A 72,089-nucleotide genomic window follows, 5' to 3' on the forward strand; every position below is an offset into this window, starting at 1 on the left:
TACTAAAACACATCCATAACATTCGGGTATAGTCCTTAAAAACGGGCCTCTTGCATCCCAGAGACAAGGCTCAGTGTCAGCACCTGGTTTCTGCGCCTTGGCTAGCCTCAGGGCTTTAGTGGTGCGTTCCTAGGCGCAATTGTAGGGTTTTTTTTAAGCTAGAACGACAAAAAAAATGTAACACACTTAACAACTTCTACTCTTAGACTTGCTAGACTATTAGTTATTAACTTAAATGTTGGTATTTGCATTCAAAGTATTTTGATAGTTCTGTTATTTTAGAAATGTTTAAATGTTGTTCTTTATAATTTTATGTGTTATTTTGTTTTGAGCGTGCTTTTCACAACTATTATGTATGGCGATTACAACTAATTTGCATAGTAACAAAAAAACGGCATTGGGGTTTAGATAATTGCATTTGAATTTGTGGAATTAAAGTAGAATGTTATGAATTTGTAGAAAAATACAAGGCAAATGGAGAGAATGAGAATGAATGGTATTTCTTTACTCCAAGGGATCGAAAATATCCGAATGGGGATAGACCTAATCGAGCTGCTGGAGATGGATTTTGGAAGGCATCAGGAGCTGGTCAAGAAATTATGTTTAATGGAAATACAGTTGGATGGAGGAAAACATTGGTATTTTTTGAAGGCAAACCTTCAGAGGGTGAGAAAACTGATTGGATTATGCATGAATATAAACTCCATGATCCTCCTAAAAGGACAAAAATTAGTCAAAATGACATGAAGGTAGTACATAAATGCAATGCTTATAATTCTTAAATTTTTTGAAAAGTTAGTCCCAATGACATCAAGTTAACATCATGAGCATATATTTATTGGAATTGTATACCATTCCATACTTTCTGTTTTCAAGTTAACAATTTTTAAGTTTGTTGTGTTAACTTTTGAGAGCGATTCATTTCTGGAATTTGGCTTAAATAAGTATAATATAATTAACTGCATTATTTTGTTTCACTGATTGTTTCAGCTTGATGACTGGATCTTGTGCAAAATACGCAAGAAAGACCAAAAAGACAAAAGTGTCAAAGCTGCATCTGGATCGCAAGGACCCTCGAGTGAACCTTCTTTGCCTTCAGAAAATGTGTCTGCTTCATCGTCTGTCCCTATCAGTACTGGAGCAACCGATGATTCTGATTTGGTTCATTATAATTACAGTGAGATTTCAGAATCTTCACATGTTCCATTTCATCAAGACCAAGCTTCTGCATATGCTCAACAAATTATTAACACTGCTGGCTACAATAATTTTGTACCATTGATCGATAATACTGCCTCGCCAAGCATTCCGTATCAGCATACTACTTGGCAGATACCTTACGACCACTGTTGGATGGAAAGTACTGGTACTGGTTTTATTACTAATGAGTTGGATGAACTCGTTTATAACTTCCCCGACGAACCAGATACTGAGAACAGCTAAGGTCACTTGCAGCGTGCATAACAAAGGCCCATCCGCCATGTGTTTTAATTCCATAAATTAATGAGGTTGTCAGGACGCGAACCCTCGACCGTTTAGAGGCTCTGATACCATGTCATGGAACCGATTGAACTAAAAGCTTGAACTGATAGTTAAGGCTCAATCATATATCTTATATTAATCTCTGATAGTTTTTAATTTCTTTTGATGAACTTATGATTTTCTCAAGTTTATTGGCTTGATTTTGAATTCCTGAGATGTTTGATTATTGTTATTATGTCTGAAGTTTATTGGCTTGATTATTATAGCAGCTCATAGTTGGATTCTTTTAGGTTTGAGTTGGTTGAAGTCCCTAAATATAGTTGTGTAACTGTAGAATTGGATGCTCTTAAACATAGCTATAATTGTTTGAATTTGATGTTGAAATCTCTCTATATATAATAATTTATTTGAGAAAAAAATACAATCTAAGGACTTACATATTAAATGCTAACACAGATTATGGATAACAAAATGAGTCACTGTCCATTTTCAAGGTAGAAACTCACCGTCATACTAATATTTTTCGGTATGGTTCAGTTCGAGTTTCTTTTTTCAAGATGCTTGTAGGAAGGAACATTGTAGAATGCTTTAATTGGACGTTAGTATACATTTTCTTTTTACTTCAATATATTTTTCGGTTCTTTGGTTTGTTCGAGCTTCTTTTTTGGTGTCATTCTAGTTAAGATTAGAGGATGATTGTGATGGACTTGACAACCATTTTCATTTAAAAGAGAAATACGTGGACCGGATATTTTAATTTATTATTAGTCTGTTTGGCTGGCAAAAAGTTTACTTGCTCTTATCATCCCAAATTTTTGAAATATTTATAAATCACCCAAATCTTATAAAATGTTATGCTCATAATAATAATAAGAACAACAATGCATTCTTGGGCGGCGCTAATTTTTTCAATCTAGCTAATACATAACAAGATTTAGAAATTAAATAAACCAAACAAACAACAAACCAAGAAAAACATAACAAGATTTAGGACACAACAAGTAAACAAATCCAACAAAAAGCATAAATCTGCAGCTTCACCACAAACAGATCACCACGAAGCTACTCAACCCCATATGTACTTCAAAAGATAGGCTTGAGAATAAGAACAACCGAATTGATCACATCATTTTTTGGATGAAAGATGGAAAGAAGCTGAAATCCAGCTAAGTCATTCTCATCAATAACTGAGTAAAGAAAAGCTCTAGCTCCATCTGCACTTCTCACAAGCAAAACTCCACCCTCTTTCATGTATTTCTTTATATGTTCAATAATCTTCAGTTTCTCTTCTATGCTCATCCCAACCAAGGCTGCCAAGAATATGCAGTCATATTCTCTGAGCTTCTCTTTCACTTCCATTATATCACATGTCACAAACTTCATTCTCTTCTCTAGATCATCATCTGAACTCACAATTTGTCTAGCCACATCATTGGCTACCTCATCAATATCATAGTTATCAAAATGAGATGATTTAAGATGATGTGTAGCCATTACAAAAGAAGTTAAAGGCATTGGACCTGAACCCACAAAGGCTACTTTATTAGGCTTCAAAACCCCATTTTCAGCTAGGATTCTGTATTCCATGTGTGCTAACTTCACGTAGTTCCCATAGTATGGGAACAGATTAAGATTGTTCATGGGTTGAGGCGTCTTGATCAATAAGGATGCAAATTCAAGCTCCAATAGGGCCTCAGCATAGCCAGAGCGATCGATGAGCGTTTTTCTCATTTCTTTTTCCTCTGGGGATAAGGAGTTGATGTTTAAGGATGAAGGTAGAATGCATAGTTTTACAAGGTGTGAAAAGAGGCTATTAACCTGCTTTGAAGGCCTTAAAGAATCAAGTTTCGATATGCCATCGTATACTTGCTTGATGTGAGCTATGAGGTGCTCAGCTGGAATTTGGGTTTCAATGTTGGTGTTTTGCAAAGAAGCCATTGATGATTGATGTTGATAAAAAAATACTATGCAATATTGTAATAGGATTAGTATTTGTTGATGCTTGTGTTGGAAATGTTCGGATTGCTATAGACGTATTTATAGCAGCATGCAGCTTCAATTTGCACCAAGTTAACTGTGAGGATTTAGAAAAAAAAAGTATATAATAACTAAAATTCTCTATCAGGCAATAATTAGGTGAACTAGGGTGTTTCATGCCATCGGATCCATTTAAATATGTAGAATATAAAATTATTACACGCATGAACAAGCTTAAATTTAACATGTTTAGTTTCAAATGTGTGTTGATTAAGATTATAAAAAAAATGTGTTAATTATAAGGACTGTGGTGGGAACATGACCATTCAAAAAGGATCTTCTTTCGATTGAACAATATAGATATAATAAGAATATTATTTATAGAGTGAAAGGAACCAATTCCTTATCATTGATTCTTTTCATAGTTGTAATTTATATTTATATAAGAAAGTCAACAAGATAATTCTATAAATTCAGAATTAATTACATTTAAGTATTAATAATATTATTTTAATCTAATTCTCCTAGGTGAGGGTACATAGCCGCTGATTAGATACCGAATTTCACAATAATTCTTTCCTTAAATCATCACGAGTGTGGTGAACCATTGCAAGCTTTCAAAAATCTCGTATTTACTAATCAGCTACAGTTTTTTTTTCCTGAAAAATTCCCTCTTAGTCTCTTTCTTTTTCTTTCTAGTTTTTTTTTTTTTTTCTTTTTTCTGTTCTGAAGCGTACCCTTTCGTTACCAAAAAAAACATATTAATTTAATTATTACTATCAGATTAGCCCGTTAATCTCCAAAAACAATGACTCTGTTATAGTGCTCAAGGTTATAGTATCACTTTGTCTATTCGAAATGAATTATTGCTGGACCTTCTAATTGCTCTGAGTCTCTGACCATGTTTCTACGAGAATTGATGTATTGTGGCGAACATAATCTATTGTAGAGGAAAAGTGATGTGAGAAAAAATTTATAAGTATTCGGTAAATATACAATAAAAATTGTATAAGTCAAGAAATAGAAAAAATATATATGTATATATATTAAGTTGTAATGAAAATTATACTGTTTTTGTATAAAAAAATTAATATCAGTTTTCTTTATAAGTATTGATAGTTACTTTTCTCGAAAGTTACAAAATATACTTTTTCCTCAAAGCAACTTTTCCAGCATTCATAATTTTTAAGGAAGCAATTTTGCAATTAAACATGTTGCAAAAGCTGTTTTTTAGGGTTTAGGAAAGCAATGTCAAATGCACCCATAGTTTGAGATAATTGAATTACTATTGATGAGTTGGTTTGGCTGTAATTAGCCTTACAAGGATATGATTACGGTAATTTCAATTCAAACTATAACCACAATAATTCAAAGTAATTAGCCATAGTCTTTTTCTTAAAACATTATTTGGCCCTCGATCTATCCAAAATTTTGTTATTTGGTCCATGACCTGTTATTTGGTCCATGACCTGTTATTTGGTCACATTTGGTTTCTGATCTATCCCAATTGGTGCAATTTCACTCAATTTGAATGAAGACTCAACATAATTGTTATTTATTCTATTGACACTAACAATATTGTAATACTTAAATTTGATAAATTTTAGTTTAGGGATTTGTTTTCAATTTTTAATCTAATTAATTATTTATACATAATAGAGTTTATGAGTCAAATAAACATTCAAGACATGTGAGGTGTCAAGTTCATATATCAAAAGATCACTGCATACAAAGGGGATAACAGTTTTGTCAAGTACCTATCTAAATTTGATGAAATTTCATCAATTGTAATAGTTCAGGGGCCAAATATGACCAAATAATAGATCAGAGCCAAATGATTTTTTATAATAGATCAAAGACTCAATAACACTTTAAGCCCATAATATATAATACATGTGCAAACATTATATCATTAGTTTATCATCAACTTTGTCCGAAAGAATTGAAAAGGATGTCTTGGACAAAAGTTTAGTAAGAACATCAACACAGTTTGATCATGAGTAGAGAAATAGCAAGCATGAAGCTTGTATTTTGCGAATTTGTCAAAGTTGAAAATGAAAGTCAAGTTCTAAGGATCTGTTTGGTATGCCGTAATGCAATGTAATGTAATCAAACTTGTAATGTAATGGAATGGTGATTCCATTACCATGTTTGATTGTTAAATAAAAAGAAAATGAAGAAATGTAATTACCATTACAATATTTATGTTTGCCTAAATAAATATAATCATAAAATTTTATTTGCACAATTAAAATTAACGAAAAACATGATAACGTGAAAAATGAGATGAAGCGAAAAACGAAAAACACGAAAAATGCAAAAAATGCAAAAAAAAAAAAAGAATTAAAATCAAATACAAAATTAGGTTAGATGAAATCAATTTAATTAGTGCATATATATATAAAAAAAATTACTTTTTTCTCGGTTTTCAATTTTCATGTTTTTCTACTTTTTGCGTTTTTGAGAATGATAATTACATTGAGGTGTGAGATTTGATAAATGAGTGGTTAGAGAAGCTTTGAGAGTAACAATTAGGATTACATGCTTTGGATGTAATGAGAATTCAACTCCTTTTTCTATGTAATGGGGATTACAAGCTTTATTGAACAAAATGTAACATATGGTTTTCTCATTACATTCCAATAAAATTAAAAATTGCATCCAAACATAGTAATGGGCTTTTGATGTAATGGAAATTCCATTACGAAGTCCATTACGTCTTACCAAACGTATCCTAAGTGTTTAGAACATTCGTGGAAGATAGGATTGACAGTGAAATACGTGGCTCCAAGATTATTACACCAAAAGGTAGGAGATTGTCTAGAATGTAGACCGGGTTTCGACATTAGTGGATGACCGAGAAATAGTTAGTTGTTTATGGTAACAACGAGAAATTAGATTCAGGCCCACAAAAATAACATATCTAGATGTTGACTTCTAATAATCAACCCACCCTGCCCGAATCATCATTAACGAGCCTACTATTATCAAAAGTAGAACTCTACATGAAGGAGTCGAGTGGAGATGCCATAGTAAGATTACCATTAGATTCTTGTTACATTCATATAAGATATTCATTTAATATGTGTTATTATAATTACTTTGCTAGAGTCTGTTTATGCTTTGTTGATCGAATGATGGATTCAACCCCACTATTAGACCTAAATGAATCTACACAATTGCACATATAGAAACTTTGACCAAGTCAATGTTAAGGCTGGCACAAAATACATTAATGATTATATATATTTTGAGTGCTTTTTCAGTGCAGTAACTTTTGAATTATAGTCAGACTGGATGGACAAGCTACTTGGAATTTCAGCAAATATAATCTAACTTACAAAATAAATGTAAAATATAATTACTTTTATGAGAAATTCTACTATGGTTCTGGTCCATTGGATCCTGCCAATAGAAACGTAACAATTGTGAATTTTTTTCCTTATACTAATCATCATAGCATGATTTTCTTTTTTCATTAGTTGGGTCCATTGCACTTGATCCACCGTAGAAGTTCTCTTACTTTTATATATATATATATACTTTCGAATCCATTTACATTAATAAACATTTATTGTTGGCCCAATTTAGGATCAAAAAAGGTATTCCACTTTACAACATGTTTTTTACTTGTATATTTTAATTAATTTTATTATTATTATTACATGAAGATTAATAGTAAAAACTTGATAGGTGAATGTATAAAAGGACCACAAAAAGTTGGTTAATAAAAAAATAGATAAAAATGTTAAGGGAGCTGTCAAGCCTCTGTATATGTTATATACAATGAAACAGTTTGAGTTTTAGTAGAATTACTATTACTATAAATGAACTGGCTGTAACGTGTAGTTTTGGCGAGGATAAAAGATTATAAAAATTTGAATTCAAATTATAACAAGAATAAATCAAAAGATAACAAATTCTAACAACATATTATATACATATATTATATCCTCGTCACCTGTTATAGAATGTACATCTACAATTTATTTCTTGCTAGATAAGTTTTTCTTAAAGTAACACTTATCTCCTTTTTCTTTTTCTTTTTCTTTTTTTTCCTAACAGCTGTCTATCATTAATTAATTAATAGATACTCCCTCCATCCTATTTTAATAGGCAATATTTCGGTTGCACGGTAATTAATAAATTTAGTTAAAATACCCTCTATAAAGAATGTAATTAACGATATAAAAAATAAAGTTTAAATATCTTGGTATTTGAGACTCATTAAATACATCCAACCTAAATTACACATTCACAAACTCAAATTAAATGTTTGCTGCTATATGGAAAATTCTTTCAAATTCCAAATTAAGCCTTACCGTCAATTAAGGAAATTAAATAAAAAAAATGGAGCCAATTAAAGTGATAGACTTGATAATTAATAAGGGCATTTTAAACTATTTAACATTTAACTACCACTTAAAAATAGAAAAATGCCTATATTTTGGGACGACTAAAATAGAAATATTGCCTATCAAAATGGAACGGAGGGAGTAATATTTTTTTAACAGTTGGTTTATTTATCTCAGATTGTAACTGAATTTCTTGTTAAACTCAAACCACCTAGTGAGTTGGATTTCCTTACTTAAATAACAATTTTTTTTAAATGGGCTCGTTCAAACTATGATTCAAATTCATTAACAAGTGCTTTAGCTTTTTAACCAATCAAATTAATTTTAATTGGTAAAATTTATGTAAATAAAAAAGATTAAAGTTCTATTTAGTTCACTTGATATCTAAAATTTTGTTATTTGTCCCTAGGGTATTATATAGTAATATTTGCCTTCTAATAGGTGAAATTTGATCAAATTTCAATGAAAACTTATCCGATTTGTTAAATTTTTCATAACGATACAATTTTTTAACAAATGATTTGTACATGTACCAATTATTTTAAAAAAAATACATATAAACTTAATATATTGATAAAATAAGGATTTTTTTTCTTTTTTTATCCACATATGAAGTTTATATGAAAAATAATAATTAAAAAAATGAACTCGTATATATATATATATATATATATGAGAATATCAAAGGGACTATACCATATGGCCAGATAAGTTTTTGTGCCTATAAAAAAATTAAACGTTTCTTTATATTTACTTTCCACTTTTATATATGTTTTATATAAAAAAATCGTACTACTAATTGGATCCCATGGCATGAAACACCCCCCTTCTAGTAGGATTTGATACGTAAAGCATGTTGCTTGATTCTTTATTTGTTGATCATGCATGCAATCTTCATATTTCTTTTTAAAAAGGGAAGCTGCATGTTGCTATAAATACATCTAGAGGAATCCAAACATGGTCAACTCATGCATCAACATATATTAATCTCATTACTACATTACACTTCATTCATAGCATTATCATCATCAATGGCTTCTTCCCAAAACTCCAACATTGGAACCCAAACATCAGCTGATCAGCTTCTCGTAGCTCACATAAAGCAAGACTATGTTAACATTTTGAAGCTTGATTCTTTAAGGCCTTCAAAACAGGTTAATAGTCTCTTTTCACACCTTGTATCCCTATGTATTCCACCTTCATCCATAAACATCAACTCCTTATCCCCAGAAGAGCAAGGAATGCGAAAACACCTCATCGATCTCTCCGACCTCACTGAAGCTCTGTTAGAGCTTGAATTTGCATCTTTGTTGATCAAAATGCATCAACCCTTGAACAACCTTAATCTCTTCCCATACTATGGGAACTACGTGAAGTTAGCTAACATGGAGAACACAATCCTAGCTGAAAATGGGGTTTTGAAGCCTAAGAAGGTAGCTTTTGTGGGTTCAGGTCCAATGCCTTTAACTTCTCTTGTAATGGCTACACATTATCTTAAATCATCTCATTTTGATAATTATGACATTGATGAGGTAGCCAATGATGTTGCAAGGAAAATTGTGAGGTCAGATGATGATCTAGAGAAGAGAATGAAGTTTGTGACATGTGATGTAATGGAAGTGAAAGAGAAGCTGAGTGAATATGATTGTATATTCTTGGCAGCTTTGGTTAAAGTCTTGTATGTATATTCTTGGCAGCTTTGGTTAAAGTCTTGTAAGAAAAGAAGTCAGCCTTAACGGATAAAAATTTTAAATAGTTCCTAACCCCCCCCTTGGAACTAATCTTGTCACGTTACACGGGACCAACAACCTTTTATGATTTTTTCCTCTAAACATTGTTTTCTTTTCATTCAATAATAAGTTTTAGTATTCGGTATATATGCAAGGATCAAAGAAAAATTGTCATTGGGAGGGGGAACATGGAGATAATTGAGGAAATACTTAGAGAACTACCATTTTATGGTCATTCATGGCTTGTTGGTAAAATAGGCCACAATAAGGAAAAGAAATAGACCGACAAATCTTCAGTTGCTACAAATAAGAAAAACAAATAAAAGTGGTAGTCAGAGAGGAAATGAGAAATTAAGTTAGAGAAGAAATCAGAAAGACCATACAAGCTCATTTTGCAACTATTTTACAAAGCTAGGAAAATGAACCCAATACCGAATCTAAATTTGGATAGGGTTGCTTCTCTTGACACCATCGACTCTTTTACTTCAAATTTATGTTGATGAACAAAGAATTATTTATTTATGCTTGTGATGATTAGATACTTATTATACTATTGAGTTATAGTTTTAGGTGCTTTTGTTGAATTATAATATTATGTACTTTTGACAGACAGTTTCTTTTGTTCTTGGTACTATTTCCTTTTTATATAAACATATGCTATGTTGCTTTTATTTAAAACTTTGCCTTATTGATTATTAAGTGTTACTTTATAGATTTAAAATTGTTGCTTTGGAATCGAACAGCGTTGCTTTTCGTTACAAAATGTTGCATTAGTTACAAAAAAAGTGATGCTAAGATTCAAAATGTTGCCTTACTGCAAAATATCGTTGTTGTTTTAGTAGAAAAGTGTTGCTTTAGACAAACAATTGTTGCCTTTGCTTAAAAATATCATTGCATACTCAAATAAAAAACGTTGCTAAAAGTTATAAAATGTTGCCTTTATTGCAAACAAATGTTGCATAGATTAAAAATCATGTTGCTTATGCTTAAAAAGAGTGTTGCATATGTTACCATACAATGTTGCATTAAAATACAAAATGTTGCCATTACATAACAAAGGCAACATATTATTAATATTTAAAGTGTTGCTTTAACGATTATAAAATGTTGCTTTTTTATTATTTTGTGATTTAATGTTGCCTATGCCATAAAATATGGCAATATGTTTCTTAATATTGCGTTTGAGAACATAGTGTTGCCATTGACAGTAAAGGCAACAGTGAATATACCAACGCTTGATAATGTGTTGCCTTATCCCATTTTTTGGCCTCTTGTTACATTTTTATGGTCTATTGCAACTCATTTACGACATTGCAATAGGCCATCTATGGTGTAGTATGGAACAAAACTGCTAGCTTGATTAAAATTATTTCACTCATCATTTTTTTAACACTAGAAACCATTAAAAAATTTCCATGTGAATCCATTGTTTTACTTTATAATTTATTTAACCTTCATCTATGTAAACTTGTAACAATAATTCCTCCCTTTTTATATCCCTTACATTCTTTATTTTTCTCACCTTTTTCATCATATGCTTCTTTAACCATGATGACTGGCAAATAGATATATGATGTTATTGCAACAAATGTTCCTCTATATGTTGCTATTGTGTTAGCCTATTGTCCACTCTGATGGTGGAAAATCAATACCTCTGGTTAATGCTCCGACATTAAAAATTCATCGCAGTTTTCGATGTTCCTTTACAATCTTTCAACTTAATCTCTCCCAATGATCCTTATGCCATAAATTACCATTTCATTGCTACAAATTCTCTCATAAAACTACTTATTCTTTTTGCTATTGTTTGTGGCAAACTTTCAGCAAACGTGGAGTCTTGAGTGGATAATTGTAATAACCCTGTCTTGAGCCAAACATATATTTTAAAATTTTTGTTACCTTAATTAAAAATACAAAATTATATATTTTACAGTTTAGGAATTTTTTTATAAATTATATATTTTATAACTTAGTGATTTATAAAAAAAGCCAAAACCCTTGCTAAAAGAAAGTAAACTTACTTCTATACTGAAAAGAAAAGAAAAACTGTCTTCTCCTTTTTCTTACCGCCGATGTCTTCCTTCGAGGCTGCGTTGTTCAAAATCTTATTTCCCTAATTCAAGTTCATCAAGGTTTTCTTCTTCTTAAGGCCACTCAATCTTTGTAAGGTAAGTTTTATTGTTTTAAAAAAATAAAAATAAAACCTATATAGGATCTGATTCTATGAATTGATTATTTTAAATTGTGAGTGGAGGCTTTTATCTATTTTTTTATGGGTCTTTAAAAAGTAATACCATGAGTAATTTATATCTTGGAAAATGATGTGTAAGGTTGAAACTTTTGATTTAACATGTCTCTACAACCTAGGATTGTCCAGGAAACAAATTCATCATTCCTACCTACCTATCATACCCATTTACAATATATATATGTGTGTATGTAATACAACTTTTTCCAAACCCTTTCTACCTATTTAAACTATATTTAAACATATAAATCATAATGATGGAGTTGGTTTTTTTATTATTAATTATTGACTTGTTTTTGACAAATATTTGTGTTATGGGTTTTAGCAGTATCTGTATAGTTTGGAAAAATGCTTAATTACGAAAGGTTTATTACCTGCTCCCATGGGTTTTTAATTGTACCAATAGAAAATTCCGATAATTCATTTTTCTCATTTTCATTGTACCAATAGGAAATTCCGATAATCCGCAAGTTGATTAAGTCGAACCCTCGTAGCTCTTGTGTCTGCTTGAACTTTCAGGTGAGTGGTAATTATAATACATGACACTATTTGATTGAAATATCAGATTAAAAAACAGTTTATCAAAAATTAGCATTGATTGTATATTTCTTTCATAAAAACGTATATTTTGAATCTTATGTTTACTAAATGTCCTTAGTATTAGAGCGTATATTCTAGGAATATGCCTTTATACTTGATTTGTTTTATTATCAATTATAATGACATTATTAAGTTCTTGATTTGATATGATTTGTACCCCCTGATACGCAATTTATCACAGACATTACTTTTATTTTAGAAATCTGATAATTCGTTCAATTTGTTATGATTTTCTGACTTATGTATCTATACTATATATTTTCAAACTAGTACAAGTGCTCAATATATATGTATCTGTTATCTGGCCTCTCACCGATCGATCTTCATAACATTAGGACTTTGCATCTGTCTTCGAGTCATAATGTCAGTTGTCAGTTTTGTCGTCAGTTGTGTCAACATTAGAATCATGCATAAGATCGGTGAAGGCAATTATCTATTATATGTATCTGTTATTGGTAGCGCGCTGACCATTTATCTAGCCCTGGTGGTGTGCAGTATCACCACTCTATTACACTGTACCATGTGTTTTAAAGCTTTTGCCTTATTTTCTGATTATTCTAATATTTGATATTTTGAAAGGCTTTAGTATTTTGTTTGACAATTGATTACCAGTATTTTGAATTGATTATCTTATATCGACCCTTTAGTTTAACAGATTTTGAAATACTATATTTTGAACTATAATTGTCATAATTTAAGAGTACCAGCCTGCCTGCCTGTTCCTTTTCCGCCATGTGCTATAGCTATCGCTCACTGAGGTTCTCGCTCGTATAGACGAAAACCTCATACCACGTTGAATCTTTCTTTTTCAAATTAAGGTCCTTGTTCGTGAGGTAACCCTTAGATTGATGTTGAAGGAGAATGCTTAATAGTTTAGTTTTGTTTTATCTATTGGAGACTTTTGTTTATTGAGGTTTAGACTTGCACAGTTAATTCCTTTAAGGATTATTTGATGTAATTGAGACGAGTTAGATACTTTATTAGTTAATTTTGAAGTACTATAGTTTAGAACTAAGGCTGATATAGATTAAAGTTAACTTAATTTATGCGTTGGTCATGGCCTAGGTTGGGTCGTGACAATAATCATTCTTTGCTCCATATCCAATGCTCCAAATATTGTTATGAGAATTCCTCTTGTGAAATCAAGTACAGTGAATTTTTGGGTGCATATATGGTTCATATTGTTGTGATGCAGAGTTTAGTTAGGTATACACGTATGCTCCTGGTGTTCGAATATAAAGGTGCAAAATTGTTAATAGCTGATCAATTTCCTAAAACCACAGGTTTGATTAGGTCGTTTCGTGTCGATTCCGATGTGGTTTCATTAAACTAGCGAGAGTTACTATAAGCTGATGGTGAAATCGGAGATGCCGATAAACTTATTGTTGTTGTGCAACATTAAGGACATCGTCCATGGTTTCTACCGTGCAATCTTAGAGAGAGGCTATGCCGGAAGGTTAGCAAAGCCTATTAATATTAAGATATAAGATTTTATAAAAAAAAAAGACTATAGATTTGAGTAAGAGGCTCACTAAGGAATTATATTGTTTTCGTTATTGAATTAATAAAACTAAACACCAAATTCCTCCAGCAAGTGTAATTACTATACCTATTCTAATTATGGTTTGGAGAAAGTTTATCAGAAATCCTAACACTTATTCAAACCTTTTAGGAGTAATTTGGTCACTCATTAGTTGTAGGTAACATTTTCTTATACATCATAACATAACCAATAAATGGATATGTTTTTAATTTGGAATACACGGATATAATTATGTATATATGGATTTTATTTTAATTTTTTAACGTTAGAAGTTTGGGGGTAGGTGGGAAATACAGAAGCCAACAATAGTATAAGGATTAATAGCAAGATTATCATATGCATGTCCTGGAATGGCTACATTCAATTTAGGTATATATTTTCCATCAAATTTCAATTATTCATTTGTTTATAATTTTGGATCAAAATTGAGAAATAATTTGAATTATTAAACATGTTTGTTCATGGCATTACAACAAAAAAAAAGTAATATCTTGTGGAAAATCACTTGCAATGGCTATGAAACTTTTGACTTTTAGATTTTTTAAATTAAGAAGTTGACTATTGTTTCACCATCCCTAAATACCGCCCATTATTTCACTATCCATTGTTTATTTTTAAAACTTTATTTGTCTATTTAACTTATTTGGCTTATATAATTATTTTATTTTATTGCCATACAAAATCAAAATTTGTAGGTAAGTATCAATATTGCTACACAGGGGCGGGCTAGAGGGGTGGGGGAGGGTCGGCCGACCCTCCGGCTCCACCGGAATACTCCATACAGGGGTTCTCAATCCTGGGTTCACCAGGTTTCTGTCATGGCTGGAGCCCCTCCAACCATGGCAGAGAGAAAGAAGATGTGATTTCTATTTTCTTTCTTTTTATAGATTTCATATGTTTGCCATTTTTACAGATGATAAAGAGATGAATAAGGGTAATGATACAATTGAGAATAAAATCAAAAGGGAAACAAAGAGACACGAAAAAGAGTTTTATCTTCCTAACTATTTTTTTTTTTTAATATTCCTCTGAAAAAAAAAAAAAACAAGAAGAAAGAGATGAAAGTATGAAAGTAAATGGTAAAGGCGGTAATATTATAGTAATATAAAAGAGGAAGGTAAAAGGTCTCAAAAAGGGTTTTCAGCCCTTTGATTTAAATGTTATGATACATAGGATATGATAGGATTTAAGTAAATTCTGTTGGTCTTTATCAACTTCTCCTGTCTTTTACTTTTCTATTCCAACCATCCAATTATCAAAATTATTTTTGGCTTAACAGGCATCCAGCTTCTTAAACTTATAACTTTTTTTTTTACCTGGTCCCCTTAACTTAGGGGACAACCTCTCAACCCCTTTAACTCTTCAAAAACATCACATACAACTCCTTAAATTTGAAAAAAAAATTTCACCTGACCCCCTCAACTTAGGGGACAACCTCTCAACCCATTCAACTCTCTAAAAACATCACATATAGCACCTTAACGCCTATGTGGCTCTGACATGGAATAAGTTGGGATTGCACTCATTAGAAAGCGCGTGAAGGTTGGCTTTAGAAACTTAAACGGTAAAAATATCCCCTTTCTTCTTAAATCCCGATCGTTTTTCTCTTCAGAAATCCTTCCTCTTTTCTGATTCCTTCGATTCACCTCTTTTCTGTCTCCGATCGGTCTCCGATTCAAGTTCAACAGTAAGTATTCATCTTCTTCTTCTTCTTCTTCTTCTTCTTCTTCTTCTTTTAAAATATTTTTTTTTTTTGTCAATTAGGTTAGGGCTTGTGTTGTTCTTGAAACCGATTTCATGGTGGGTACTCATGAATCATGTTTTTGTGGTGAATATGTTGTACTTAAGGTTTCGTGGGAACCTGCAAATCAAGGAAGAAGATTCTACGGATGTCCAAATTATGGGGTAATTTACTGGATTTACATGGAAAAATTTAAGAAAAAAATGACACGTGGCATTGGTGTGGTCAACAGTCCAGCGCGTTTTCTACACGGGTCAATATTTTGACCGGATATAGGGGTGTAAGGGGATGTATGTGATGTTTTTGGAGAGTTAAGGGGGTTGAGAGGTTGTCGCTTGAGTTGAGGGGGTCAGGTGAAAAAAAGTTACAGGTTTAAGGGGTTGTATGTGATATTTTAGAGAGTTAAGGGGGTTGAGAGGTTGTCCCCTAAGTTGAAGGGGCCAGGTGAAAAAAAGTTACAAGTTTAGGGAGCTGGATACCTATTAAGCCATTATTTTTCATACAACTTATAAGAATAATTCGATGTATTTAATATAATTATCATTTATATATCTTTTTCCTAATCTTTTTTATAAATTTTACATTCAAAACGAGTCGTTTTGGACATCATTTTGGGTCTAAAAATTTTAAAAAATTAAAAATAGAAAAGAAATTTTTATCATTCTCATTCTAAAATGATGCAATTTTACCCCTAATGTTGATAAATTGGGTTAATTTTAGACATTATTATAACACACAGAAATTTTGTTCTTTATTCTGCAATAATTCTATATCAGTTTGTTTAAAAACAGATTTCATAGTGATTTAATAATAGAATTTGAGATTAATATTTATAAATTCAGCGAAATCTTTTGAATTTTTTTGTCCAAGTTGTACAAAAGAGTGTATTTTTATTTTATTTTTTAAAATGTTTTCATGTCTAATCATATGTTTAGAATCAGTTACTAATGAGTGATAAAATAATTAACATGTGAAGTATATATATTCATGACCGAGAAGGCAGTTTGATAAATTATTTCTCAATTTGACCCAACTTGACAACGTTAGGTGTAAAATTGCTCCTAACTATAAACGTTAGGGGTATTTTTGTATCTTATCCCCACAAAAAATTTTACTAATAATGAAGCTCCTCCAAACATGGAGTTCTGGCTCTGCCACTGTTGCTACATATAAAATAAATTTGTGACTAAAGCTATTAGTTTATATATTGCTATAGTATATGCATGTCGAAGCAAAAATAAACTAATAACTACAAAAAAAAAAAAAAAAAGTTACATCCATCGAAATTAGGATATATTAGCCATCCAATATTTTTATAGCTAAACTTTGTAGCTATATATAGATATGGTGTAGTGTAGAATAGAACGCCAGCTTGGCTAAAATAATTTTGTCCACTGTTTTTTAAAAATATGAACCATTAAAATCTTTCCATATGAATTTGTGGCTTTTAAAATATGAGCAAATGTAAATAAAATGTGAATTTTATCTTGAGCATATCCTTACCCAGTTCTCTAATATGCTTTAGTTCAATGTTCAGACACAAAGATTGAAGTCGGAACGTATTAGTTGTCTGATCGAGACCTGCACAAAAATATGAGGTTATAAACCGAGAGATAAAAAAACAAGACGAAAATGAAGAATGAAAAGAGAAGAGAGGATTCACCATGTCTGTCTAGCTCCCCATTGATAGTTGAGAAGAGAGAACGCTGGCCAAAAACTTCATCGCTAGAGAGAAAGGTGATTTATCTATAATTATTTTAATATTTTATTTATATAATTAATTAATAATTAGAATAAAAAATTAACATCCTGAGGAGAAAGACATTTATCTCGATTTATATAAGTGGACAGATAGAGATAAGAAGTCCCAAAAATTATTTAAAAACGAAACCATTCTTTTCCCACTCTAATTAAAATTACTTTGCAATTGCATTTTCCTTGGCAGCACTAGACATGATTTCTTCAAAATTAAGCAAACGAGTGCTTTTTGTTGGAGAACTGAATAAAATAATATGTTAAACCCAAACTTGGAGCCTAAGAAAAAATGTATATAGAAAGCATTTCAAATCTGGCAAAATTCCAACTTCAACACTTATCATTCTTTAATTTCTTCATTTCTTTCTTTTTACTATATAAATAGTTTCTATGATTTTAAAAAAAAAATCAAAAGTGATAACATAAAGATATTTTTAAAATGTCATTTATTTTTTTTTTTTAAATCACTTATCATAAGGATAAGGTGTAAAAATGCCTCTAACGTTTATAGTCAAGAGCAATTTTACCCTTAATGTATAAAATGGTACAGATTTACTTCTAACATTGTCAGCCAATAGCAATTTTATCTCTAACATTGACAAGTTTAGTCAATTTCAGACATTATTATCAATTGCATATCAGTTTGTTAAAAAAATCATATTTTATGTGATTTAATAATAGAAATGGAGATTAATATTTATAAATTTGGTGAAATTTTTTTCTCCAACTCATACAAAAGACAATATATTTTTCACGTATAATCATATGTTTATATTATGTTAATAATGAGTGATAAAATGACTCATATGTGAAATGTAAATGACAAGATTCATGACCAAGAAGGAAATTTGATGGATTATTTTTCAAATTGATCAAATTTGAAAACATTAGGGTAAAACTACTCTTGACTGACAAGATTAGGTATAAAATTGCTCCTAAGATTGGTATTTTTACACCTTATATTATCTTTCAAATTTGATTCCCTAAATCTTTCAAATTTGATTCTCTAAATTCCTATTCAATTTTTTAAAACATTGTGTAAAGACATCAAATCTCTTTAAAAATGTCTTATTAACCTTTGAACTTGCTTACAATAATTTACTAATCTCCAAACTTACAATGACATATTGACCTTCTAAAGTTGTTAGGATGGCCTATTAATCTCATACACTTCATTAAATTAATACACAATGTACCTTATCTAAATTTCTTATTGTTCTGTCACAGCAAACTTAAGAGATTAATAAAACAATTTTTAAAAAAAATCAGGAAACGTGTTTAAGAAAAAAAAAAACCCCAGTAAACTAACAAGACACTTTAAAGTTCAGATGGGCAATCAATTATTCTGATGAGGAACTAGTTTTCTAAAGCACAGTAAAGAAAACCTGAATGCCCATAAACATTATGTCCTATGGTTTCTCAACAAGATTCCCGTCTTTAGACGTTGTTTGCAGTAAATATTAGCTAATTTTCCTTTCAAAATACCTATAAACAATTAATTTTTAATTCTAGACGAACACGTTATATTACTCTTTGGAGTAAAAGTGCAAAAAAAAAGCGCTACAGAAAGGATAATCAAACTAATATTTACAGTTTTAATATATGAATTCAAAAGACAAAAAAAATTGATTCAGAACTGTGGAAAAGTGTAAATGGTTGTGAAATAGTTTACAAGTTCTATGAAATCCTATTTGGTACTTGCAGCATTAAATCACTGGAGATGCCTCAATATCCTAACCATAGCAGCATTGGCAATTCCTGAGACACGTGTCTATTGAGATAAATCCTGTTTAGATTTTAGTGACAATTAAGGTTCCTCGCCTCCTTGCGGATGCGTATAGTGTAAAATGAACCCGAGAGCTCTTACGCGTACTCAGTTTGAGTTACCAACTTAACCACAACAGGTAGATAGCAGCATAGGCAACTGAGTGACGAGCAACTTCGTAGCGTGTGCAGTGAAGCAAGCTGCAATGCATCTCTTCAGATCGCACTCTGTAATCACTGTTTCATAACAAGCAAAAACTCTATTTAAGTAGCTGCACGAAATTAACCGAAAACCGGTTTCCGAAACTAAAACCAAACCGACAAACTAGTGAATGGTTTTTCAATTCAAAAACTGATGGTTAACCAAAACAGATGATACTCGGTCTACATTATACAAAATGTTGAATTTCCCAACGATTCTTGAACTCCAATTGGTTACAAATAAAAAACTGATAGGGACGCTTTCTTACATGATAGCTAAACGAAAGCAAACTATGAAAATGAAGCAGAAAGCAAACTATGAAAATAAAGCAGAATCAAACCAAAATCTATCGTCTACGCAATAACCAACTAATAGGGACGCAGAATAGAGCTGTTAATTTCTGACACAAAAACACAATCTACACGGACAACCCGTTTGACAGGATTATCATTTGTATTGCATTTATATCATATATTATCATGTGAAATATATAGATTAGATGATACGAAAACCCGCTTTCACATACCTAACGCACAGGTTAACAACTACCTTTCTACGTCTCCTACATTTAAATGAAACCTCAACCACTAGAATATTTGAGGTAAACTCTACAGAAAAGAGGTATTAGATGAACACATTTAAACTTACGTATAATATCTGGCTCAAAAAAACGATTAACGCTTCTCTATGAATTACTGACATGTTGCAGGGGGGAATAATTGCCACCGAACAACATGTGGTAAGGATACTTTATGCGTCAAGAAGGGAAGCATGAGATAACAATTGTGAAAATTAGGAGCTGACCTCTTAATGCCACTGTGTTGGACGAGAAAACAAACAAATCAATGATGAAAATTACAGAAGATGGAAATTCCCAGACCTGCAAAAGACATGCTTAAAGTCAGACTGACGGCCGATCTAAACTTCAAGAGTATGCTAGAGTAGAGCCGAGAAGAATGAAGAACATGAATATCTGCTTTTTTTTAAGCAATATAATAAAACTATACCATCATGGCGATAAAAAAGATCTTGAAGTAACTTGAAACAACTATAGCACCAAACAGATTTCTACACCTGGAAATATTGAAAAAACAAGTCAGATCTTTTCATTTTTACCAAGGGTGAAACAAAGTGGATTGAAAATGTTACTTCGGATTCCGAAATTTAATCAATAAGATCTCAAATTCGGGTATCGAAACCTACTCTTTTCGACTGAACCATCCGTATTTCTGTAATGACTTTATGGTTGTTTCACCCACTTTTACCACATACAACCTTCTAAATTTTCATGTTACAGGAGGTTTCCAGCATGACCTTTCATTAATTATTTAATAAAATAGATAATCTCGAGAACTCTCATGTGTAGCCATTGATAGATTAGTAGTACATTAGACATAGTACAGTATCCCTCAAAGTTTTTGTCACCTCAATCCTTAGTCAAACATATGCTACTTTGCTAGACGAGTTAATGTATTCTCATTCGAATAAAAGGCTGGCTAGAATAGAGGTTAAAAACTTCATCGTAACTGGTGTGGACAGCACTTTTACTATTGATCAACGATCTAAATATGGCCTACCCATGAGTAAACATTATTAAAAAAAAGCATGTGGTAAATAGAAAAGCAAGCAAATGCTCACCTGGAGATTTCAACAGATTTGTTCAGTAGAATCCTCATTGCCAGAAGCAAAATGCAAAAGAATATAAGATTTCCTACAAAGACATCCATGGACACCTAGAATAGTTGATTCTCAATGATTACTTATAACAGAAAAACCAATAAAATTTATTTGCCTCTATATAGTAATGCATACCTTTTGAGATCTTGAGACCAATAAAGAATAGCTCAAGGAAGAACCTTGTTGTTCCTCATTTCTTTGCAAGAGTAAACTTCTATCTGGGATAGTTAAGGCACTCAATATATAGTTTCTCACAGGCTATGAAACTACTGACATTTTGAAACATGAATGAAATCTCTATAAAAACGGATACAAGCATCCAAAAGAATAAAAGCCATGGTCGATTTCCACAGCAAACCCTGCAAAGTAGCCCAATGTTTCTGTCAATGTTTTCAACCAGACAAGATTATAAATGAACAGAACTTGTACAAAAATATATCATGAAATGTCATATTCAGGACTAAAATAAAGCGGGATAATCCACCTAATAATCATGTCCTTAATTCATGCAATGAAAACACACAATAAAAGGCCAACTCCTGGATCAAGATACTATATTTTCTAATCATTTCAACACCCTACACACAGAAAACGAAGTCATTTTGACTTTTATAAAAAGATATAAATTCACTTGAAAAAATGCATACATTTAAGTTCAAACTGTAAAGCCAAATAACAGGAAATAAGCAAAGTACAGCTTGTTGTACCTCTAAATTCATCGTTTCTTGATTAAGAGCATTATAGAGCAGATGTCTATAGGCTTTTTGCTTGTGCAGAACCAAATCAATGAGAATAATCTGCAGAAATTTTCTCAATAAAATTATAAAAATTTTCACAGAGCAAACACAAAAACAGAGAGATCAATTTTAGTAATTGAATTATTAAAATATTACTAAATTATACCATCAATTCACATTCTACATATTCATCTGCAACTGCTTTACAATTCTCCTATAAGAGGAAAAACATAATCATAATCTGTTGGCATTTTTCAAATTTGAGGAAGGAAAAAAAGGCAGAAGATATAATAAAATATGTTTACACATTTCATAAGGCGAATGTTTCCGGGCGAGTATTGCACAAACAGTGTTTTGATTTCAAATCCACACTCTACACATTTGTACTCCATCTCCTCCTCACACTTCATCTGAAAAAGATCAACAAAGTTTCAACCATTTTAATTTATTGTTACCTCTTAAAAACTGCTAAAACTTACATTCTAAGTGCAATTACACTAAGCATCACAAATATTGTAAGAAATTCGCCAAATAACATCTATAAAAAAAGAATGTCAAAATATATCCAAAATGGAATCCAAAAGACCAGAAGCAAACCTATAAGGAGAATGAGAGTCGAGAGAGCAAGACTGAAAAAGGTTGAGAGTAGAGCTGAAATTACAAAAAAAATTGGGATACCTACACTAGCTAACCTAGGGGTAGGGGTGTAACATAAAAATTGAAAGAGAAATCAACTACACTAACCTGGCTTGAGATCAATTTCGGCGAAGAACAGATGCTGTTGGAGAAGCGGCGATGGAGGCTGTCTGAGCCCTGGTGGTCGCCGACGTCGGGACTGGAGAAGAAAATGGTAAGGGCACTCGCGAAAATGGGTGAGAAGCTAGAGACGAAAACGAAGGGGAGGGCTGGGTACTGGTCTATTTTCCTATTTGGTTCATTTCTATTAGGCTTAATACAGTATTTGCCTAACTTATTAAAAAAAGTTTGATTTAACCTCTAAACTTTTAAAATTTCTCGATATTTAGTTCAATTTATCTAAAATATTTAGTTCGCCACTTGAACTTATGTAAAATATAATCAATTGATCACTCAGTTGCAAAAAAAAATAACATACATGCGGAAACTATGTTGTACGCAACTTGAAAAAATAAAACGTTCTAATTTAAGTTGCTTACAACGCATTTTCCACGTGCATCTTATTTTTTTTTTGTAATTGAGTGATTAATTTAGGGTGTTACTTTATACCGCTCCCTTTTTACAGCCCCCGCCCCCCTACATACCCATTATGCCCCTTCCATTATTTTCCAAAAAAATTTGAAATTACCCTCCTCTCTCTCTTTCTCTCTCCAGAACAAAGCACATAAGCAAAAATTATGGATCTGAGAACGTCGGAACACGAAAACTCCGAAGACGAGGTAACATTTTAATGTATTTTTAAAATTTTTTAATTTTGTAGAGTTAATTTTTTTTTTTAATTTTCGTCAGGGGCGGGTCACGGACCCGCCCCGCTTTAGACGAGGGCGGGTCCAGGACCCGCCGTGTTTTAAGTAGAGACGGGTCCGGCGACCCGTCTATATTAAAACAGGGCGGGTCCTGGACCCGCCCTCGTTTAAAGCGGGGCGGGTCCATGACCCGCCCTTCACTAAAGGGAGGCGGGTCCTGGACCCGCCTCCCTTTGAATGTTGGCGGGTCCTAGACCCGCCTGCTTATGTGCAGGAGGTCCACGGACCCGTTTAGCGCCTAATCTGAATATGGATTGGGTTTGAGACGGAATCGATTATATATATTTGCATGTATTTTCAGGAGGCAGCTAGAGTTTGGGTTGGAGACGGAATCGATTATAGTCCTTATTTCATAACGAGCACGTTATTTCAAACAAGTATGGAAGCAATTCAATGGGCGAAAAACATTGCAATCAAAAATGGTTTCGAGCTCGTTATTTCTTCGCATAAACACGGAGGTAAACAAAGTCTTCTGAGATGTTCACGTGGCGAACGGTATAGAGGATTGCCTATTCCTTTAGAAGATGGTTTAAGTAGGAAAACAAAAACTAAAGCGTGCGGCTGTCCATTTCGGCTAAAAGTCAGGCAGTTGCAAGATTTTTCGGGTTGGCAGATCGTTGCTAATGTTGGGGAGCAGAGTACGTATAATCATGAAATGATGGTTTATGCGGAGGGACACCGACAGATAAGCAGGCTTAGTCCCACAGCGAAGCTAATTGTGCGTGACGTGAGTTCGTATCAAGCAAAGCCGTGTGCTATTATGACGGCACTTCGTAAGAAACATCCAGAAGATAACCCAACAATAAAGCATGTAACATCCCTAAAACCCTAACATATACATCTTCCCACATTCATATATGTTTTCATGATTGAATACATACATTTTAGATTCATCTAATTGGCATTGGAAGTTTCGTATGCATAATGCGATTATCATGCGATTAGTAGACGATTAGTGTGTCGTTAAGATGTAACGATTGGTTAATTGAGTTAGGACTTAAATGAATGAATGAATATGTCCTTAATTGATCAAATTAGACTTGTGGAGGGCTGGAAATGAGTTTTGTGAGCAAGCACCTCACTTAAGCACGAGGTGTCATCCAAGATTGAGACAAAATGCACCTCTTCATTTCAAATGGATGTACACAACTCATTATTTATGCTTTCCATCCACAATTTCGACAAAAAGCTTCATCAAACCTTCCCTTTTCATACCCTAACATCCTCCAAAGAAAACTCTTCCAATTTCTTCCATTTTTGAGTCAAACAAGTCAAGTTAGGAAGCATACTAGGTGATAGACACAAGTTGAAGGAGGGTAAGGTGCAACTGAACGCACACCCGATCGTGTTGAATAGATCGAACCAAGTGCAACGGTAAGCATATTGCTTATATATGTGTATGACTGTAAGCCCAAGGACCATTTTATATTATTGTCTAAGTAGAGCAAGGCCTTTCTAAAATAAGTATTACTATAATAAGTGAAACAGGTGAATAAATTCTAACTTGGTATTGATGATATATTTTGATTTGTGCTCTTTACATTACTTTTGTATATACATATATGCGTAATATGTTTATTGAGTAGGCAGCTCACCCCTTGCCAACAGATTTTACAGGTTAGGTGGAGTTCTTCTTGCTTAAGGTCGCACCAGCAGTGTCAGTCCATTCTCATCTAGGCATTTTGGAGTCTTGTGATGTACTTTTGTTTTGTAAATCCTTTATGTAGGATAATGACTTAAACGTGTATTGTAAATGCTTTCTCTTATGTATAATATGTAAAGTTTATATGAGATTGAAGTTTATATGATTGAGAATTGAAAGCATGTCTATAACTAATATAGTGTGAGATATCATGTGATCCAAGTGAGGGGGTTACATTTAGTGGTATCAGAGCGGGTCTACTTTCCTAGGGATTAGGTTGTGTATGACTTGTTTTGGATTCCTAGGTTAAGACCACATAATCATATTTTCTTATTCTAAAGCATGTTGACATGGTCATGTTTCATGTAGGGTTATGGAGTCTGATGGTGAGAATGGACAATCTGGTAATGTGTCTAGTCATGGTTCAGTTGGTCATGTTCATGAGTCTGGGGGCTCAGAACATATAGGAGCTTCAGGACATGCAGGTTATCCGTAGGGTTACAACCAGTTTGAAGAAATGGTGGGAATCTATTTGGCTCAAGGTCAGCCTCAGCCACGTGTTCAAGCTCGTCGAGATGCGCCAATCTTTGATAAAAATTTTGAAAGGCTTAAAAAGATGGGTGCAACAGAGTTTGAGGGTAGCACAGATCCTGATATAGCTGATAAATGGTGGGCCAAGATTGAAGATGTACTTGAGAACACAGAATGTCGACTAGACTCAATGGTCAAATATGTTTCTAATCTTTTCACTGGAGAAGCTTTAGAATGGTGGAGATCTATAAAAAGGACAAGAATTAGAACTGAAATAACATGGGATATTTTCAAGAAGTTGTTCACTAATAAGTACATGCCAATGATCTACAAAGATAGGAAACAAACAGAGTTTTTGACCCTTATGCAGGAGGATATGTCTGTGGCTGAATACGAGCTTAAGTTTAACACCTTAGCCAAATATGCACCTGCAAATGTGGCTACAGAAGAAGAAAAATGTCGTCGGTTTGAACATGGTCTACACCCAGATGTTAGAATGGGGATTCATGCACATGAAACGAGCTTTAGATTGTTAGTAGAATCTGCACTCACAGCTAAGGAAATTGTGAAAGATAGAGAACAACTTTTTGTAACCAAAAGGGCTAGATTTGATACAGAGGGTCAGTCTAGCAGGCCATCAAAGAGAGGTGGATTCTCAGTTTCTTCTCGAGGCTATTCTCAACAATTTAGAGGTAGTAGTAGTATCCATCGTGGTGGGACTAGATCACGGGGCGGATTTGGAGATGTTTTGAGTAGTGCTCCATCTGTTGGTAGTAACAGATTTTCAGGTGGTCGGTTTAATAGTGGGTATAGAAGAGGAGCGAGGACAACATATTTTCCAGCTTGTCAGACATGTGGACGGGTACATAGAGGTGAGTGTTAGGGACCTTCCCTAGTTTGTGGTAGATGTGGCCGATCTCACACAGGAGAGTGTTATGGTTCATTTAAGAAGGGTACATGTTTTGAGTGTGGAGAAACATGCCATTATCGTAATGATTGTCCCTTACTAGTTGATAGAGGAGAGAGAGTTCAACCTCAGTCTAATATAAGAGGTGGTGCAGCTGGAGTGGATAGAGGCAGAGGCAGAGGTCGAGGAGGAGGTAGAGGGGGTAGACATGATGCTCCTATGGGTGGACAGACACAAAATTTACCACGAAATAGAGCCTTCAATATGACGAGGGGTGAAGCTCAAATAGCACCAGAGGTTATATCCGGTACAATTTCTATCCTTGATACCTTAGCTTTTGTTTTGATTGACCCTGGATCCACTCATTCATACATAACACCTGAGTTTATATTGAAAATAAATGGGAAGGTAGAACCATTAGGATATGATGTGGGAGTTATCCTACCAGTTGGGAATAATGTTATTGTAAATCAGGTTCTGAGAGATTGTCCTATAAAAGTGAGGGGAAGTGAGTTCCCTGTAGATTTAGTAGTTATGGGGTTTAGAGAATTTGATATTATTTTGGGGATGGATTGGCTGTGTAAATATGAAGCTAAAGTTGATTGTTGTTCAAAGGAAGTTGTGTTACATTTTACTTCAGAGTCAACTGTGTTATTTGTTGGGGAGAGAAAGGTTGTGCCGTCTTGTTTAATATTTGCAATTCAAGCAATTAGATGGATTAGAAATGGGTGTGAGGCATATTTAGCTCATGTTGTGGACACTTGGGAGGATGGAGGCAAATTGGAGAATATTCCAGTGGTGAGAGATTTTGCAGATGTATTCGTAGATGAACTACCAGGATTACCACCTCATAGGGAGATTGATTTTCCTATTGAGACCATGCTAGGAGTATCTCCTATATCAATTGCTCCATATAGAATGGCTCCAATGGAATTACAAGAATTGAAGAAACAAATAGAAGAACTACTTGAGAAGGGGTTTATACGACCTAGTACTTCACCGTGGGGAGCACCTGTATTATTTGTGAAGAAGAAAGATGGAAGTATGCGATTGTGTATTGATTACAGACAACTGAACAGAATGACAGTGAAAAACAAGTATACATTGCCTCGGATTGATGATTTGCTAGATCAGCTTAGAGGAGCTCGTCGTTTTTCAAAGATCGATCTAAGATCGGGCTATTGGCAGTTGAGAGTTGCAGAAGCTGACATACCTAAAACTGCTTTTCGTACAAGGTATGGTCATTTTGAGTTTCTTGTGATGCCTTTTGGCTTGACTAATGCTCCTGCAGCTTTCATGGCATTAATGAACAAGACTTTTCAGCCATATCTAGATAAGTTTGTTGTGGTGTTCATTGATGATATCCTAGTGTACTCAAGAACTGTGGGTGAGCATGAACAACATTTGAGAATTGTTTTGAAAATTTTAAGAGATAATCAGATGTATGCAAAGCTGAGCAAATGTGAATTTTGGATGGATGAAGTTGTATTCCTTGGTCATGTGGTGTCAGGTGAAGGGGTTCAACCCGAAGGTGAATTTTGGATGGATGAAGTTGTATTTCTCTGATTGCATGTCCATTAACTAAATTGCTATAAGAAAAGGAGTTGTATTCCAATGGAATGATAAATGTCACCAAAGCTTTGAGGAACTAAAGAAGAGATTGACTTCTGCACTAGTGTTAGTGTTACCTTCTGAAGGTGGTGGCTTTGTTTTTTATACAGATGCCTCGGGTCAAGGTTTGGGATGTGTTCTAATGCAAAATGGGAAAGTCATTGCATATGCTTCTAGGCAACTGAGACCTCATGAGATGAATTACCCCACACACGACTTAGAGTTGGCAGCAGTCATCCATGCATTGAAGGTATGGAGACATTACCTATATGGGGAGACATTTCAGATTCTCACTGATCACAAGAGTTTGAAGTACATCTTTACACAAAAGGAGTTGAACCTAAGACAAAGGAGATGGATTGAGTTATTAAAAGATTATGATTGTACAATAGATTACCATCCAGGAAAAGCTAATGTGGTTGCAGATGCTTTGAGTAGAAAGAGTGTTGATATTGTGGCTAGTATGAAGAGTTATAGTTTAAATTCACTAGTGGAGATGCGAGCCATGGATGTGCAGTTAGAAGTAAATGAAGTAACAGGTTTGATGGCTACACTACGGGTAAAACCAGATTTGAAAGAAAGGATCCAAGAAGCACAATGGCATGATCCTTATTTACAGAAAATGCGAGACCGTGTACAACAAGGTAAAAGACCTGATATTTCTGTGGAAGATGATGGAACTATGATGATAGGTAGTCGATTATGTGTTCCAGATATAGCAGATTTAAGATCAGAAATTCTACAGGAAGCACATAATTCTCCTTATGCTATGCACCCAGGAATGACAAAGATGTACAGAAATTTGAGACCTTTTTACTGGTGGCCTACAATGAAGAAAGATGTATCTGATTTTGTTTCCAAATGTTTGACATGTCAATAGGTTAAAGCCGAACATCAAGCTCTCGTGGGAAAACTAAAACCTTTAACCATACCAGAGTGGAAATGGGAGAGGATCACTATGGATTTTATGATGGGATTACCAAAAACAAGGCGTAGACACGATAGTATATGGGTGATAGTGGATAGACTTACGAAATCTGCTCACTTTCTACCGGTTCAACAGACAGACTCGATGGATAAATTGGCTAGACTTTATGTGGAACAAATAGTGAGTTTGCATGGAGTACCTATATCTATTGTTTCAGATCGTGATCCTAGATTCACATTTAGATTTTGGGGCAGTTTACAGCACTCCTTGGGAACAAAATTGCATTTCAGTACAGCTTTTCATCCATAGACAGATGGACAATCAGAAAGAACTATTCAGACCTTAGAGGATATGATGAGAGCTTGTGTTCTTAATTTCCAAGGTGAGTGGGATATACATTTACCTCTTATGGAGTTTGCTTATAATAATGGTTATCATTCGAGTATAGGCATGGCACCTTATGAGGCATTATATGGAAGACCGTGTAGAAGCCCTATATGTTGGGATGTTGAAGGAATGAGGCAATTGGAAGGACCTGAGTTAGTCCAGGAAACTATTGAGAAGATCAATGTCATAAAGAAGTATTTAAAAGCTGCACAGGAACGTCAGAAAGCCTATGTGGATCAGCACAGAAGGGAAATGGAATATAAAGTTGGAGATAAAGTGTTTTTAAAAATATCCCCATGGAAAGGAATAGTTCGTTTTGGCAAAAGAGGGAAGTTGAATCCAAGATACATCGGGCCTTATGAGATCATTGAGAGAGTTGGACCATTGGCTTATAGGTTAGCTCTACCACCAGAATTGTCTTTAATACATGATGTATTTCATGTGTCAGTATTAAGAAGATATAGATCAGACCCAAGTCATATGATTCTTGAACCTGAGATTGCAATAGTGAACACAGACTTGACTATTCGTGAGCAACCTTTGGAGATTTTGGGACGAGAAATGAAACGACTCAGAAACCGTGAAATTCCAATGGTTAAGGTGAGATGGAGTCATAATCAAACACTTGATGAGGCAACTTGGGAGGTAGAAGAAAATATGAGGACACAATATCCTTACCTATTTGAAGCTTCTGGTAAGTGAATTTCGGGGACGAAATTCTTTAAGGGGGGAAGAACTGTAACATCCCTAAAACCCTAACATATACATCTTCCCACATTCATATATGTTTTCATGATTGAATACATACATTTTAGATTCATCTAATTGGCATTGGAAGTTTCGTATGCATAATGCGATTATCATGCGATTAGTAGACGATTAGTGTGTCGTTAAGATGTAACGATTGGTTAATTGAGTTAGGACGTAAATGAATGAATGAATATGTCCTTAATTGATCAAATTAGACTTGTGGAGGGCTGGAAATGAGTTTTGTGAGCAAGCACCTCACTTAAGCACGAGGTGTCATCCAAGATTGAGACAAAATGCACCTCTTCATTTCAAATGGATGTACACAGCTCATTCTTTATGCTTTCCAGCCACAATTTCGACAAAAAGCTTCATCAAACCTTCCCTTTTCATACCTTAACATCCTCCAAAGAAAACTCTTCCAATTTCTTCCATTTTCGAGTCAAACAAGTCAAGTTAGGAAGCATACTAGGTGATAGACACAAGTTGAAGGAGGGCAAGGTGCAACTGAACGCACACCCGATCGTGTTGAATAGATCGAACCAAGTGCGACGGTAAGCATATTGCTTATATATGTGTATGACTGTATTGTGCCTTGTGACTTGTTGAGTGTGAGATGTGGTTGAATCTGATGTGAATGATGTGGATAATGTTTGAGTGTTTGTGATACATCATGATTGATAAGAAAGTGATATGATTGAGTATGTTGCAGTGTTATGAGTGAATACGGCATGTTGAGCCTTGTGCACTGATGCGCCCTCATCTAAGTTAGAGATGAGAACTCACTAAGGGATAAGTGTACCCCGTCGTTATCAAGTAATAAATTTCTGGTTAAGTCCAGGTTATCGTCCACAGGATTTATTTCTGCAAGTATCGAGCTACTTGGTTTCAGGTGTTATCTAGGCTTAGGGGGTTTTGAGTTGGTTTTTCTAAGTTAATCTACTCCTAGGTTGATTTATACTATTCCTAGCTAAGTTATCTGATTCTAACTAAGTTATTCTACGCCTAATTAAGTTACTCTACCCCTAAGTTAAACTACTCCTAAGTGATCTTTTACCAATGTAATTATCCGAAGGAACATGAAGGGATACGATGATAATGAAAATAGATTGTTTAAGCAATTGAATTAAAACCTAAGTCACTTGTGTCCGAGGCGATTAACCCGACCTATCCTCCTAAAGTTCCTAGTTCGTGATTCCCTTATAAGGCCGAAACTAGCTCTAAGGCTCAGCAATTTGGGCTTAATCTTCTATAGGGTCGTCAATCCTATAGGCACTGACTAGGTCAGATTCAGCTCGCAATATGTGCCAACTTGATTTTGGGATTATCGAATGAGTTAAACCAATCAGACAAAGCGTAAGACAAAGATTAAAGCATTAAAACAATTGAATGAACAACAACTATAATATATATCAAAGATGGAAAATATTGTCACGAAGTTACAATAAGCCTAGAATTCATAACATGTATCAGAGGCTAGACAGAATGTAAAAGAAGAAAAATCCCTTTCAGGGAACCTATCTACCAATGCAAGCGTCTTTCTAGGACTTAAGGATGGAGCTTGAGCAATCCTCGGTGAACGGAGCTTCGGAGGTGTCTTCAATGGAGGTTTGAAGGATATGGAGGAGGTGGAGAGGATTTCTCAAGAGGAAAAACTAAGAAAATTACAAAGATAAAAGATATCTAAATTACATTGGAAAAACTCTATTTATAGGCGTGGCTCGGCCTTCTTTTTGACCTATTTTCGTGTCCTTATTGGTGTAGGAAGTCGTGGGGTCCATCGTGGCTTCGTGGGGGCGAAATTGGTCTTTTTGACCAATTCCCGCAGGTCTGCTCGCCGAGCAGGGCTACTCGCGACGAGCAGCGCCCTGCTCGGCGAGCAGGCGCCTGGCGGCCTGCTCGCCCGAGCAGGCCTCCAGGGGCCTGCTCGGCGAGCAGCATGGCCTACGGAGGCCCGCTCACCGAGCGTTTTTGCCCGGCATGCCCTTGATGCTTGCCGACTGCCGTCGATGCCCTTTTTCGCCCAAACTTACACCTGCGCACGTACAGAAACTCCAGATAACATTAGTCTGAAGGCTAAATTGATCCGCCAATCGCTTATTTTGAGCAAACGCTTCGTTTGGTGCGACTTTTGACGGATCAATTAGCTTCAAAAGATAACGGAATTATACTATGCATGTTATTTTGGCCGTAATTGCCTAGATTGGTCATAAAACGAGCCTAAGCAACGAAAAATAAATAAAACGTTTCCAATTTCTAACTAACTCACACAAAAGCATTTAAATGCGAGAAATGCTCGCTTATTAACTAAATAATGCTGAAACCCGTCCTAAAACCGTACCCAAAGATAGGGGTTTTTGACCCCTATCATGCACATACTGGGACTGAATAATGGTTGGATTATAAATGAATATGAGCTTGCTTAGATGGATATGTGAAATGGTCCAAGTTGAGAGTGCTATCCGAATATTATGAGCCGAAAGCACATGTGTTGAGATATATGAGTACGTGAGTTGAGTGTAACTCCTCCATAGCACAGATGATTGTATTCCGAATTTAGTGAGCCGGAATACAGATTGGGCTCAAGGACCATTTTATATATATTGTCTAAGTACAGCAAGGCCTTTCTAAAATAAGTATTACTATAATAAGTGAAACAGGTGAATAAATTCTAACTTGGTATTGATGATATATTTTGATTTGTGCTCTTTACATTACTTTTGTATATACATATATGCGTAATATGTTTATTGAGTAGGCAGCTCACCCCTTGCCAACAGATTTTACAGGTTAGGTGGAGTTCTTCTTGCTTAAGGTCGCACTAGCAGTGTCAGTCCATTCTCATCTAGGCATTTTGGAGTCTTGTGATGTACTTTTGTTTTGTAAATCCTCTATGTAGGATAATGACTTAAACGTGTATTGTAAATGCTTTCTCTTATGTATAATATGTAAAGTTTATATGAGATTGAAGTTTATATGATTGAGAATTGAAAGCATGTCTATAACTGATATAGTGTGAGATATCATGTGATCCAAGTGAGGGGGTTACAAAGCATGTATACAATTATAGAGACCGGTTGAGGAAGGATGGGTTTGAAGGTAGAGATATGATTAGTCAGTTTTTCCATCTTGCCGTCACGAACAAGTATTATCATGCTTCTCTTGCCGTCACCCCAGGAGTAGCCAACCACATCCTCTACCCCATCCTGCACCTCTAGTACGCACGCGGGTCGGATTCGGTCGCCACTCTTATCTATAAACAAGGTGGAACCGAACATCAAAAACATCCACCCGATAGCCTCAAACTCAGACATCCGACTACAGAGCATAAAGAGACAACTGAAGTGCAGAATACGCCGCCACCTTTCCAATGGAAAGCCAGCAGCACATCTCTAGTCACCCCAAACAACTCTATCACTACCGACTGAAGTTGTTCCCCACCAATGCTAGCAGACACCAGTCGCCCTCCACTGGGATACGTAGAATCTCCCAGATGTCATGCAGCATAATCGTCATCTCCCCAAATGGCATGTGAAATGATGACGTATCTGGCTGCCACCGCTCCACAAAAGCACATATAAGGGGAATATCAATGTGTGTGTACATGGTAGATGGGAGGTGTGCTAGTTGTGATCCCCGTATAAGCGCCCTGACCTCTGGACAAGCGCTCTTATACCACTCATTTAATTTCCTGCAGAATGTCCCTCTAGTGTGGCCCCTGAGCTCCGACCTCAGCTTTCCGATCCATATGGTAGAAGCGACATGTCCCAAGAAGCTGGGAATCACAGTACCATCAATTGGTCCACCGGGGACCGGATCCGTCACAACCCAATCATCGTCTACAACATTCCTCGAGCGCTTACTACTCCCTACAATAGTATTAAACGTATAACATTTAAACAATTTTTCTATAGTAAAGTAAATTAATAAAAAAAATTATGCGAAAAATGTAAACTATTTACCAGATGACTCGGCACGACCACCCTTCCCCTTCGCTGCCCGACGAACTGTGCTAGGGTCACTCTCGGGAAAATCCTCACCATCATCCATGGTAACATAATCCTCATCGTCACTCATGGACCGCTGCACTGTCACGTGCGCCCTTTGAGCATCCCCATGAGCCTCTCTGCTCCTCGTTCCCTCCGAGCAGAGGCTGTGACGCCACGTCTAGAAGGATGGCGTTGTCCGGAACCCTCTCCAATGTCACGCTGGAAAATAAACATTCAGCAGTTACTTATAAAAAAAATTCTAAAAGCAATACGCTAAATTTCTAAAAACAGCAAGTTAAATTTATAAATATAATCCGCTAAATATTTCAAAAAACAACACGCTAAAGTTCTACAAAAAAAATACGCTAAATATTTTTAAAAACAACACGCTAAAGTTCAAAAAACAATACGCTAACTACTAATTTGTTTTTTTAGTTTTTAGTTTTCTGTCCCGAAAATCGGGACAGAAAACCGACCGGTTTTCGTTGCGGCGGGTCCAGGACCCGCCGCTCTCTCTTGACAGGCGGGTCCAGGTACCCGCCATACTAATAACACGGCGGGTCCTGGACCCGCCATGAGTAAAACCAAACGAATTTCTGTCCCGATTTTCGGGATAGAAAACTAAAAAAAAAAATTAAAAACAAATGTACAAAAACTATTAAGTTCAAACACATACCGGAATGATCCCTACTGCTTTTCCTTTACCTCCACGTCCAGCCATAATTAGTTCGGGTTCTTTTTCGGGTTTGAATTAATGTGGTTGGGAGTTAGAATGTCAATTTGAACTTAATTTTTCAAATATAAAGGGGAATGGCAAAATAGTAATTTGGGGGCGGTATGTGGGAAATAAGGGGCGGTGTAAAGCAAATCACTTAATTTATTACATTTTACTCAAGTTTAAGAGACTAACCGAATATTTTATGCAAATTGAAGTAGACACTTTGAAAGTTCAGAGGCTCAATCTATATATATTACAATTTTGATACATTAAACCTTTCTATTACTTGAATCGCAATTAATTAGTATGATTGATGATAGACATGTCTCAATTAAATTAAGCATGTGGCATATGAGGGCCAACAAAATGCATTAACATATGATACAACTGAATTTAGAAATTAAAAATGTAGGCTTAATACATCATTTGCCCCTGAACTTTTTGATTACCCTCTGAACTTTAAAAATGTGGCGTATGATACAACTGAATTAATACATCATTTGCATAAAATGCTTAGTTAGTTTCCTAAACTTGCATAAAATGTAATTAATTAATGTAATTAATTAATCATTCAGTGGTAAAAAAAAAAAGTAAGTTAAATGTTGAAGATATATTACACACATCTTAAAAATGTAAAACGACCAAAATCGGAGTATGCGATTATAATATTAGAGAAGAAAATGTTTCATAGTTGAATAAGTAAGAAATTCTTTTTTAACATGTTTTAATATATTTTGTGAAGTATATAATAAAATTCTAAGACACGTGTAACATATCTTTCGTATTTGACTTACTTTTTTACAACCGAATGATTAATTGATTATATTTTACGCAAGTTCATGGGCTAACTGGACATTTTATTTAAGTTCAGGAGTCTATCGAGATACTTTGAAAGTTCAGGAAGTCAATCAACCATTTTGGACAAGTTCAGGGGTAATTGATGTATTAAGCCAAAAATATAAGAGCCGAAAAGTGCAAATAATTTAACATTCTCGACCAATTACCATGATTGTCAAAAAAAAAAATTAACCATGAGCATATGTCAATGGCTTTTTACTTTTCATTTTACTAAAATATTTAATATCAAAATAAAATCGCTTAATACATCATTTGTCTCCTAAACTTATTCAAAAAATTTGATTGATCTCTTGAATTTACATAAAGTGTTTAGTTAGCCTCATAAACTTGCATAAATATAATCAATTAATCACTCGATTGTTAAAAAATAAGTTAAATATTGACGATATATTGCACGCATTTTAAAAAAGTAAAACAACCAAGGTTAGGGTATATGATTCTAATATTAGAGAAGAAAAAGTTTTATAGTTGAACAAATAAAAATTCTTTTTTAATATGTTTTAATCTATTTTATGAATTATGTAATAACATTCTAAGACACATTGCAATATATTTCCACCTTTAACTTATTTTTTATGATGACCGAGTGATTAATTGATTACATTTTATACAAGTTCAGAGGGCTAACATAATATTTTATGCAAGTTCAGGGAGTTCAGGAAATTAAGGAGTCGATCAAACTTTTTGAACAAGTTCAGAGAGCAAATGACGTACTAAGACAAATAAAATCGAGAGAGTCATACTGAAAGAAGGTAATCTGTTGCCTTTCTCATTAGATGAATGGGGAATAAATACAAATGAATAGGAGTAATTTTAGGCTCAGAATCCTATACAATAAGTACCTATTATGAACAAGATTGACTAATTTAAATACATTTAAAAATACAATAATGATAATATATTATATTAATGTAGTATATTCTAACTAATTAATATAATATATTCTAACACACCCCTCAGTCACAGCGGGAGAAGGACGAACACTGAGACGGTTGCGGAAGTCTTCAAAAAGAACCAAGGGCAAGCTCTTGATAAAGATGTCTGCTATTTGATAATGGGATGGGATATGTAACACTCAAACCAACCCGCGTGCAACTTTTTCACGAACAAAATGAATATCCATCTCGATGTATTTGGTTCGTTGATGTTGGACCGGGTTGCCATAGAGATAAATGGCACTTACATTATCACAATAAACCAAGGTTGCTTTCTGAATTGGACAATGAAGCTCAGGTAATAAATTTCGAAGCCAATAAGATTCGGCTACAACATTAGCAACCCCCGAATACTCCGCCTCAGCACTAGAGCGGGATAAAGTAGGTTGTTGCTTGACCGACCAAAAAATCAAGTTATCCCCGAGATATACACAATAGCCTGAAGTAGAGCGTCTTGTGTCGGGACATGCACCTCAATCGGCATCCGTGTGGGAAAGAAGACTCGTTGTAGAAGTCTTATATAAGTTTAACCCATAATCAAGAGTGCCTTGGATATACCTCACAATTCTTTTTAAAGCTTGCATGTGTTCTTCTTTTGGATCGTGCATAAACAAACAAACTTATTGAACTGCATAAGAGATGTCCGGTCTCGTGAAAGTGAGGTATTAAAGAGCCCCTGCAAGGCTCCGATAGTGAGTTGGATCGGAAAAAGATGGACTATTGTTAGCACTCATTTTGGGTTTGGTGTCAACTGGTGTAGCTGCGGGCTTGCAAGATGACATTCCAGCCCGTTCAACTATCTCCATAGCATACTTCTTTTGAGATAAAAATAGGCCATGTGGATGTTGTTGAACCGAGATACCCAAAAAATAACTCAATGATCCCAAATCCTTCATTGCAAATTCTGAACTATGAAGGGAAATGATTTTCTTTCGCAAAGAGTCAAAAGAAGCAGTAAGTATAATATCATCAACATAAAGCAAAAGATAAGCAATATTTCTCCCGTCCTTGTAAATGAATAGTGAATGATCACAAATGTTATGGGTAAAACCAATGGTTGAAACAAAATCAACAAACCTTTGTACTAGGCCCGTGGTGCTTGTTTTAAGCCATAAAGTGACTTTTTGAGTAAACACACATGATTGGGTCGTGTTCTATCTCGGAAGCCCATGGGTTGATACATGTAAACCGTTTCATTAAGTTCACCATGTAAAAAAAACATTTTTCACATCCAAATGATGAATGGCCATGAGTTGGAAAGGCCAAGCTTAGAACGGTTCGGATAGTAGCTGGTTTTACCACCGGACTGAAAGTGTCACCATAATCGATGCCTACCTGTTGTGTCTTCCTATCACCTACAAGATGGGCTTTATACCTCTCAAAAGAACCATCAGACCGTAATTTATGAGTAAAAATCCACATTGAACGAATAATATTCACATGACTAGGACGAGGTACTAGCTCCCAAGTCTTATTTTTAATTAAAGCATTGTACTCGTCTTTCATAGCCATTTTCCAATTTGGACCGTGGATTGCGGACACGGGGTTACGGGGTAAGGGTGATTTAGAGTGTTGTGCATATAAACAAAACTGGGTTTTTGGTAAAAAACTTCCTCTTTGGGCTCTAGTGACGAGCCATGGTGGTAGAGGAGGTGGAGGGCGCAACATTGGACTTGGGGATGGGCCTTGTGGTGTTCGGCTATTTGGGAGTGAAGGGAAGGCAGAAGAGTGGCTGAATGGGCTTTGGCTTGGTGAGAGGCCCGATTAGGTTAGGGAAGTATGTGGGGGAGAGATGGGCCCGACTGTATGTGGGCTTGGTTGAGGCTGAGAAGGAGAGATAAGAAGGGAAGTTGTAAGGGCGGTGTTTAGAGAGGCTGGGGGCGGGCTTGGTGGAGTAACGGGCTTATGAGCAATGGCCTCAAGGTGTGGGCCTGTTTTGAGAAAATGATTGATATAATTGCTGGGATTTGTATCTAGAAAATCATATGTCGGGGAAGGTGTTTTATGGGCGAATCGGAATTCATTTTCATCAAAGATAACATGACGATATGAAATGATTTTTTTAGAAATCATATCATAACATTTATACCCGCAGTGATTTTTCGGATAGCCTAGAAGACACAAGGTGTGGATCTTGCTTGAAGTTTATGTATAGTAGTGGATGGGAATAGATGATAAAATAAACATCCGAAAACACGTAAATGTGAAAAGATTGGTTCTTTATGATAAAAAATTTTGAGTGGTGATTGAAAACATTTTATTTTGCTATGGAGAATATTTTGGAGATATGTTTACATTTGTAAAGCATGTGGCCAAAAAGAATGAGGTAAAGAAGCATGACAAAGGAGAGTACGAATCATGTTATTTATAGACTGGATTTTTCGTTCGGCTTTCCCATTTTGTGAGGATGTGTATGGACAAGAAAATCGGAATGATATCTCATTTTTGTTGCAAAAATCCCCAAATATCTTGTTGGTAAATTCAATACCATTATCACACTGAATATTTTTAATAGTACGTTCAAATTGGGTGTGAATAAAGGTACTAAACTGAACAATGATAGAAATAACATCAGATTTCTTGCTAAAGGAAAAGTCCATAGAAAATTTGAAAAATCATCCAAAAACAAAATATAATAACGATGACCTGATGTACTCAAAATTAGTGATGTCCATAAATCACAATGTATAATATCAAAAGGAGAATTAGAATAATTAGAAGATGAAACAAATGGTAACTTAATGTGTTTCCCTAGTGGACAAGATTGGCAAAAAAAAATCTTTATTCAAACCACACTCAATTAATTTATTTTGTTTGAGAGACTCAAGGATCGGTTTACCCAGATGACCCAACCGATCATGCCATAAAGAAGGGGCAGAAACTGCAAAACTAGAATGGGAATCTGCTTTATTAGAATCTCTTGTTGTAACCGGATATATATCTCCCTGACTTTCACATCTCATTAAAAGTTTCCCCGTCAGAAAATTCAAATGGATCAAATTCCACAGATACAGAATTATCAGTGGTAAATTTTCGGACAGAAACTAAATTTTTAATAATATGAGGTTCATACAAGACATTGCTCAAGGCTAAAGGTGGGTGTGGGTGCGGCAATTTTTGTGTATGTATTCATGAATTGGAATTAAATGGTTATTTCCAACTAAAATACCATTATTTTTGCTTGAATTAAAATAAGAGGGGAGAGTACCTTTATCAAATGTCACGTGGGAGGATGCACCGGTATCCATTATCCAAGGAGAGGCGGGTGGATGGAGGCCCATAGTGTATATGGCGGATTCAATGTCAATAGGAGCATATTCTGAGGCAATAGTAGAATAAGCTTGTTGTTGGGCCTGGTGGGGTTTAGGGCCCAAAAGCCCTTCACTTTTTCTTGCATTATTAGAACCACTAGAAACAGGCCTAGCCCATGGGTTTGATGGATATGGACAAGGTGGAATAGCCCAAGGAGGGAGAAAGCCCCATGGACTGTTGCCACTACCACTGTCGTACCACTGCCCCGACCACACCGCTGTCGGTGACTGGTTGCTCCGACGATAGTTACTACCATCGCCGCTTGTTTCGCTGCTGCCGCCGATTCTGCCACCACTGGTCCGTCCATTACGACCCCTATTTCTATTGTTTCGGCCACTAGAGTGGTGTTTTCTATTACTTCCATACGTATTATTTCCCAAAAATTGAATCGGGGTTTCAGTAACCAAAGCAGACGGAGAGCTCGTTGCCGCCTTCTTTGCCAATCCGGCTTCTTCAAAGGTGAGCATAGAGCGAGCTTGGTGAAAAGGGGGTAGTGGATTGCTTTGGCGGAGAAGGATGCCAACTCTTCTGTCAAACCGAAAACCATTTGAAGGACCAAGCGATCATTAGAGACTGGTGCATCAACGTTCTTGAGTTGATCGAAAAGTTCCTTTAGGGGTTGACAATACACTGAAACATTAGTAAATTCCTCTATAGTAGTATGTGAAAACTCTTGTTCAAGAGCTACGACACGGGAGTGCTTATTATCTTCAAAAAGATCTCGTAATCGGTTCCATGCGTCTATGGCCGTCGATCCGGGAATAATAATTGTGTGGAGGAGGTCGGTGGAGATAGTGGAATAAATCCATCCAAGAATAGTGGCATCAAGAGTCACCCGTTGTTCTTCTTCACCCTCACTTTTAAGTCCCATAGGAGTTTTGTCAGACAGAATTATATGATCTAGAACCTCATGGGAACGAGCACAAATTTTGAACAATTCCGCCCATGTTGAATATTGAACATTTTCTAGTTCAAGAGTAATGTTAATATGATTGCGGATATTAGACACACCGAGAGTGAGGTAAAATTTTGTGTCTGACATGATGAATGAGGTGAACAGATCGGGGGGAAGAATTCGGCCGGCTGGGCTTGAGGAGGTTGCCGAAAATTGGAAGATAATAGGAAGAAAATTGAAAGAGAAAGAGTGATAGCGGAAGATTAGGAAAGTTTCCTAGAATCTGATACCATGAAAGAAGGTAATCTGTTGCCTTTCTCATTAGATGAATGAGGAATAAATACAAATGAATATGAGTAATTTTAGGCTCAGAATCCTATACAATAACTACATATTATGAACTAGATTGACTAATTACAGGCCGTTACTAAACAGAGGCTAAATTGACTAACGATGTAAAAATTCAAAAAGAAAAGAGTTAATTTGGTCCTTATATTTATTTATTTTATAAATTAACCTCCTTAATTATCTAATTATCACAAATAAACCCCAAAATCAAAAATAAAAAAATACCATCTTTTCCATTTTTATTTTCCTTATTCTTTCTCTCTCTTCTCTCTCTCCTCTCTCCTCTCTTCTTCTTCTTCTTCTTCTTCTTCTTCTTCTTCTTCTTCTCTTCTTCTTCCTCCTCTCCTCTTCTTCTTCTCTTCTTCTATTTTTTTTTTTAAATTTTGATTCCAGAATTCTGGAAAATTCCAGAAATTCCAGAAATTTTCTAAAATTTCTGAAAATTTCTAGAAATTCTGAACGTCTGAAATCCAGACGTTGTGTCTGGAAAATCCAGACGTGATGAACGTCTGGATTTCAAATGTTGTCCAAAATTTTTGGAAATTTCCAGAATTTTGGAAATTTCTAGAAATTCTGGAATCAAAATTTAAAAAAAAATAGAAGAAGAGAAGAAGAAGAGGAGAAGAAGAAGAAGAAGAAGAAGAAGAAGGAAAATCAAAAATTAAAAAGAGATGGAGAAGATGATATTTTTGATTTTGGGGTTTATTTGTGATAATTAGATAATTAGGAGGGGTTAATTTATAAAATAAATAAATATAAGGACCAAATTAACTCTTTTCTCTTTGAATTTTAACACTGTTAGTCAATTTAGCATTTGTTTGCTAACGGTCTGTAACACATACATCTATTTGCAAAAAAAAAACCCCACAGGTTCGAGTTTGTAAAACGTGTAAACCACAGGCGTTTTTTTTTTGTACTTATCCCTGTTTTTTATATACTACAAAACATCTCATTTAACCCATAAAAATCACATTCAATTTAAACATTCTTCTACTCTTAATATATTTTTTTGAAATGGATTCCAGTGATGAATACAATCAATATTACTTACGTTCCAAATTCTCAAAACGCATCGAATCCAAATTCCCAAAACCCGACCCCAAATACTTATAATTCTCAAAGTTCTCCAATCTGACATATTCCACATAATTTTCAATATGATCCTAATATGTCATATTCTTTGAGTCCTTCGATGTACTATAATCCCGACGGTTACTTTCCTCTTATGAATGCAGCAGGTAATCAGCCAATGATGTTGGGATACTTTCCTTGTACCCCGTATCCTCAAGAACCATATACGGTTTCTAAAAATATGAGAAAAGACAGTTTCAGATCATCCACCATGCTAGACAAATCTCTAAACACCAGTTCCATTGCCGAGTCTGAAGTTCCAATAGTTCGGGAACCAAATGCAAACAATCAAAGTGGATCAATGTACGTGATGTACATTTATGCCAAAGTTGGCTGATAATAACCACAGATCCAATTGTGGGCATAGATCAAGCAAGGAAGTATTATTGGAAGAAAATTTCAAGTTACTATAATCAGTGGAAGAATGAAGGTCCTGATGTGAATGACCAAACAGCTTCCTGTCATTGGTACAAAATTAGTAAGGATGTATCTAGTTTCCATGGAACATACACTACCATTATGGATAGCCATCCAAGCGGTCATGATGAAGCACAGGTAATTAGTAAGGCTAACAAGCTATTTACTCAAAGATGTAATAAAAAATTTACTTATATGCATTGTTGGGAAATCCTCAAAGGACAGCCTAAGTGGCATGAGTTTTCAGATAAAAACAAAGCATAAGGTTCTTCAAATAGAACAAAAAATTCTGTTTCAGGTGCTTGCACTTCTTCAGGCTCAGCTCAGGAGGCAACTGAGGGTGGAACACAAGAAGCGGTCAAACAACGTCCAATTGGTCAGAAGGCGGCAAAAAAAGCCGCTAAAGCTAAAAACACTGCCAATATACCTGATGGCTTAGATTGGGATGAGTTAAAAGTGGATATAGAGAAACGACAGTCATCTCTTGATATTATTGCTCGTGCAGTTCAACAGCAGGAAGAAAATCGTCTTCAGGAAATTCGTTTACAAGATTTTACAATCCTCGGTAAAGATACCTCGACTATGGGTGATGAAGCTCTAACAGATCATCGTACAATGTGCCACTATATTAGGACTAAGTATGAATTTTAATGCGTGTTATGTTATGTTTTTATTTTTTATTATGTTATGTTTTTATTTTTATGCATGTTATATTATTTTAATGTATTTAGAATTAATCTTATGTTATGTGTATTTACTTTAATCTATACTACGAACCTATGTGTTTTATTTTAATCTATGCATATTTAGTTTAATTTATGTGTATTTATTTAATGAACTTTAATTTTTAATTTTTTTATAAATAAATAAGTACTTCATTAAAAATACATTGAAAATATTATAAATAACATTGAAAATCTGAAAAATTACAATGAAAATACAAAAATAATAACAATAAAAATACTAAAAATACATGGCTTGAAAATACTAAAAATAACATTGAAATTACCAATCCCTCCTATTGATGGGCTCATGGCTTGGCGACAAATTCATAAATTCATAATCGATATTGTCATCATCATCTTCATAATACTCTATGTTTTCTGAATTAGCATAAACCCCAACAGACTCCTCTGCAAGATTTATCTCTTTATATTCCTCAATTGTTTCTGAATAGTCGTTTGGAAGATTTCGCCAAGGACCATCATTCCAATTTTGACCAATGAGGTAGTTGTTTTTCTGTGCACAAGCTTTTTCTAGTTGTCTGGATACGGAGCGATGTTCATCCCATTTTTCACAAACAGAGAACAGATAAGCTTCATAAATCTCATAAAATGAATTAGATATTGATAACTTTAGAAAGAATATGGCATGAATTTTCCTTTCCGTCGCACGCAATGCACGGTATTGCCTTATTTTCACACCCATCAATTGGTGAACATATCTTTTCATGCATCAATAGGCATAAACATTTTAGGAATGTCTCAACATTCGCAGGAATATTACCTCCGATGAAAGCGTTACACCATTCTAGCATGCAAAATTCAAACGGAATATAATGCATATAAGATAGGAACCATAACATGTGAAGAGATCAGACTGGAAATTGGTCATCGACCGGAAGCTTAAAACAAAACATATATGGGAATAAAGGATGAAACATGCATGGAGTAACAAAAATATCTCCATGAAAATGAACAACATCATATTGATAAGATAACATGTGTTCAGTGCAAGCTGGTCGGTCGAGGGTTTCGACAATACTTTGTTCAGGCGGAAAATTAGGGAAATTTTCATTTGTATTAACATTAGGGTGAGATGCAGCCATTTACGAATTTTTCAGTTGAAAATGAACTGAATGTAGAAGTAAGAGTTCCGAATGAGTCATAATTTATAGATGTAGGATAAGTTATTATTCCTTTCCAGGAATTCAATATTTGCATCATTATCTTTAACTTCAAACTCCCTATTATTGATAGTATGACTTCAAACTCCCGATTCTTGATATTGTGACTTCAAACTTTTTTTTATTTATAGTATGACTTCAAACTCCCCATAATTATTCTTATGACTTTAAACTCCCCAGTATTGATAGTTTGACTTCAAACTCCCTATAATTATTCTTATGACATCAAACTTTCCTATATATACATCTAAAATATGTAACAAAGACTCATAATCTAAAATATCATCAGTATATCACCAAAATGTCTTCTGATAGTAGTGCAGAAAACAAGCTAATGATACAGAGTGCGATTGAAATGATTCAAGAGGATGATGAACTTGATCTTTATCTACTTCAACAAGTACAACAACAAGTCGGCCATAATTCTGAACTTCGAAAGAGAAAATATGTAAGATGTGATCGAGAAGCTGATGCAGAATGTCTGTATAATGACTAATTTGCTCCTGAACCTGTTTATTCAGCTGAAGTTTTTCGCAGACGCTTCTGGATGAGTCGAAATTTGTTCATATGTATAATGGAAGACCTTGGAAATGACACAACATATTTCCAACAAATGGTCGATGCGGTAAAAAGAAGTGGTTTGTCTCCACTCCAAAAATGTACAGTAGTTATGTGCATACTTGCTTATGGATCTTCGGGTGATGCTTTTGATGAATACATAAAAATTAGTGAGTGCACAATGTTAGAATGTGTGGAAATTTTTTGTCGTGCTATTATCGAGGTGTATGGGCCTGTGTATATGAGGAGGCCTAAGTTGTCGATATACAATGTTTAATTTAGATGCATGAGGAACACCATGGGTTCACTAGGATGCTTAGCAGTCTTGATTGCATGCATTGGGCATGGAAGAATTGTCCAGTTGCATGGAAGGGGCAATACACCCGAGGAGATTATGGATATCCAATAATCATGCTTGAAGCAGTCGCTTCAGTAGATCTTTGGATTTGGCATGCATATTTCGGTGTTGTTGGGTCCAATAATAACATTAATGTTTTGAGCAGATCTAATTTATTCCAAGATAATTTAAAAGGAACAGCACTAACAGTTCAATTTACTGTTAACAACAAGACATATAATATGGGCTATTATCTAACTGATGGTATCTATCCCAAATGAGCTGCTTTTGTGAAAAGCTTTCCACATGCTAATGACCTTCAATGAATATGTTACAAACAAAGGCATGAGAGCACATGGAAAGATGTTGAACGAACATTCGGGTACTTCAAGCCCCATTTGCAATAGTACGTGGACCAGCACGTACTTGGCCTAAAAAAAAAGTCCACGATATTATGGATGCTTGTGTAAAATTACATAACATGATTGTTGAAACTAAGAGACACACTTACTCAAGAAACTTTCCAACTGGGGAATTTTCTCAGCCCATAGTTCCTACTGACATTCAACATGGGCATGTTCCGGATTTTGTTACTTAGCTCGCAAGGGATTTACAAATCCGCGATAAAAACATGCACGGTCAACTAAATTTGGATCTAGTTGAGCATATTTGGGAACGTTTCAGAATCACCGACCTTACTACTTGAACATCGGAAAATTTACTCTTTCAATCATGTATTCCTTTTAATTTAATGCATTTACCTTGTTCGTTTTTTTCAAATGTATGTTTCTTTAATGTAATGAACTTTTGTTAATTACTGAAATCAATTAAAATTCGGAGAAAATAAATTATATTTACCTATTAATTTTTAAATCCAATTAAATAAATTATTTAAATTATAAATATTTATTCGATTAATATTAAATATTGATAGATTTTTATTTAATTAATATTAATTCATGAATGATTTTTATTATTATTATAAAATAATAATAATTGATTAAAAGTAAAGAAAATTAAATATTATATGACGTGTGGGACCCGTGATTATGATTAACCACTATAAGAGATTTTTTGTTGGAGTTGTTTTGAGGAGAGAGTTGTTAAAAATTGGTGAAGTGTAGTGGTTGGAGGGTGTGCAACCCTCTAACCACTAGAGTTGCTCTAATAAATATCCCTACTCCAAATGTTTGCATATCCCATTTTACAGCTTTTGGCTCAGAAAATTTTCCATCTCACGCACTATACCCATGCCCAAATCAGTCACCCCCTACCCGTAAACATGTACCAGCTCCCACCGACCAGCTTAATTACTCACAAACCACTTCACATGCTCGAGCTCCCGAGGTTTTCTCAATAGCTACAACTTGTGCTGGTTTGACACTCTCTTATTCCCTTACTAATCAACATTCATTGTTGAGTCTTCATTTCCTATCATGACACTAACAATACAACCATATGCCAAGTTCGGATGGAGATGCAGTTGCACGTGCAACTTACAATGGAACCTGCATTAATTTAGCAACATTCCATGCAACTACGACATAGCACACTTAACTCTCAGGGTAAGTTTGTTGCTTTAACTGCAAGGCATCAAATTGATGATATTGATCCCACATGTTTTAGCAAATCTAATAAAAAAAATCTAAATGGAGTCAGGCTCTGTCTGAAGAAAAGCACTTCTAGACAATAACACACGAGTCTTTGTTCCTTGTCCATCAAATTGCAAAAAAAAAAATCACTTGCGGGTGGCTATTTTGGACAAAACAAAACTCTAATGGAACAATTAAATGCTATAAAGGTCGACTTGTAGCTTGAGGGTTCACACAACAATCTAGTATGGATTATAAGGAACATTCAGCCCAGTTGTAAAATCCACAACCACACGAACCATTTTCGCTCTTACAACATCCAATGGATGGTTTATTAATCAACTTGATGTCTTGAATACATTTCTTCATGGAGAACTCTCCAAACAAATATACCTCTTGCAACTTCCAATGGATGGTTTATTAATTAACTTGATGTCTCGAATGCATTTTTTCATGGAGAACTCTCCGAACAAATATAAATGGAACAACCACAAGGCTTCACTGATACTGACAATCCTGGTCATGTTTGTCTTTTCAAAAAAAGCATGTATGGTTTAAAACAAACTCCTAGGGAATGGTTTGCTCGTCTCAAAACTTTCTTAGTTAACTTGGCTGTCATATGTCACAAGTTGACAATTCTCTGTTTGTCAAACATGCAGCACCAATGACAACATATATCCTTTGTTATATTGATGACATCCTTGTAACAGGATCTAATCCTTCCCTAATCAAACAAACAATTTGCAACATTGAGCAAGAATTTCTAATCCACAATCATGAAAAAGCATCCTATTTTTTAGGAATTGGGATACAATACATGGCCATAGACATTGATAAGTGTCTATTTCAGCGATAAAATACCCACTTGTTATGCTATTTGTTAGCCGGTTTGATTGTTATCACGGGTTTTATTGCTTGTTTTGTGTAGTATGCCTCTACGAGGACTAATTATGAAGAAAGGAGCTGAATTGGGGCTATTTGGAGCTAATTTGGTTAAAGATAAAATATGGAACTATTTTAAAGACCTGAAGTCGAAACTGGGAGTTAGTCTTGCCCAAGACTAAGAAGCACACGGGCAGAAATCTTTCCAAATAGATCAAGTGCGAATCTGTTCAATTCCATCACGTTTTCAGATGTCTATTAAGGAGTTTTGAGCCTACAAATCAGGAAGGAAGAAGTCAAGTAGTATTAGGTTTATTTGAGTCGAATGAACAAATAACTTAGTTTCTGAATCGTCTACGCTGAGTGTCGGTTGGCTAAGATCGAGTTCTTCTAATTCATAAGGTTGTCAATAGATTGAATCTTGACCGCTGAGGCTAGGTTATTTATTGATTAGGAACTAGTTATTTGTCGTGCTTGACCAGTTTAATATTAAGGAAGAATACTCTAAACCGATCCGGTATGTGTATAAGAGTCTATTTTATCTGCCAATGATCAAGACTAATTGAATTCCTTGCCTGAGAACCCCTTAGCTGAAATCTTCTTTATTTATTATATTCAACTTCAATTTTGATTTTGTTATTTTTGTTGACTTAGTTCATCAATCTACTCAAAACCCCCATTTTATTTTACTTGTCTTTTTGGTTATTAATTTAGTTAAATCAGTACTAATCCTTTGGGTTCGACCTTTACTTACCCTTGTGCAAACCTGTTACTGAGGGTTGTGAAGTTATAACTATTTTTGGTGGATTCGACACCCGTCAGACATCCATCTATGTCAAACAAAATATACCAATGACATCATTGATAGAGTAAAAATGATTGGTTCAAAACCTTGTGCAACATCGCTAGCCACAACACCACCTCTATCCAAAGACCCTGACGCTCCACTTTCCCCGGGTGAATAATATCGCATCATTGTGGGTGCACTTCAATATCTAACCTTAACTCGTCTTGACATTTCCTTGTCTGTAAACGAGTTATGTTAGTTCATTCATTATGTGACTGATGATCATTGGAAGGTCAAACATGTCCTATGATATATTCAAGGCATGGTGGACCATGGACTTCTCCTTTATCCAACTTTATTCACTTCATTCACTGCTACTCTGATAGTGATTGGGGTGGCTGCCCAGATGGCTGCCAATCCATAGAAGCATTCTGCATTTTTCTCAGCAAAAGCCTTGTGGTGAATTGCCTGCAATCCTTACAAGGTGATACGGTTAAGAGTAGAAATAGAAATTTCACTTAACTTATCTTTCAGAGTAAATTCAACCTGTACAAGTAAAATCAGACTCTTCGTTATATGCAACCTTGACACGTTCCATGGTTATAAGGAATTGACCAAAGGATATAGTTGATGAAAGATCGTATTATACTGCACCTAATGCGGAAAGGTTAATGTTAGTTTTCAACCTGACTTCTTATTTGCACTGGGGGAATAACATAGGTTTTGCTAGTAACAGCTCGTGACCGTTATATACATGTTGAAATTAATCAGGATGAATTAAATTTCAAAGGCTATATACGACTAGTAGCAATAAGGAGCTAATGGGTCGCACATGGGACATGGAACCAGAGGACGGAAGAGTAATTTAGTGGGACTATATGTATGGGCCAAAATTTAGGATTTAATTAGAGATAAATAATTTGATTAATAATTATAATTAGATTATAGTTGTGAATTAATTTAAAGGATTATCTGATAATATTAATTAGAGGTTTTAATATGATTATAACTCTAATTAATTATCCCTAACATAAATTAAATAACTAATTAGATTAGTATTATTGTCTAAATATAATTAGTTATTATTTAGATAATAATAAGTATTTATTTAATTATCTAATTAGAAATTCTTTTCCGAATAGGATTCTGATTAATTAATTAACTAATACAACTAGGGTTAGGGTTTGAAAAGTCTATAAATAGACCCCTTCCCTTGCAGATTTCGGCCAACACAAAAAAGGAGGCTAGAGGAACCGTTCCGAAATCACCCCGGTTTAATTACTATCTTTCTTACTCTCTCTTTGATCTCGTGTCGATTCCTTTAGAGGCAGTCATTGCGATTGCTATTATTAAGGTTGATTACTAACAGTTCTTCTTTTCTGTGTTAATCAATTGTTCGTGGCTCACAGATTAAAGAGTTGTGGGCACTTTGTTTGCAACTGTAGATAGTTCGTCATACAAGGTATTTCATTCTATCCCTCTTTGTATGAAATAACAATTAACAGCTCTTGGAAAGGGGAAATAGATAAAATAGATAAAATTTTATTATTCCGTTGTGCCTAGGCTTGTCTATTTTCCTTCATTTAGGACACAAAGAAACAACCAACGATTACTCGATCTTCCATTGGAAGTGAATAAATATCTCTCTATATTCTCCTCCTATTTTATAGAGCTCTCTATCTTATTTAAGTGTATACATATACATCTCTCGGTAAATCATAATATATGATATATAAAAAGAATATAGTAGAAAAGAATATTTCACTCGAACTGATATCTTTATTATACGATAACAAATGTTACTTAATTGTCACGAAAGAAATATTTGTGACAATTAAAATATATATAAATCTACAACGCTATTTTTGTATTGTAACAATTGTATATCAATTACAATTTTTTTGTGTTAAATATTAAAGTATATTGACAACTTTAATTTGTTACCATTTTATATATATATATTACAATATTTAGTTATCACAAATATAAATTTGTAACGAAAAATTATTATAACTAATATATATGTCAATTTTATCTTGTTATAATTTTTATGTATCACCAAAAAAGATTGTAACAATATTGCTTGGTCATGTATATAGATCTGTAAAAAAGTTATTGTAACTAAGACATGTTAGCGACAACAATAATTCTACAACTAAACTTGTTGAGTGATAATTTTATATATTATTTATTTTTATTATATGATTTAATTGTAAATAAAATAAATATATAAACACATATAAAAAAAATATATTTTATTGATTAAATTTGAAATAATACAATGATTTCAATAAAATTATCGATCTATAGCGATTAATGGCCAACCATCCAATTGAGTCGTCTGAAAATGGATCGAAAACTTTCAACTATCTCACTCACACTATAAATGTTCCCCACCCAAAACATTGACTCCCACCATGCAAATCTCTCATATATGCTATGGAGTATCCAGAGCTTGTCCCCTTTTATATTGTCGTGCTTATCTGTTGTGAGATAGATATTGTTCTTTCACTACTTAGATAACTCCGCATAGAGAATGGAATACTACAAAATGAAAAGAAATTAAAACATATTGATAACATATTACTTAACAGTCCTTGAGCACTAAAAGTGGGTCATCTAGGTAAAATATGTTCCATTCTAAAGACATGTTAAGGGAGAGAATGTTGAAACACCTTTCCACATGATTTTGATTTGACAAAATTATTTAAGTATATGATTAAAAAATATTCTAAACACACTAAGTTTAAATGCTTTGATTTATTACACTAATGTGTTTGTTCAATGTTGAGTTAAATTGTTTATAAGACATAAAGACTAAAAGGCTAAAGGCCCAAAGGAAAGTAAAAGGCCCAAGACAACTCGGCCCGTGTAAACAAAACGTTGTCGTTATGGACAAAACGCAGCTCAGCATGAAGAAGGATCTGGAAGACTTTCTTTATCTACTTTGGAACGAAGCTGCTGAGTTGGACGACAAAGAGTACAAGACAGCAGCTGAGCAAGGAACAACTTCAAGACAAAGTATTTCTACTTTGGGTAAAGTTCAGAAGACACAGAAAGCTGTCTGGAAGACTTTGCCATAAAAGGCGAAACATTCTGCCTGTCTGTCTAAAAGCTGCTCAACACTGACCGAAGACAGAAGATACAATAATCTGATTGGCCAACGGCACTGAGCGTGTACTGAGTGACAACGACATCAAGCCACTTCCCTCCAACAGTTATTTCGAAATTTGAAATAACTGATACCTCAAGTGTCACTATAAATAGGCCTTTCAGTTGCTTCATTCGATGCAGATCTTCACCAAGCCATTACGCTGACCAAATTTCCACTTGAAGAATCTGTGTGAAAAAGCAAAGCAAATACTTATACCAATTTCCATATTACTGTGTAAAAGTCTAGAGTGATTATCCAATCATCTAAAGTGTATTAGCAATTGTTGTTTAGGACAAACTTATTATCATTTCTAGAATTAGAAAGGAGAGGCTGAGTACTCGGTTATAGTACTCAGCAATAGAATAGGAGTGAGCAGAGGTATAGAGGAAGGTACTCTTGTTATACTCAGCTTCTTGTTGTAAAAGGTTTGATGCTCTACCGTTAAAGAGCTCAGTAGAGAATTCGAAAGCTCGGAACGTGTTCTGGGGACAGGACGTAGGCATAGAGGCCGAACCTGGATGAATCTGCTGAGTAACATCGTTCTAACCTTAAACTCCTTTAATATATATATTGCTTGCTTAAACAAAACTGACCAAGTAAAGAGGTCACGCTGAGTTGTGTGCATTGAGTATCTGAGTTCAGGAATAGACTCAAGTGCTATCTCTTGACTCAAAGAAAGAAGCTGACTTAGTCACCAGTTGATTAAGCCAGTGTCTTACTTCACTCAGCGCGCTGTGTAATTCCTTTTCAAAGTAAAAGAAGTCAGCCTTAACGTACTAAAATTTTAAATAGTTCCTATCCCCCCCTTGGAACTAACCTGTTACGTTATAAGGGACCAACAAGTGGTATCAGAGCTTAAAAGCTCACTGTGAAAGGTTTAACTACCTTGAGCTGATCCCTACTATGGCTGAAAACAGCACTCGGTTTCTCCCAGGAAACCAGACAACTCAGATCTTACTTGAGGGGCTGTCTATTACTCGGCCTCCCCTATTCTTCGGGTCTAACTACACCTTTTGGAAGAATAGGATGAAAAACTTTATTCAGGCAACAAATATGAGTGCATGGCTTTCAATAGTCCAAGGCCCATTTGTTCCTGTCGAAGTTGTGGCTGGCCAAACAGTTGTCAAAGCTGAGGCCAAATGGACAGAAGATGATCTCAAGAAGCTACAAAACCATGCTTCGGCTATAAACATGCTTCACTGTGCGCTTGATGCTGCAGAATATAACAAGATTTCAGGTTGTGAGTCAGCGCAAGAGATCTGGAAGAAGCTGGAGGTCACCTACAAAGGAACCAACAAAGTAAATGAGTCCAAGGTGAACCAGCAGATGAGACTATATGAGCTGTTCGAAATGAACGATGATGAAGGAATCTTTGACATGAATGCAAGGTTTACAAACATCATCAACGAGCTCAAGAGACTTGGGAAGATCTTCACTGAGGAAGAACAAGTCAAGAAGATTCTTAGGAGTCTTCCTAAAAACTGGCAAGCAAAGAAGACCGCTGTTGAGGAAGCTCAAGACTTAACCACCTATAAGTATGATGAACTCATCGGCTCACTGCTGACCTATGAGATCTCGATGAAGAATTTCGAGGTGAAGGAAAAGTCTGAAGATAAGAAGCAAAAGTCTCTTGTCATGAAAGCTGACTCCACTGATGGAAGCTCAACAGACGATGAAGAGATGGCTATGTGTACCAGAAAGATGAAAAGGCTGTTCAAAAAGAATGACAAATATTCTAAGAAGCCATATAAAAAGTTTGATAAGTACAAAGCTGACTCCAGCGACAACAAGTATAAGAAGGACATCTCAAAGCCCATTACTTGCTTTGAATGTCATCAAACTGGCCATATCAAGTCAAGTTGTCCCTCGCTGAGGAAAGAAAGAAAGAACGACAATAAAGCAATGGTGGCAACCTGGAGTGATAGTGATGATTCATCATCATCTGAAGCTGATGCCACTGCGTCAGCGAAGATTTGTTTCATGGCTGGCGAACTTGCTGAGCCATGTGCTTCTGAGCATGCTGACCCCTCCATTGCATCTGATGATGAGGAACATTCAACTGAGGTAATATCACTACCCTTGCTCAGAAATGAAATGGTTAATGCCTTGAGTGATCTTTACACACTTGTCAAAAAGTGTAATAAAAAGGTTAGAGCACTCAGCAGGCGATGTGACGAGGTTGAGGAGGTCAAACTGAGTGACCTTCGATATCTTCTTCAGGACAACTCAGATTTGCATAGTAACATTGGAATTATGCAAAAGTTTGTCTCTGAGGTCCAATCAGATTCTAAGAAACTGAGAAAGGACGTCACATCCATTCAGAACCAACTAAAGGTTCCAAACAAAAGAAATATTCCTCTGAATACTCAGTACCAAAGTACTGGTCAGCATAGATGGAATCCTCAGCGGAATGTCCAGTGTGACTTCTGTGGGAAGAAAGGACACACCACAAAGGTGTGCTGGCACGCTCAGCACTGGGGTGCTGACCAGTCAGTGAGACATCCTAAACGGAAGGTCAGCTGTGACTTCTGTGGAAAGAATGGCCATACTGTCCAAGTATGCCACCATAAAATAAAACATGATGCTTTACCTGTTGAACCTAACAAGCAAGGACCCAAAAAGAATTGGGTACCTAAAAGTAACTAGTCACATTGCAGGTAAGCCTGAGGTGTGCTGAGAAGTCAAAGATGTGGTATATTGACAGCGCATGCTCGAGGCATATGACTGGTGATGAAACTCAATTCATCACATTTAAGCGTAAATGAGGAGGAAGCGTAAGTTTTGGAGACAACAAAAAGGGTAAGATAGTAGGGTCAGGAACCATTGGAGGTAATCCTACTATTGAGTCTGTCTCCCTAGTCAGCGGACTCAAATATAACTTACTAAGCGTAGCTCAGCTATGTGACAATGGGAGAAATGTTATATTTGATGACACTGGATGTAAAATATTCGAGGGTAAAACTAATGAGTTAATTTTAACTGCCCCTCGCATTGATAATGTCTTCCTGCTAAACTTAGAGAAAAGGTTTTCAAAAACTGTATGCTTAGTTTCAAAGGAAGAAAATTCCTGGCTATGGCACAGGAGACTTGGTCATGTAAGCATGGACCTCCTGACCAAATTAGCAAGAAAGCAATTGGTTGAGGGACTGCCAGAACTTAAATTTGAAAAAGATCAACTATGCCACGCTTGCCAAGCTGGAAAACAAACCAAACAATCTTTTCATAGCAAAAACATTGTCTCAACTAAGCGTCCATTAGAGTTACTACACTTAGATCTCTTCGGTCCAGTCCAGCCGCTGAGTCTGGGTGGAAGAAGATTTTCCTTGGTCATTGTAGATGACTTTTCTCGATACACTTGGATCATCTTGCTGAGTAGCAAGTATGAGACCTTTGAGACATTTTCAAATTTGGTAAGAAAACTTGAAAATGACAAAGACCTAAAATTGGCTCACATCCGAAGTGATAATGGTGGAGAATTCAAGAACCAACAGTTTGTTGAATTCTGTGAAACCAACGGCATTGACCATAATTTTTCTGCTCCTAGAACGCCTCAACAAAATGGGGTTGTTGAAAGGAAGAACAGAACCTTGGTTGAAATAGCCAGGACAATGCTGAGTGAGCATAGGCTTCCAAAGTACTTTTGGGGAGAAGCTGTCAACACAACGTGCTATATTCTTAATAGGGCTCTTGTTAGACCTATACTAAAGAAAACTCCTTACGAACTTTGGAAAGGACGAAAGCCCAATATTGGATACTTTCGTGCCTTTGGCTGTAAATGTTTTATTTTGAATACCAAAGATAGCTTAGCTAAGTTTGACTCAAAAGCTGATGAAGCTATCTTTTTAGGCTACTCAACAAACAGCAAAGCATACAGAGTTTTCAATAAAAGAACTCAAGTTTTAGAAGAGTCAGTACATGTTGAGTTCGACGAAACTAACCCTGCAGGAAGATATCAGCCGCTGACCGAGGGTGATCCACACTCAGTACCCGCTGATCAAGATACAGCCGCTGAGTCATTCCCTCAAGGGCTGACCAAAGGTAAAAGTGAACCTCAAATTATTTTCACTGACCAGTCTACACCTGCAGAGATTGTTGAAACAGAGACAACACAAGACATCAATCTACCAAAGGAGATAAGGATACCAAGAGGACACTCAGAGAGTGCTATTCTTGATGCCGCTGAGAATACCCTGATGACAAGAAATCAACTCAGGAGATACCTCAGTAACGTAGCCTTCGTCTCAGTTCAGGTACCAAAGAACTTCGCTGATGCTGAGCACGATGAATTCTGGATGAGCGCAATGCAAGAGGAACTTGATCAATTCAGAAGAAACGATGTATGGGAGTTAGTGCCACATCCAAGGAGTCAGAAGACCATTGGAACAAGATGGGTCTTCCGCAACAAGTTGGATGAACAAGGAAATATAGTCAGGAACAAAGCAAGACTTGTAGCTCAGGGATACAGTCAGCAAGAAGGTATTGACTATGGTGAGACCTTTGCCCCAGTGGCAAGGCTAGAGGCTATTAGAATTTTATGCGCTTATGCAAGTTATATGAACTTTAAACTGTTTCAAATGGATGTTAAGAGTGCATTCCTTAATGGAGTTATAAACGAGGAAGTTTATGTTAATCAGCCTCCAGGGTTTGAGGATCCTAAATTCCCAAACCACGTTTATAAACTCAAAAAGGCTCTGTACGGCCTCAAGCAAGCACCACGTGCTTGGTATGAGAGGCTGACCAGTTTCCTGCTGACTAGAAATTATGTCAGAGGCAAAGCTGATACAACCTTATTCATTAAGAGAAAGGGTAAAGACACCCTACTAGCTCAAATATATGTTGATGATATTATTTTCGGTGCTACTAATGAGTCAATGTGCAAGGAATTTAGCAAGCAAATGCAGACTGAGTTTGAAATGTCAATGATGGGAGAACTCAACTTCTTCCTTGGACTTCAAATCAAACAAGGGAAAAATGGCATCTTCATCAGTCAAGCTAAATATGCCAAGGAGATATTGAAGAAATATGATCTTGAAAATTGCAAGCCAATATCTACTCCTATGGGCACTGACACTGTCCTTTGTGCTGACGAGAATGGTAAGTCGGTATATAGCAAATTATATCGAGGTATGATAGGCTCTCCACTTTACTTAACAGCAAGTAGACCGGACATTCAGTTCTCAGTATGCTACTGTGCTAGATATCAATCTAACCCTAAGGAATCTCATTACATAGCTGTAAAAAGAATCCTTAGATATTTGCAAAGCTTAGTGAACGCAGGTTTATGGTATCCCAACACTCATGATTTTACACTCGTTGGATACACTGACGCTGACTATGGACGAGACAAGCTAGAACGAAAAAGCACCTCTGGAGGATGCCACTTCCTAGGAAGTTGTCTTGTATCCTGGTTCAGCAAGAAGCAGGCGTCAATAGCCTTGTCTACCACTGAAGCTGAGTACATTGCTGCTGGACACTGTGTTGCTCAAGTCCTATGGATTAAGCAACAACTTGAAGACTATGGTGTTCAAACAAAGACAATTGAGGTCAAATGTGACAACAAAAGTGCAATTGATCTATCAAAGAACCCAATTCAGCACAGCAGGATGAAGCATGTCAGCATCAGACATCACTTCATTAGAGACCATGTACTCAAAGGTGAGATCAAGCTGACCTATGTCCCAACGGATGAGCAGCTTGCGGATATCTTCACGAAGCCACTGGCTCGTGAGCAGTTCAGCATACTGAGAGAAGCCATTGGTATGTTTAATCCTCTTCAGTAAATTCCAGTTCTAAATATAGATTCATGCTGAGTGAATTGACATGCTGAATGATCTATGCTATTATTTGCTGAGTGAATAGATGTATGCTGAGTGTTTAATGCTAATTGAATAAATATCACATACTGAGCAAATATGCGCACTGAGTAGTTATCTCAAACTGAGCAACCAATTACTTAAACCATCCGTTTGTATAAAACTGACTACTCAGAATATAGAACGATTAGGATTCTCGCACTGAGTAAATTGATCCGTTGCATTGAATGCAAAAGCACGCGTATAGCCACCTAGGATGACGTATGCGCCGAATGTGTCATAAATGCCAGGATTCTTGTCGGTTGAATATCCCAAGGGCAAAACTGACACATGGATTCGATAAGATCCATCTCTCACATCTATAAATAATGGGAAAATCCCCATTTTTATCTCTTTACGCTTACAGAATTCTCTGGCATAAATATTTTCTCTCTCAAAAACTTCAAATCATTCATATCTTCTCTGCGAAAATGACGAACGATTCTGTAAACATCTCCGATGCCAGTCACCAACCTGCTGGAAACCCTAAGTCTCCTACCCAGCATGATCAAACCAAAACTACCACATCGAGCAAGAAAACCCAAACTGAGCAAGGTAACTCTTCCAAGGCGAAGAAACCTAAGCAACAAACCTACACTAAGGTCTATGAGAACGTCAGGGAGTACAAGATGGACTACTCAAGGTGGTTCTCGAAAGAGTTTGTGGAAACTGAAAAACCATTCTGTGAGTGGATCTCTAAGAATGGGTGGACCGAGCTGTTTTCAATAAGCTACAATACCTACCCTGACTTGGTAAGGGAATTCTACCACAACCTTCGTGTTGCTGATGATAACCAGGACTATTTAGCCACCAAGGTGAAGGACAAAACCATCTTCATAAATCCCAACTACTTAGCCAACCTTCTGAAGCTTAAAAATGAAGGAGCCATTCTTAGAAAGTCTGGAGATCAGGAAGATACTGGGTACTCCACTACGTTCTGTAAACCGACTGGCCATGCTGGTGAAATTTCTAGCACTTCGATGGGGCAACACCAAAAGATGGCGCACTACCTACTGACCAATTATATCTTCCCAAAGATAAATTGCACCAGCTCAGCGACAAACTTTGAGCAATGCTTCAAATGGCATATGCTGACCTACAAGCCCATCAACATGCCAGTATTCTTGATAGCCGGTTTTCAAAGGAGCACTGGAACACTAAGGTTGGGCTCACTCATTACCAAAATCCTCCTTGACCACCTAGTAGACCTCACAGGGGAAACTAAGGGCCGAGGATCAGAAATAACTGTTGCTGCTCTGTTCGCCCTAAAGTTTGATCAGCCAATCAAGAAAGCAAAAGGTGCTGCTGACCCAAACGCTGAGGGGACGGTAATCAAAAAGGGCAAAAGAACTAAGGCCCCTGCTGACAGGAAGAGGAAAGCTGTGCATGGCACTTCTAAGGAAGTTGTTCCCACTCCTAAGAAGATAAAGATTGTGTCCAAAGAAATGACTGCACAAGCTGAGCCCAAGTCAGCTGAGAAAAGACCTAGGCAAGATGAGCCTGAGGCAGATGAAAGGGAAAACGTTGATGAAGAACCTCTGAGTAAGAAGCAGAAGAACTCTTCAGAGTTAAGTCCACTCGATGCCATTCCTGCTGGCTTCTTTGTTCCTGATGACTCTCACTATGCTCAGAGTTAAGGTATTGTCGCTGAGCAACAGAACGATGAAGTTGAACTGGATGATCAGTTCATTGAACATGTGGAAGAAGAATTAGATGAGGAAGATCAGGATGATGAGCAAGAAGGAGAAGGAGAAGAGAGTGGTCAGGATGACACTGAGGAGACAGCTAGTGAAGAAGATGCTGAGCCAACTCACACTGAGTTGACTGCAGAAGAAGAAGCTGAGCAAACTGAACAGCAGGATGCTGATCAAGGAGTAAATTCTCCATCTCATTCAATTCAATCATTTCACGCTGATCCCACTCCTCCAAGGACCCAGGGAAAAAGAAGAAGACTTGTCAAGGCACACCCAACAACTGTACTTAACGTCATGGATGACTTAACGCAGAAAAGACCAACCACCGATCCATCGACTATAACGCTAAAATTCTTCAGGAAATCTTCCACTACTCTGCCAGAGCACACTGAAAAGCAAGCCTCTGTTTCTCTTCCACAGGAACAAGCCGACTTAGATGCCTCTGAGAACCCAACTAACACCGAGCCAATTCTCAATGTAAATGCTTCTGAGAACCCAACTAACACCGAACCAATTCTCAATGCAGATGCTGAACCTAGCCCTCTGCCGGCTAAGGAAATTCCTGCTCCAGTCAGCACTGAACCTATCCAACCTTCAACAGAAAGTCAGCTTCAACCTGACTCTCAACCTGCATCCAATGCTGCTGTACAATCACCTCTCCATTCTACAGAACAAATGCAGGTTGAAACACTAAGACCAGTCACTGACCCCACTGGCACTAAAAATGATGCATTGAATCTCACTCCTCCACCAGCTGGTCAAACTAATGAAGACTCATACAACTACCTCACTGCCACTGAGTCTGGTAGAAGGATAATTAACTCGGCTCAGGCCTTGATCTAAGACCTTCATCAAACTTCAGACACTGCTGCTGGGTCTTTCGATAATGAGTCCACTCAGCTTCCATAAGTCACTCAACTTCTAAACGAGGTTCGAGGTTTAAAAGACTTGCTGAGTGTAATGATCAATACCCAAGCCCAACAACCAAAGCAGGCGTCCATAACAAAGCTGGCTGAACTCCAGCTGACCATGGTTCAACATATCAACTCCCTACAGGGACAATTTCAAGCCTTGTCAGCTGCGAACTCAGGGTATGCAACTTCTACCGAAGTTCATCAATTATTCACCCAGCTTCGAACTGAGCAAGAGAAGACAAACCATCAGCTTTCCTCTTACTCCCAATGCTCAGTAGAACAGATCGGCGAAGCTGTTCATCTTCTGAATCTAAACAAGGCAGAGATGGACACTGACCAGATGAAGCAGAATGAGATTCTCCAGTATACACATCAAATCTTCACCTATGTGCGTCACTCCAACATTCAGCGTCAGTTCTATGACTCATCTTTGCTCAAGATGTTTCATCAAGCTTATGCTGCGCTGACTGATACACTCACTTGGATGGGTAAATCTCAAGCCTACGCACTGAGCATCCTCATCACTGCTGAAATTGGTGTGCCTCAAGAGGTATTCGACGATGGTGTTGCTATCTTTGATGGCATAAATGAAAGCACCTTCAAGCTTAAGGAATTCGCAGCTCACATATCTGAAGCTGCTCAAAACAGCACCTTCAGGCCTCCTCCTCCTCCCGATGCTACCAAAACGGGGGAGAAAGAACAAACAGGAAGAACTCAGCATAAGGCTGCTGGAAGTAGTCAGCTTAAGGGAAAGGGCAAACTGAACTTTAAGAAGAAATAGCTTTAGTTAAGATAGCTAGTTTCTAAGTTTTAAGTATCCTTGTTTTTTTTGTACAATGCTGACTACTTATTAATACTATGCTTGCATCAAATTTTTCAACTTGATTAAAATCTTATGTGATGCTGAGCTATTATGTTTTGCATACATCAACTGTGTTTATCATTCTTAATGACTTCTGATTGTATGCTATCAACACTGTCTTGTATGATTAAAACATTGTCTTATAAGACTCATTGAACAACAAAATACTCAGCGCTCTCTGATAGTTAAAACTTCCGCTTAAAACTGAGTTAATAGAATATGTTTCATGAGCTGGCCTTATTTGAAAACTGACCTAGGACTTACTCGATTAAACCTTAAAATGTTTAGAGTAAAACTGTGTCAGTAGCTCAACCCTTACGAGGGAGTTTATTAAGTTATAAAAGGTCAACTATCATGGGGGAGCTCAAAACTGAGTTCTTCACTGAATAGTTTTGCCAACATCAAAATGGGGGAGTTTGTTGAAACACATTTCCACATGATTTTGATTTGACAAAATTATTTAAGTATATGATTAAAAAATATTCTAAACACACTAAGTTTAAATGCTTTGATTTATTACACTAATGTGTTTGTTCAATGTTGAGTTAAATTGTTTATAAGACATAAAGACTAAAAGGCTAAATGCTCAAAGGAAAGTCAAAGGCCCAAGACAACTCGGCCCGTGTAAACAAAACGCTGTCGTTATGGACAAAACGCAGCTCAGCATGAAGAAGGACCTGGAAGACTTTCTTTATCTACTTCGGAACGAAGCTGCTGAGTTGGACGACAAAGAGTACAAGACAGCAACTGAGTAAGGAACAACTTCAAGACAAAGTATTTCTACTTTGGGTAAAGTTCAGAAGACACAGAAAGCTGTCTGGAAGACTTTGCCATAAAAGGCGAAACATTCTGCCTGTCTGTCTAAAAGCTGCTCAGCACTGACCGAAGACAGAAGATACAATAATCTGATTGGCCAACGGCACTGAGCGTGTACTGAGTGACAACGACATCAAGCTGCTTCCCTCCAACGGTTATTTCGAAATTTAAAATAACCGATACCTCAAGTGTCACTATAAATAGGCCTTTCAGTTGCTTCATTCGATGCAGATCTTCACCAAGCAATTACGCTGACCAAATTTTTACTTGAAGAATCTGTGTGAAAAAGCAAAGCAAATACTTACACCAATTTCCATATTACTGTGTAAAAGTCTAGAGTGATTATCCAATCATCTAAAGTGTCTTAGCAATTGTTGTTTAGGACAAACTTATTATCATTTCTAGAATTAGAAAGGAGAGGCTGAGTACTCGGTTATAGTACTCAGCAATAGAATAGGAGTGAGTAGAGGTATAGAGGAAGGTACTCTTGTTATACTCAGCTTCTTGTTGTAAAAGGTTTGATGCTCTACCGTTAAAGAGCTCAGTAGAGAATTCGAAAGCTCGGAACGTGTTTCGGGGACAGGACGTAGGCATAGAGGCCGAACCTGGATAAATCTGCTGAGTAACATCGTTCTAACCTTAAACTCCTTTAATATATATATTGCTTGCTTAAACAAAACTGACCAAGTAAAGAGGTCACGCTGAGTTGTGTGCATTGAGTATCTGAGTTCGGGAATAGACTCAAGTGCTATCTCCTGACTCAAAGAAAGAAGCTGGCTTAGTCACCAGTTGATTAAGCCAGTGTCTTACTTCACTCAGCGCGCTATGTAATTCCTTTTCAAAGTAAAAGAAGTCAGCCTTAACGTACTAAAATTTTAAATAGTTCCTATCCCCCCCTTGGAACTAACCTGTTACGTTATAAGGGACCAACAGAGAACTGGCAATAAATTTATACATTAGCATTCAAATTAGAGAGTTAATAGAAATACAAGTATTGAAATGAAAAATATTGTCCGAGTCCTCTCCAATAACGTCAAATAAGTTTGTCTTTAGCCTATAAAAGAATTATATCAAAGTTCTATAAAGCCAAAATACTATATGAACTCTGGCTAAGATATGATCACAGGTCTCAATCACCAAGCTCACTTGACCACTTTGCATTTTAACAAAATCAGTCATTATGATGTGATTGAGACTATCAAATTGTAGGTTAGGGTGTTTAATCAGGATCACTCAATTTAATGAAAATTTGAAACCCATACTTGTTATACAAGACTATTTGGACATATAAAGGGGTAAAACATAATGATTGTCTAGGTTGCATGCATAAACAAGTTGAGCAATGGTGGAAAGTTGAATGAAACTATTATAAAAAAAATGAAGGTTTATGATATAATATCAGTTGTTGTCCATTGCTTTTATGTTTAATATATTTTGAAAATGTTTGTTGCTATTATGATTTATAATTTTAAATTTTAGAATATAAAAATTATATTAAATCTTTACATAATTAAAATTCACCTAATTTGTATCACAACATTAGCTCTAAATTAGTTGTATGAGTAATTGTAGTTACAGAAATACACTACTTTAAGCCTCACAATATTAGCTCTAACATTGAATGGCTTCTCACTCAACTGTTGTCTGCTGGAATGTCATTGACATATTTGCTTCCAAGGGATGGTGATTTCTTACGATTTCGTGTTTTCACTACGCCAAAACCCTCTTCAGACGACGGTTCAAAACCGTCGTCCCGCACGATATAAATCTGTCACAGGGCTCGCTGCTGTCTGTTGCCCCTTCAAACGATGGTCAGGTTATGTCATGTTTCGTCATCACACATGACATTAGCCTGTTTTCTTACTGTCATTTTACCCTTGTTACGATGCAGCTTATTTATTACTGCCTTCACCTTTAATGTCATCAAATGACATTTTTACAATTAAAACCGTCAGGTTAGCGTGTGAGAAATTGGCATATTTAATTTGAGATGACAGTTCGCATAATAATTTCTGCCGTTAAAGCCTGTTCAGATGGCACAGGTCTTAATCAATCATGTCAAAGAATTTTTTTTCATATGACAGAAACACTTATTTTAATGTCTTTTTATTGCTGTTTAGATGACATTTTTAAAATTTTAAATGTCACTTTATGCCTTATTCTTCATTTGAATTTCTGGTTTTTATACCTGAATACAGAAACATTCTAAAATATGAAGATTAAATTCTGTATATCAATGGTTTTAATTTTATTGGAGACCAATACTCATAATATGTTTACATTTGTGCCTAACGTCAATCCATATCTTGAATAACCAATACATTTCTGAATTAAAACACACAAAAAATAACCAATACATTTGTGCCTAACGTCAATTCATATCTTCCATAAGTCAATCCATATCTTGGAGTAATAATTAGGCCTATAATCCTAAAGGTCTTGCTATCTGCAAAAGCCAAGCAGGTCATTAATATTACACACAACCCTAAACTCAGTAGTAATTACGTGACCATTCCCCTAACACGGCCTTTCACTTACCACAATCATATCACTATAAATATATGCATCATAATTCAGAATCATACCTTCAACAACCAGAAAACTTACCAACAATGGATCCCCTTGTTGAAACTCCAGGAGAAATAATTACTGACTTGAATAAGTTGTACATGGAGAACCCAGAGTGGCTTCTGGCCATCAATGGTACGTATGTCAATCCATAGTTGTTTTGTAACCCTTCCTGGTTTCTTCTATGTATTTCTAATGATTCTTCTTGGATGATAACGTTCAGGTCCTCTCGATGGTAACTTCTTCAAATGGTCGATCAGAATGAAAGGCCCCCAATACACCCCATATGAAAGGGGTGTATTTGAAATTAGAATCAGCTACCATCCAGATTTTCCAAACAGACTTGCAAGAGTAATATTAACTCAGATCAGTAAGATATAATCACCTATAAGAAGCATACACTAATACATCTCTCCTCTTATTCTCAGTTTTGGTTCCGGAATAGGATATATCATCCTAACGTGGCTCCTCAGGGGTCGATTCATCTTCCCCGTATCCTTAATAACCATCACTTTTCCACTGCCACGGTATAATGCAATCATTTATCTATTTCATTTGATAAACATACAACATCATATTTTTGTTCTAATTATTCCATGCATTTTGTAGTGTCTGTGGCACATATATGATCTACTTCTATAGCCCCATAGTGAGGAGCCATTTCCTGGGCAAGAAGTAGTTGCTGAGCAATACTGCAGCAACAGGGAAGAGTATGAGGGGATCGCCCGGATATGGACTGAGGAGTATGCAAAGTGGATATGGGGGTGTCCAAATCTCCTAAACTATCTTGGCTAAGAGAAAGGAGAATCGAAAGGCAATGTGAGCTCCAAATGTGGTTCTCATTCTCATTCCAATTCCAAATTTCCTTTCTTTAGTCAAAATAGTTAAGGAGCTTTGGACCTTTAATTCCCCCCCTCCTTTTGTAATATATAACGTAGAGCTTTGTGCTCCTAAACTGACCCTTTTATAATGCTCCTTCCACTTGGTAATGAGGGTTATGATGCTGTCACCACAAGGGACTCTGTTTATGCTGAATATGAAGGGTGTTCAAATCTCCTAAGCTGTCTTGGCTAAGTGAAAGGAGAATTGAAAGGCAATGTGATATCCAAATGTGGTTCTCATTTCAATTCCAAATTTCCTTTCACTAGTCAAAACAGCTAAGGAAATTTGGACTGTCAATTACAACCGAAAGGCAACACTCATCCCCCTTTTTGTAATATAACGTAGAGCTTTGCTATTCAGTTTGTATGTATGTGCAAGTAGACTAAACTGACCCTTTTACAATGCTCCTTCCACTTGGGTTGTACTCGTGGTACTTTAAACTTGGTAATGAGGTTTATGATGCTGTCAAAACAAGGGACTCTGTTTTTTCTGAATGCATCATAAGCCTATCACCATGTTTAATATGTTGCTACGATATCAAACCGAGTGGAAAGGAACATAGTAAGAGTATGGCCAATGCACATACATAACCCTTTATATAGAGCTTGTTATTCAGTTCGTATATATATGTATATTCTATCTAATCAAAATATATCTTATCATTTGCAAACCATATGAGTACATGCAATTAGCCTAAATTTACCCTTTAATACATGCTTCATAAACGAATTGCATTCAGAATCCTTACTTATCATTTCAAATAAAAATGAGCCAGTTGAGTTCATAACATTTTCAGCTTTAAGAGTATGCCTAACATGCTATAACAAGTAGACAACTTATTCAAGTATATTCAAGTGAACATGCTATAACAAGTAGACAACTTATTCGTGCATGTCTATTCCTTACTTATTCAAGACAACTTATTCCTTACTTATCATCATAGGTCATGTTCAATTTCAAAAAGAGTATGAATATATCTTATCATTTGCAAGTCATATCAGTACATGCAATTAGCCTAAATTTACCTTTTAATACATGCTTCATACATGCTCAATCTCAATGAACATCATACATAAACATGTTTCATACACATACTCAATCACTTCTAGCAGTATAACTCATATGTGTAAGAGTAGTGTCAATCTCAATGAACATTCAAAGCTTTAGAGTATGCCTAATCAGCCACATGCTTAATGATCATTCATACATTGTTCCTCTAATACTTGATACATGATTAATAAGCTACATGCCCAAATGAACAATCGTACACATACTCATACATAACCTCAAACATAAGCATCAACAGAACATCATACATAAACATGTTTCATACACATACACATACTCAATCACTTCTAGCAGTATAACTCATAGGTGTAAGAGTAATGTCAATCTCAATGAACATTCAAAGCTTTAGAGTATGCCTAATCAGCCACATGCTTAATGACCCTTTTACAATGTTCCTCTAATACTTGATGCATGATTAATAAGCTACATGCCCAAATGAACAATCATACACATACTCATACAGAACCTCAAACATAAGCATCAACAAAACATCATACATAAACATGTTTCATACACATACACATACTCAATCACTTCTAGCAGTATAACTCATAGGTGTAAAAGTAGTGCCAATCTCAATGAACATTCAAAGCTTTAGAGTATGCCTAATCAGCCACACTTAATGACCCTTTTACAATGTTCCTCTAATACTTGATGCATGATTAATAAGCTACATGCCTAAATGAACAATCATACACATACTCATACAGAACCTCAAACATAAGCATCAACAGAACATTATAGATAAACATGTTTCATACACATACACATACTCAATCACTTCTAGCAGTATAACTCACAGGTGTAAGAGTAGTGCCAATCTCAATGAACATTCAAAGCTTTAGAGTATGCCTAATCAGCCACATGCTTAATGATCATTCATACATAAACTCTATGAGTCCTAGCTTCCTAAATAGTTATATCTAACCAATCAGTTCATACCAATCATTTCATCATCACCGAAAACATCATACATATATGTAATCGTTCAGTTCAAACCCACATAATAATATATATACTAAATCAGGCTAGTTTCCTAAATCAATGAGTTCTAGGTTCCAAAACAGTACATCAAACATACATAATCACTTCTAAAGGCATGACCAATCAGTTCAAACCAACATAAAATTAATATATATTCAGTAAGTTAAAGAAATCTTCCCATATGCTAAAGGCATGAACCGATTGACAATCTCTTCAATCAGCCTTCCCATGTACTGAAGCATTCTTACTATCCCTGCAAATAGTGTTCAAATAAAAAGAAATCAGATGAGTTCATACCATCTACTGTATCAGGCACTGTCTTGCCCTAGATTAAAAAAGATAAAGACCCTAGCTTTACAGCAGTGAATCTAAATACAATAAAATCAGTGTAGCTAAGCGAGAGATCTAAACCTTTCAATGATAGGTCTAAAAATCACAAGATCCTTATACCAGCTGCTGAAATCGACATACACAAAAGTAAATCGGATGAGGAAAAGATAAGAGTAAGGAACAATGATACATCTAGGAACGAAGAAAATATGGCTTACCAGTGATTGCATGTTCAAATCAACCATGTTCAAATCAACCATGGAGATAGAGAGGGATGAGAGGGATGAAGCTTACATAACCTAAACTGGGGTTTGGGATTGAGAGAGGGTTTATATATCAGCTGAAATTTCAGTCAAATGATATAGAGCGCCTAAAATTTGGTATGGCCGCGTAAGTGAAATTTCATTTGCCGCTTTTTTGTTTTCGGCATACAATGACATTCATTTATTAGAAGTGTCATCTGTTAAGAGCATCAAATTTAATGAAAACGCGCGTTTTCTTTGGATGACAGGATTCTGGAATCGTAATGTCATCTGAGAATCGAGCGCATTCTTTATTTCGCCTTAAGATGACATACAGTTAAAATATTGTCACGAACAATATTCAGACGACACGAAAACAAATGACTGTCATGTATCTTGTGTCATGTGAAAGGGAAAATGGCATAGTGTTTATTAGAGATTTTTTTATAAAAAACTATATCCTTTGTAAATGTGTTTGTGCACATTGGATTGTTTGTATATATATGTGTTGGATATGGATATATTTGTGTTGGATTTATATTGTGTTCTATATATTTGTGTTGGATATTATGGATATGTTTGTGTAACTTCTAACAGGTTTTGAAGCCTTTTTACTTCTTAGATGAATAAACTGTGAAGTGGTATGAAATCTGCGAATATGTTTTACTTCACAGATGAATAAACTGCGAAATGGTATGCATATCTGCGAAGTGATTTTACTTTATAGATGATCATTTGTTTCGCAGTTTGTATTTGCGAATTCGCAGATCATAAAACTGTGAACGTATATTACCAACTGCGAAGTGGTTCTAACTTCAAATACACAAAACTAACTTCAACATTTCAATATTCTTACAAAAACACTTCAACACTTCAATATTCGTACAAAAACACTTAAACACTCCAATATTCTTACAAAAACACTTCAATAATTCTTACAAAAACATTTTAACAGTTCGATATTTACAATAACACTTTAACACTTCAATATTCTTACAAAAACACTTCATGTCGTGGAACTTAGAGAACTTGCAATTGTACTTGGAGTATGACTTGTATTTGGTAGCGGTTGATGATAATTCAACTTAGTATGGCCAATATTCCCGTATCGACTATATATTCTTATAACTGGATTTTCACTTTATGATGGTCTTTTGTTATGACTTTTTGGTCACCCGACAGGTGCAAAGCCTTTTGCAGGGGGAAACTTTCATTGGATGATCATAATTTATCCATTTCGACTGGGGTCTGACTAGGTATATAAACTCAACGTATGATAATTCAATTGCATTATTGGGTTAGTAACTATCCACCCATTGGTATGCATTACCCAGATGATGCTCACACGCAACTTTGCATACATGTTTACAAGGAAACTGAGAAAATTGCCATTTTTTACATATGCAAGTGCTTGCATTTAAGTCAACAACTCCCCATTTTGTTCGATCTCCAATCTGAAATCTGTGTGCGTTTATTCCAAAGAACATACAAATGATAACCTTTTCAACATGACTCATCATCTTCTTTTCAGCCCAATGCGACAAATGATGTTATCGTGATCCTGAAATTCAAAGTTGTTATATTAATATATTTATATAGCATCCAAGCTTCAAAAGATATAATATCTAAAATGTTTACCAACCAATTATTGTCTCTCGTAAAACCATCATTGGAGAGTAGCTCTAATGTACCTACTAGCATTGTGATAGGTAAACATCTTCCTACCGCCATAACCGCGTTCCATGCTTCTGCCATATTTGTGGTTATTATGTTATACCGACGGGTATAAACGTACATACATGACCATTTCTCGATACCAGCTTGCTCTAGATATTCTATTGAGGGGCCATATAGTTGTCGAAGTTGAGAAAATGCCTCGTTAAAATCAGAAACTCTATAAGCTTTAACAGCTCGCCAATACACCTCATTTATCTTTCTAATTTTCTGGAATTTAGCTTTCACATTCATTCTCAGATGTGACAACAACATCTATGTATCGCATTTGGAAACACTAAATCCATGGCATAATCAATTCCCTTGTGCCTATCCGATATTATGGTAAAATTCTTTACATCCCCAATACATTCTTTAAGTTTGGTCATAAACCAAGTCCATGCCTCATTGCTCTCGTTTGGTCCAACCCCAAAAACAATAGGAAAAATATGGTTACCATCTTTGCGAATTGCAATGTACAATTGGCTGGGATATTTACCTTTTAAGAATGCTCCATCAACACAAAGAACATGCGAATGTGTTTTTTAAATGCTCTAAGTGAAGGACCAAATGCTAGAAAGAAGTACTTGAAGTTATCGATGTCGTCAGTTTGAATATGTGTCACCATACCTGAATTGCATTTTTTCAGGGTCTCGTAGTAGTCTGGTAACAACATAAATGACTCTTCCAGTGAACCCATCACATCTTCTAACGCCCAACATCTTGCTCTCTAAGCTTGCATATAAGACATGTTGATTTTATACACTTTCTCAAAATCTTTGACAATGTCTTTTAGTCTATACACTCTATTCTCGAGATCGAATCTGCAAGTAGTATGTTGATAACTCGTTTCCCCGGTTGCCTATGTGTGGTAACATTTGATCTTTGGCACATGTGTGTTTCTTCATTTCCTCCATTCTTTGGAGCCTAAACATATCGGAATTTGGTATCGTACTACCTATAGCACGCCATTTACATGTCTCCTCATGGTCACATCTAACTTCAAATATGGACTTGTTAGACTTGTACACTCTCTATTCGAACTTGTTCTTAACTGCCTATTTTCCAAGTGCATCTTGTAATGCTCATTTATTTGAGAATATATCATGCACCTTTAAACCGATAACCCTTTTTGATGCACCAGCTTCAATAGAAAGCACATGTGCATCATAGACCTTTGGGAGCCATCAAAATGTATCGGTCCTATTTCTTCTTCTTTCTTCATCATCCGCCTCATAGATACTTACTGATACATTGCTTTCGGAAACAACTTCGCGATGAGATTGTTTCCGATGGATAGGTTGTTCATCATTTATTGTTTCTTCGTTTACCGTTTCTTCGGTGTCAAAATGACCCCAAATGTCATTCATACATCGCTTCTTCCGAAAAACAAAACCGGATTCAAGCTACTATCATCTAAACCAAGGTTGGATGCAAGTTGAAACCAATTATCTTTTTTTTCCTGACCGATGAGTTCGGACTTCAACGGTTGTGTCCACTTCAATGATGGCATCACAACTTGATTGAATAACATTATTTGTCTTTATAGCTCGCGGTTGGATTGTTCGTGATTCAAAATTAACATATAGTGGGATAACATCGCTTGGATTCATCCAGCAATACTCTATGAAGCACTCAACATCACTTGAATCAACAATCGAAACTACTATCCCATAAACTTTGTTTGGATAGTATGTGGTTTGCATAGTCATACGTACGTTAAATGATGTTGAATCAACACGTGCAGAAGTGTATACTCTCTCTTGAAACATTTCAAAGTTGATTTTCGTTGACAACTGAAGCAACTTTGATTCACCCCCCCTCGTATGTCATGGCTTTTTCCATTGGTCATTCCACATGATCACACACAATAAATGGTCGGTTGACATACTGTTACCAAAGCAAACAACGAAAACAAATTACATTTGCTTCGCAGTTACTTCTGCGAAGCAAATTGTCAAATTGCGAATTCGCAGTATTCGCAGATCGTAAATTTGTGAATGTAGTTATGTGTTTCATGCTGATATGCAGTCTACGCATATAGCTGATCCACGAAGCTTTCAAGCTTCGCAGTTTGTGATTCCGCGAAGCAAAATCACAAACTGCGAAGCTATCGAGTTAACTAAAACTAACTTCAAATACAAATTTTTCAAATTTATAACTTCAAAAACACAAAACTAACTAGTCCAGAGGGATTTATATATGTGAAATTAACATAATATTTAAACGAAAAGTTTGGATTTGAATTGATGTATGAAAATGAAAGATTTCAATCTAAC

General features: G+C 35.6%; 3 protein-coding genes across 5 annotated transcripts; 1 reads left to right on the plus strand and 2 right to left on the minus strand.

Moving 5' to 3' along the window:
* Nucleotides 1-2,364: 2,364 nt before the first annotated feature.
* LOC136227638 (nicotianamine synthase-like) lies at nucleotides 2,365-3,584 on the minus strand. The gene has a single exon (XM_066016350.1). The coding sequence runs from the start codon at nucleotides 3,418-3,420 to the stop codon at nucleotides 2,566-2,568; it is 855 nt and encodes a 284-aa protein (XP_065872422.1). The 5' UTR covers nucleotides 3,421-3,584; the 3' UTR covers nucleotides 2,365-2,565.
* Nucleotides 3,585-8,711: 5,127 nt separating this feature from the next.
* Nucleotides 8,712-9,550, plus strand: LOC136227270 (nicotianamine synthase-like). The gene has a single exon (XM_066015926.1). The coding sequence runs from the start codon at nucleotides 8,783-8,785 to the stop codon at nucleotides 9,548-9,550; it is 768 nt and encodes a 255-aa protein (XP_065871998.1). The 5' UTR covers nucleotides 8,712-8,782.
* A 9,456-nt stretch (nucleotides 9,551-19,006) lies between these two features.
* Nucleotides 19,007-22,726, minus strand: LOC136225521 (protein ARV 2-like). 3 transcript variants are annotated; one of them, XM_066013574.1, is made up of 11 exons: nucleotides 22,556-22,726; nucleotides 22,409-22,440; nucleotides 22,117-22,221; nucleotides 21,978-22,025; nucleotides 21,782-21,871; nucleotides 21,388-21,433; nucleotides 21,210-21,292; nucleotides 21,036-21,130; nucleotides 20,405-20,471; nucleotides 20,202-20,277; nucleotides 19,007-19,432 (listed from the first exon to the last, which is right to left on the minus strand). In XM_066013574.1, exons 3-11 carry the CDS (start codon nucleotides 22,219-22,221, stop codon nucleotides 19,323-19,325), a joined length of 720 nt encoding a protein of 239 aa, XP_065869646.1. In that variant the 5' UTR covers nucleotides 22,409-22,440; nucleotides 22,556-22,726; the 3' UTR covers nucleotides 19,007-19,322. The 3 variants fall into 3 exon arrangements, with proteins under 3 accessions (XP_065869646.1, XP_065869645.1, XP_065869647.1); XM_066013573.1 differs by lacking the exon at nucleotides 22,409-22,440; XM_066013575.1 differs by lacking the exons at nucleotides 21,978-22,025; nucleotides 22,409-22,440.
* Nucleotides 22,727-72,089: the final 49,363 nt, after the last annotated feature.

This window comes from Euphorbia lathyris, chromosome 4 (genome assembly GCF_963576675.1).
Source record: "Euphorbia lathyris chromosome 4, ddEupLath1.1, whole genome shotgun sequence".
NCBI lineage: Eukaryota > Viridiplantae > Streptophyta > Magnoliopsida > Malpighiales > Euphorbiaceae > Euphorbia > Euphorbia lathyris.

Bases quoted from the DNA above. Each gene is read 5' to 3' on its own strand.
- LOC136227638 (XM_066016350.1), bottom strand. From the start codon at position 3,420: ATGGCTTCTTTGCAAAACACCAACATTGAAACCCAAATTCCAGCTGAG.
- LOC136227270 (XM_066015926.1), top strand. From the start codon at position 8,783: ATGCATCAACATATATTAATCTCATTACTACATTACACTTCATTCATA.
- LOC136225521 (XM_066013573.1), bottom strand. From the start codon at position 22,221: ATGAAGTGTGAGGAGGAGATGGAGTACAAATGTGTAGAGTGTGGATTT. The intron at 21,434-21,781 runs GTACAACAAGCT...GCTACTTTGCAG, and splicing joins AAGAAACGATGAATTTAGAG to GGTTTGCTGTGGAAATCGAC. The intron at 20,278-20,404 runs GTATAGTTTTAT...TGTCTTTTGCAG, and splicing joins TCTTTTTTATCGCCATGATG to GTCTGGGAATTTCCATCTTC.